Raw genomic sequence first — 72089 nt, 5'->3', positions numbered from 1 at the left:
GGAGCTGCCAGGACATCTCTAAGTCCCTTAGTACCCTCGGATGTATCCCATTTGGTCCCATTGGAAACAGATGAGGAGTCCTTATAGCAACTTGAGAAGTGGGGATTATTCCCTCAGTGAAATCTCTTGGACTTTCTACAGTACAGGAAAGGGCCCTGTGCATGGTCAGCACTTGGGATGTGCAACCTGTGTGGTCGCACTGGTGATGATATCATCGCTGTGTCACCAGGCTCAGCCACGTTCTTTTTTTCAATGACGGGAGCTTCCCTAAGGCTCCCCACCGCTTTCTGGACCTTTCCCGTGCTGGATCCACACTGCGGCAGCAGCAGCCGGAGCAATTCTTTTCTGCCACGGCTGGTGCGTAAAGCCACAGCACAGGAGAGCAGCGACAGCAGCCCGATGGCTACGCCCCTTACCCTGAGGCATGGAGAGCCTTGTCTTTCATTTGGGCCGCAATGCTGCCACTTCCTCCAAAATATCACAGGAGGCAGGGAAGACCTCTTGTGGCTGCTGGATGCCTCCTCCTCCGCTGCTCCTGCCTGGGCTAAGACATCTACTCCACCCAGCCTATGCCAAGGGGGGCATCATCAGAGGCATGGGTCCCCCTCTCCAGACAGGTAAAAAACATTTGTAATTTTTTTTCTCTATCCCCACCATATAGCCGCTGCTGTTTCCCCTCTCAATAGGGCCCATGGGGCCAATGATATAGCCTTGGGTGTGCCTGGGTGGGTGGTACCCCAACCACTTTGCTTTCAGGCCCGCCTAATCAATCTTGTCCAGTGGTGAAGAAGAGCCCCTGCAGCAGGATGGACCAAGAAGAAAAGAAGTCCATGGTGCAAGAAGACTGTCACAGACACCATGCCATGGAGGCCCAAGAAGAGGCCTAGAAGAGAGGGTGAGGCCCATGATAGAGTTTGTGTGTGAGAGTGAGAGCCTGTGGGTGAAAATCTGAGCCTCTGTGTGGGTGAATGTGTGTGTGTGTGTGTGTATGTATGTATATATGTGTGTATGAAAGTGAGTGCATGTGTGAGAGTAAGAGCCTGTCTATGGGAGCATCTGAGAACCTTTGTGAGATTTACAGCCTTTGCTTGTGTGAGGGAGTGAGTGAGAATTAGTGCCTGTGTGACAGTTAGAGACTGTGTGGGACAGAGCCTGTGAGAGTGAAAGTGATAACATGAGTATGTGTGTATGTGAAAGCATGTGTGAGAGTTAGAGTCTATGTGTGAGAGAGAGTCTGTGAGAGTGAAAGTGATAACATGAGTATATATGTGTGTGTGTGACAGCATGTGTGAGAGTTAGAGTCTATGTGTGAGAGAGAGCCTGTGAGAGTGAAAGTGATAACATAAGTGTGTGTGTGTGTGTGTGTGTGTGTGTGTGAAAGCATGTGTGAGAGTTAGAGTCTATGTGTGAGAGAGAGCCTGTGAGAGTGAAAGTGATAACATGAGTATGTGTGTGTGTGAGAAAGCATGTGTGAGAGTTAGTCTATGTGTGAGAGAGAGCCTGTGAGAAAGTGATAACATGAGTATGTATGTGTGTGTGTGTGTGTGTGTGTGTGAAAGCATGTGTGAGAGTTAGAGTCTATGTGTGAGAGAGAGCCTGTGAGAGTGAAATGATAACATGAGTGTGTGTGTGTGTGTGTGTGTGTGAAAGCATGTGTGACAGTTAGAGTCTATGAGTGGGACAGAGCCTGTGAGAAAGTGATAGCATGAGTATATGTGTGTGTGTGTCTGTGTGTGTGTGTCTGTGTGTTTCTGTCTGTGAGAGGGAGCCATAGGAAGTAATTTTCAAAAGAATTTACACGCATACAGTTGAATTTTCAAAGGAGTTACACATACAGATGTAACATACTATTGTAGCAATTTTCAAAAGCCATGTGCCCGCGTTAAGTGCATTTAATATGGGTAAAACTTACGGACAATTCAATGGCATACAGTATATTGTAGCAATTTTCAAAAGCCCACTTACCCAGGTAAAGTGCATAAAATCCAATTTTAAGCACATAAATGCTTTTGAAAATCAGGCTCCTAGTGTGTGTATGTGTGTACATTTATTTTATTTATTTATTTAACAGTTTTTTATACTGACCTTCATAGTAAAAAACCATATCGGATTGGTTTACATTTAACAAGGGTATAACTGGAGTAACAATTCAAGTAAACGAAAGATAACAATAGGTAGGAATAAGTCAAAGTTACAATCAACAGGGAAAGAGAACTTGGGAGCTTGCAACAAGCTGGAAAGAAGATAAGGCAGGAAATAAATATAAAGTGTTACCATACATGTGAGGGTGCATGTGTGAGAAAGTCTGTGTGTGTGCAAAGGAGACCCTGGAAAAAGAGTTAGGAGAAAACTGAGAAGAGGAAAGCAGGAAAAAGAGACCAGGACCAGACAACAAAGGTAGAATAAAAAGCATTTTATCTCCAGTTTAGTGACTGGAATATGTCAAGTTTTGTGAATGTGCATCTCTAATATATTAGTATTTTGCACACTGGAAAAAGAAATGCATTTGAGTTTTTCTTCAGTATTGCACTGTCTGTGGGATTTGTTTTGGTTTGAATGTTTCTATTTCTAGTTTGTGGTAACGTGTTCTGTGTATGGGATCGAGGTGAAGGATTCTGCTAGTCTGCAGGGACGTGTAATGGTCTGGCTTTTTCTATTTCCCAGTAGGAGGTGTATTGGTGTTGTAGGGTCTGGTGTAATATTTGCAGTGCTGCCTTTTCATAGAGAAGGTTAATCAGAAAGCAATAGTAGCTTGAGATCTATTTAATGTTTGGGTAATTGCCAGGAACTTCTGTCTTGGATTGGCCACTGTTGGAAACAGGATGCTGGGCTTCATGTCTGACCCAGTATGTCCTATCTTATGTTCTTACGTTGTTGTTGTTTGAGTCTTGGCAATTGTTACTGTTATGGCAGGGAATATTTGCTATATAGATTCTAAGTTACTTTTTTTTGTAGGGTTTTGTTTTACTTCACAAAGTAAATGGGGTGTGAATACCTTACTGGCTATATCTGATGTCCGGTATCTCTGAATTAGGCATCTTCCATAACTTTGGCTGTGCCTTAACCTGGTTTATATATCGGTTTTAATATGATATCTCTGTGTTAATTTTTATATATGTAATCGTACATTTTTCATTTTTTTATTTGTATAATGCAAATAAAATGTCACTTTTAGAGTTGCTGAAATTGTTACGGTTCTGGCCGCGAGCGCCGCAACCAGACCCTTACCTCCGTGCTCCTGGACCTGTTCCCGCTTCGGGTGGCCTGGTTCGCGGCCTGTTCGGCGGCATCCCCGCGGGGCCCACGCCGCCGGGAAGCCTCCCATGGATGCCCTGCCTCTGCGCGCGCGCCACTTGGACGCTTTTCTAGGCCGTTTCCCGCCAGTGGTGACTCCGCCCAGTTCCTGACATCAGACGCTGCGGCCTTGATAAGCCGACCGTGGACACTCAGTCTTTGCCTTGCAACAGGCTTATCTACTGGTCCCCTGTTGCTCCGTGCCCTGGAGTGACCTGCCTTGGAACTCGCTCTGTTCCTGCTTGCCTGCTACAGTGCCTGCCTGGTTCCAGTACCCGAGTCCTGCTACATTACCTGCTTGGTTCCTGCTTGCCTGCTACAGTACCTGCCTGGTTCCAGTACCCGAGTCTTGCTACAGTTCCTGTCTGCTGTTCTAGTCTGGTTCCAGTATCCGAGTCTTGCTACAGTTCCTGTCTGCTGTTCTAGTCTGGTTCCAGTATCCGAGTCTTGCTACAGTTCCTGTCTGCTGTTCTAGTCTGGTTCCAGTATCCGAGTCTTGCTACAGTTCCTGTCTGCTATTCTAGTCTGGTTCCAGTACCCGAGTCTTGCTACAGTTCCTGTCTGCTGTTCTAGTCTGGTTCCAGTACCCGAGTCTTGCTACAGTTCCTGTCTGCTGTTCTAGTCTGGTTCCAGTACCCGAGTCTTGCTACAGCTCCTGTCTACTGTTCTAGTCTGGTTCCAGTACCCGAGTCTTGCTACAGTTCCTGTCTGCTGTTCTAGTCTGGTTCCAGTTCCCTGTCCTGTTCATCAGCCTGCTCGTTCCAGTCTCAAGTTCATCAGCTCGCATAAGTCCCAGCGGCTGGGCTCCTACGGGCTCCTCCCGGGGGAGCACCGGCTTCCAGGGTGAAGAGCACCACTACGTCCTGCCTGAACATCTGCCTCCCGGCCTGCGGTGTACCAGAGACATTGAACCCCTTTCCCAGTCTCCTGCAGGCTGGCCCAAGGATCCACTAAACTGAGACTCCATAACAGAAATACTCCTGTACTGTATTGAAGCATCCTATCTCAAGGTTAGATATCGAACGGCAGGAAAACGCTTATCTTAAATTAAAGAGAACCACAGCCGCTTTAGATAATGTTTGTTTCCTGCCTGTTTCCAACTTCAATTGCCTGACACTGCCAGCGTTTCGACAAAAAATGTCTGCTTCGGGGGCTAGAGAGAGCTTAAAAGATTACAAACAAATTAAATACTTTTTTGTTACCAATCGAGCTATAGCTTGCAATTCAAGACTTACTGTATTGCAGGGATCTTCCTTCATACTAAAGATGTAAGATTACACAAATAAAAATGAACACAGCGACATCATATTAAAAATGGTCTATAAACCGGGTAAGAGCACAGCCAAAGTTATGGATGGTGCCTAATTCGGAGATACCGGACATCAGATGTAGCCAGTAAGGTATTCAAACCCCATATTTTGTTTTTTTTATTGTGATTTATTCATTGAAGGGGTGCCACGACAAGAGGCAGTTTAATTATTTTTGTAGTACTTACCTCACAAATTACCAGGTACTAGAGGGAGTTGCTTTGCTTTGATTAAGGTGACACTGGAATTCACCCGTTATTCACAGAGTGAGTTTAAAAGGGAAACCTGCACCCATCAGAGGCAGGGTAGGTTTGCAGAACCTGTTACGTTGGCGGTTCTCTCCCATTCTGTATAGACCCTAGACTTCACTGGAGTTGTCTGATCTTCCAGAGGTAGCAGTATGATGGCACCAACAATCCCTATGTGGCGACCGTTGCTGCCCAACGTCTCCACTCCGCCCTCCTTCCCTCTTTGGCGACTCCCTCCTGGGTCGATGGAAGTTTGGCTGCCGTGGCGTCATCTTGCCAACCTCCTCCGGCATTCCCGGACCGGCTAGACGCTGCCTTTCGCCATGTTCTCCTGAGGCCCCGACTCAAGTACCAGCAGAGGCGTGAACCTCAGGGGCGTCCCCCTGAGATGATGTCATCATCTTCAGATATTTAAAGGTCTTTCATTTTGCTAACTAATTGAGTTAGCAAAGGGTTTCCTAGCTGCCTCCAGGTATCGCTGTGGATGGGATTCGCTCTCCGCATACCTTGCTACTCTGCCTCCTCGGACTTTACCAGGGGTACCCGCTCCTCGTGGGCCTCGCTCTCTCTTTTACTTTTCAGGTCGCAGTCTGGAACTGGTACTCGCTTCTCGAGGGCCCACGTTCCCGGACCTGCTACTGAATATAACTTCTGCCAGGAAGTCACCGCTGCCTACAACACCAGTGAGTTACCATCTCTCTCTCAGAGCTTTCCCTGGAACCAGGTACTCACTCCTCAAAGGCCTAATCCATTCCAGCTCCTGGGCTGCTTCAAGAGACTACAGTGTGAGTGTTACCATCAAGGGTCTGTTCCTGAACTCTGCATACCCTGCCTACTCACTATCTCAGTTTCTCTACAGCTCAGCCTTCCTGGGATCTCTGTTCCAGTATCTGAGGGACTACAGCCCATCTGGGCTATTCCAGCTCACTACTGCCACCTCTGGTGGTTCAGTATACTGTCTAATAAAAGAACTAGTGTGTGTCTGTCTCCTACCTCTGAGCCTGACCGGTGGTCCCTCTCGGGATCTTCCCCCCGAGGGCGTGGTCATCTGCCACCGGCCAAAGGATCCACCCACAACTATCACAAATAATAACAGCCTAGAGGTGATAAAAGTCTAAATATATTGCTGGGGGAGCAAGATTGGGTAGGGATTGTGCAGAGTGAGGAAGGGGAGAAGCGATCCCTGAATAGGCTGCAGTGATGGTCCAAGTGAAGCTGTTCTGTGATTATGTGGTGACCTATATTTGCCCATTTATCTGAGGAGGTTTATTTTGCAGAATCAATTGATTGTATTAGAGTTTGTTGACTGCAGTATTTACCGATGTTTTTATTTTAAGCTTACTTGTATTTGTGTGTGTTTTTATTTTTTTATGTCATACACTCTTGAACTTGCTGAGAGCAATTTATTGGGTCAGTGAGCATTATGTTGAACTAAATAAATACATTTCCAGACTCCAGAGCTGGTCTGTGTTGTTGCTGCTAAAGCTGCTGCTTCTCCTATTTCCCCCAGGAGTATATAGAGTTCTTGCTTCGATATAAGTCTCTTGAAGAAAGAAAGAAATCAGTTCTTCTTGCTCAGTCTTTTGTGGGAAGGTTTTGATTTTCTCTGTCAGCTCTGGGAACTGTGCATCTTTGATCTCTGGACTTTGTATAGTAGAGGAGGAAAAGCATTTCTCTTTCTGTTTCACGGGTGCTGCTCTGCATGCAGCTCCTTTCTTCCTGGAGTTTCCAGTTCAGTTTTTGTCTGCATCTTTTTATTGTTGTAACCCTCTGTGAGCCAGCACTGAATCCTTCTTCTCACCCAGGACGTTATCCTAACTTTCCTAAAGCAACTAGAGAAGGAGATTCTGTTCTATTGCCATAGAACCTGAAATATTACTCCCACTGATAGATTATCCATTAAATAAAATTTTCAGGCGGCCATCTTAGGCAGATGATGTCACTTCCTCAGTTTTTATTTTATTTTTCCTGGGAATTTCAATGTTATAACAAAAAAAAAAAAAAATCAGTGGAAAAATGACTTTGTTATAACATACCAGAGAAAGATCAATGGAATGTTATTTTTCCCACTGATTCTTGAAATTTCTAGGAAAAATAAAATAAAAACTGAGGAAGTGACATCATCTGCCTAAGATGGCCGCCTGAAAACTTTCTCCGTCACTCTCCCTCCAACTATCAGCTTTTAAGTCCGGTCTTCCATTAAAAGCGACCTATATTAAGAGTGCAATATACTCCTTAGATGTCTGGCGACATGTCCCTGCAGAAAAAGGTGGTAGATCTACAAAAATATTCCAATGATGCTGGCGGATCACGTTTCGTGGCCCTGAGCGAGCAAACAGAGGCAGCAGATCTGAAGCGGGACAAGGTGGCTTTTGAGTCACTTGTGACAGGGACAGCATCGGAGGAGAAACCACTCATGAAACAAGATTTTCAGGCGTGGTTCCAGGATCTAAAACTGGATATTAGAACTAGGGATGTGAATCGTTTTTGACGATTTAAAATATCGTCCGATATTTTTTAAATCGTCATTAATCATTAAAGAGAGTGATACAATAGAAATTCCACCGATTTATCTTGAAAAAATCGTTAATCGGGTTAGTGCACACTAACGGGAGTTAGGACACAACCTAAAAACCCACCCCGACCCTTTAAAACCGCTCCCTTAGCCTCCACCACCACCCCCCCCGACCCCCCCCAAAACGTTTTAAAATTACCTGGTGGTCCAGCGGGGGTCCGGGAGTGTTCTCTCACGCTCGGGCTGTCGGCCGATAAACAAAAAACCCACCCCGACCCTTTAAAACCACTCCCTTAGCCTCCACCACCCTCCCCCCCCCCCCCCCCCCCAAAACGTTTTAAAATTACCTGGTGGTCCAGTGGGCCCCGGGAGCGATCTCCCGCTCTCGGGCCGTCGGCTGCCACTAATAAAAATGGCGCCGATGGCCCTTTGCCCTTACCATGTGACAGGGTAACCGTGCCATTGGCCGGCCCCGTCACATGGTAGGAGTACTGGACGGCCGGCGCCATTTTTAAAGATGTCCATTTGTCTCACAGCATCTTTTCAAAGAAGCTGGAGACAAATCGTTGAAAAAGAGGAGTTCTTGCCCCTCCCATTTCAGATGATCCAGTTTTTGAGCGGCTTTCATGATGGCCTCTTTGACCAGAATGCTATGCAGGCATAAAACAATGTTTCTTGGAGCTCCAAGAGACATTGTTTTATGCCTGCGGTGCGGTGGTTCCATCGATTGGGTCTACCAACCTCTGCATGGTCGTCATCAGGGATCTAATGCAAGTTTGCTGCTGTTGCAACCTTTGTGCAATACCAGGAATGGCTTTCAGACTCGAGAGATCCGCTGGGTCCATGGCCTTGCAAACTGTTATGGGTTGTGGACCCTTGGGCCGGCTGTGACTGAAGATGGTGTACTGTGGAGGATCCACAGGGAACGTCACAGCCAGGAGTTGGCGCTGAAGAGGTAGTCCGGAGGAGGCTTCACCACTGGAAGCCGAGGTCCCCCCAGGAAGGGCCTGTAGGGACCCAGGCCTCTTGGTCTTAGGTGTGATCCTCTGTGACCAAGGTCCAGAAGAGCAGCCCGAGGAGGTGTTCCAATGAAGAGGCGGAGCCCAGGAGGTCAGAAGAGACTTCACCCCTGGAAGCCTGTGGTTCCCTCGGGAGGAGCCCGTGAGGACCCGAGCCGCTGGGACTTAGGCAAACCCTCCGAGCGAGTGCAGAAGCGGCGAGGTCTGAAGACGGAGTCCGGGGACAAGCCAAGGTCGGAAGCCAGAAGTCAGATGTCAGAGTCAAACCAGGAACGGAAGCTGAAACCAGAATCAATGGACGAAGCAGGGTCAGGAGCCAGAAGTCAGAAGTCAGAAGTCAGAAGTCAAAACCAGGAACAGAAGGCAAAGCCGGAGTCGAGGGACGAAGCAGGGTCAGACGTCGGAAGCTGAAGACAAGCAGAAGTCCAAAGCAGCAACTAGTAACTCCGAAGAATGAACCTCGTTGCAAGGTGAGGTCTAGGCCAAGCTGCAGGGTTTAAATACCCTGCAGCGTCTGACGTCATCCGAAGGCATCCTCTGACTTTTCCCGCGCTGGCCCCTTTAAAGTCCGAGCCCCTTCGCGAGTGCGCCAAGGGGGCGGGACCAGACATGACGGGACGCCGGCGTCTCCCTCGAGGAGCGAGTGTCACGGACGAGGCCTGGGCAGGCCTAATCGGGGCTGCAGCGGCCCGGGTCAGCCTCAAGGTGAGTGAAGGACCCGGGGCTTGGCCCGGGGCCATAACAGTTACAGAAGGTCATGAGGGTGCATGGGGTTGTACACTGTCTCTTTATGATATTAGTGAAGCTTAGCATATTAAATATTTGAGGTTTATCTGCTAAGTAGTTCAGTATTGCGCCAAACCTTATAACTAGACAATTGTATTATTTGACTGGATTTCAACGATATGTGGTACAGTTGGGTAAGGGAGTTCACAGGGAAGAAAGGAAGTTGATTGTATATACAATGGAGGGAGTGAAAGGGGATGACTCACTCCTCAGGATAGGTGTTGCCCTTTAAATGGTGATGGTGTCTGAGGGGTTTAACAGAAAGGGAGGGGGAAAGAGGGGGATAAGGGGGGAAGGGGAAAAAAGGAAGGGGAAGATAGAAGATGGGTGTATATATCGGGATTAGGTTATCCAACACAAAGGGATGCTTGAATGATAAGACCTATGGGGCTATAGGGGGAATAATGGTAAAGAACCTGCATGGCTAGAGTTTAAATTTATTTTCCTGAATGTGAAAGGCCTTAACTCGCCCTTCAAGCGACAGATACTGTTTAAGAAACTATCCTGAGTACAATCTTTAGTAGTATTTATCCAGGAGACACATCTAAGACAGAGGGATGAAAGTTTGCTTTCCTCAAAACTATTTTCTCAGCAGTATTTTGCCTCTAATGCTCCGATGAGTAAATAGAGTGGGGTGGGTATTTTCTTTGCATCCTCTCTAGGGGTTCAGGTACATGAGATCTGGTCTGACCCATCTGGCCGTTATTTGGCTTTGCAGGTAGATATTAATAATGTGAAATTCATTTTGGTAGATGTGTACTGCCACAATACGGATCAACGATTGGTTATAGATGAGATCAGTAAATTATTGTAATCCTTTGAGGGTGGTCATTTAGTAATAGGTGGGGATTTCAACATGTCCAATTTAGATACATCTTCAGGAATCTTGGGAATTTCCAAAAAGGATAGGCTCTCCCTTAAACATTTGTTGGAAACTTGGCAATTGGTTGATATCTGGAAAATTAAATACACCACAAGTAGAAATTATACGTTTTATTCCAGGACTCATGATTCCTATTCTTGTCTCGATTATTTTCTTATAGATAAAGAACTGGTATCCAGGACTAGATGGGTGGATATAGAGTGCATAACATAGTCTGACCATGCCCTTGATTGGTGGGAGATGGAGCTGAAAGAATCCAGTCAGGGTCAAAGATATTAGAAGCTCAATGATTCTCTACTCAAAATTAAGGAATATAAACTAAGGATGCAACAACATTTAGAGGAATATTTCACTTTTAATTCAGGGGTAGAAACCTCTCCTCTTTCGATCTGGGAAGGTCATAAAGCCACTATATGAGATTTTTTGATAGGCTTGGAGACCCACCATAAAAAAGAAAAGGAGAAGAAGCGTGTGCTTCTTTTACACAAATTGCCATCTCTGGAACAGGCTCATAAACAAAGACCAGGGTCCATTCCTATTAAAAAAACTTGATGAGCTTCAGGCTGCGCTGAAAGAACTGGATGCTGATGCAATTGCATTCCAGTTAGATTTAGTCAAGCAAGAATATTACGCACATGGGTGTTATGAGAGTCTCTGTTTAGTGGACCCTTGGGACGACCTGCTGGAGACAGGGATAGATGGTCAAAGTCTCTAGTGAGTAGCAGGCCGGGAGGCAGATGTTCAGGCAGGACGTAGATGCTCTTCACCCTGGAAGCTGGTACTCCCCCGGGAGGAGCCCGTAGGAGCTCAACCGCTGGGACTTAGGTGGCTTCACCCTTGGAAGCCGAAGACCCCTGGGAGGAGCCCGTAGGGGCCCGGCCGCTGGGACTTAGGCGGATTGTGGATCAGGACAGGTAACTGGAACCAGACTAAGACAGTAGCAATACTGTAACTGGGTTCGGGTACTGGAACCAGGCAGGAACTGTGGCAAGATTCGGGTACTGGGACCAGGCAGGAACAGCAGCAGGCACCGGGTACTGGAACCAGGCAAGGGCTGTAGCAGGATTCAGGTACTGGAACCAGGCAAGAACTGTAGCAGGTGGACTGGGGCCAACCAGGTACTGTAGCAGGCTGGCAGGAACCAAACCGGTACTGAGCAGGCAGGCATGAACCAACAGGTACTGTAGCAAGCAAGCAGGAACCAGGCAGGTACTGTAGCAGGAACAGAGCGACGAAGCCAAGGCGAGTCACTCCGGGGCACAGCGCAACAGGAAACCGGGAAGCTAACCCGTTGCAAGGCAAAGACTGGATGGCCGCGGCCGGCTTATCAAGGCCACGGCGTCTGACTTCAGAAGTTGGGCAGAGTCACCACTGGCGGGAAACGGCCTAGAAAAGCGCCCAAATGGCGCGTGCATTCGTGCCTAGGAGCCAGGCGTCCATGGGAGGGCTTGCAGCGGCACAGCCCCAGTGGGGACGCTGCCAACCAGGCCACAAACCAAGCCTCTGGAAGCGGGAGCAGGTCCGGGAACTTGGTGGTAAGGGCCTGGCCGCGGTGCTCACAGCCAGAACCGCAATACATGGGGACATGGGACAAACCAAGAAAACTATTAGTCTATAAACTCAAAGGTCAGCATGCATGTGCTCATATTTATCGTATTAAAGATTCGCAAGGCCAGATGCAAATAGAGTCTCAGGCAATTTGGGAATTATTTGTGCAGTTCTGCCCTGAATTATATACTAAGGAAAATATCTCTTCCCAGGCAGACATTTGTGAATACCTAGAGGGGGTGGACGTGCCGGTTTTGCCTAATTCAGCTCAAGAAATGTTAGGACACCCTATATCTATACTTGAAATCCAAGGGGCTAAAAAGGATCTGAAACCAGGCAAGGCTCCGGGAACAGATGGCTTTACCCCTTTTTTCTACAAAACCTTTGCAGGGGTACTGGCCTCCCTTCTGATGTATATGCTATTTGGGAAGGAGGGAAGCTGCTCCCTTTTGGGAATTTGGTGCGGATAAAAGTATTTCCTAAGCCCGGCAAGGATTTATTTATTTATTTATATATTTAAGGTTTTTATATACCGGCATTCATGAAGTTATCACATCATGCTGGTTTACAAATAAACAGGGGTGCAATAAATACATCAAAACAGAAATAACGTGTCGAAGAAAGCAGTTACAATTAACAAGGACTATTGAACTGGGATCAGAGGAAATAAAGATAGTTTAGCAGAGACTAAATTATATACAAGGAGATGAAGTACGGCTGCTGTGTTGGATATGTTGATGGCGAGATGCATTAATTTAAGTCCGGGAAAGCTTGCATAAACAGCCAAGTCTTGAGTCTTTTTCTAAAGGTTAGGAGGCAAGGCTCCTGTCTGAGATCGGGAGGGATGGAGTTCCATAACGGTGGGCCAGATGTGGAGAGGGCTCGATCTCTTAATAATGTGACTACTGGTTTTAGTAGGGGGTACATGGAGGGATCCTCTGTATGCGTCTCTGGTAGGTCTTGTGGAGTTGTGTAAGCGGAGAGGAAATTGTAGGTCAATTGTGGTGTGTTGATGGATGATTTTGTATATCAAGGAGATGGATTTGTAGATGATTCTGAAGTGAATTGGTAGCCAATGAAGGTCTTTTAGAATTAGGGAAATATGGTCTCTTTTCCTGGTGTTTGTTAGTAAACGGGCTGCTGTGTTTTGTACCATTTGGAGCGGTTTGGTGTAGGAGGAAGGGAGACCAAGTAGGATAGCGTTACAGTAATCTAACTTTGAGAAAATAATTGCTTGGAGGATCGTTCTGAAATCTTGGGCGTGGAAGAGAGGTCTTATCCTTTTTAAAACTTGGAGTTTGTGGAAGCAGTCTTTAGTCATTCTGTTGATGGAGGCTTTGAAGTTCAGCCTGTTGTCAATTATCACTCCTAAATCTTTCACTTGAGTGGTTGGTGGGTTGGTTGGATGAGAAGCGGTGAGATTGCTGTTCTCTGGAGATATGAGTAGTATTTCGGTCTTGGAGGAGTTTAGTACTAGATTTAGGCTATTGAGGAGACGTTTGATTTCTTGGTGGCAGGATTCCCAGTAGTCGAGGGTTTTCGAGTATGAGCCTTTGATGGGGATCAGGATCTGGATATCGTCTGCGTAGAGAAAGTGTTTTAGGTTGAGGTTGGTGAGGAGTTGGCAAAGTGGTAGAAGGTAGATGTTAAAGAGTGTCGGGGATATAGAGGAGCCTTGTGGGACTCCTACGGATGAGTCATGGCGTGAAGATTCTTTGTTCTGGATTTTGACCTTGTAACCTCTGTTGCTGAGAAATGATTTGAACCAAGATAGAGCAGAGTCGGAAACTCCTATGGCAGCTAACTGGTTGATGAGGATGGAGTGGTTGACGGTATCAAAGGCTGCCGAAAGGTCCAGAAGGACCAGCAGAAAAGATTGACCTTTGTCGAGACCCAGGATGAGGAAGTCTGTTAGGGAAGTAAGGAGGGATTCCGTGCCTAGATTTTTATGGAATCCATATTGCGAGGCGGATAGAAGTTTATTATCTTCAATGTAGTCCGATAGTTGGGAGTTCACAAGCCTTTCCATAATCTTAGCAATGAAGGGGAGATTGGCTATTGGGCGGAAGTTGTTAGGATCTTTTGGGTCCAAATTTGTTTTTTTTAGGAGTGGTTTGAGTGACGCCAGTTTGAGGTCGTCTGGGAAGGAACCGTGGGATAGAGAACAGTTAATAATGTCTGCCAGTGTTTTGGAGATAGAGTCTGGGATTGTGAGAAGACGTTTGGTGGGGATATGGTCTGCCGGGTGAGAGGAGGGTTTCATTCTTCTTAGAACAACTTGAATCTCAGAGGAGGAAATGGGTTCGAAAGCTTCGAGGTGAATATTTTTGTTGGGAGGCTGCAGAGCCGATGGTATGGGGGCGATCTTGGAGGGTAGTTGGGTAAGAAGACTGATGATTTTGTTTTGGAAAAACGATGCGAGTTCTTCAACTTTGGATTGTGCTTGGTTACTGGGAAATTCTGGAGGGGCGACCTGAGTAAGGCTAGATACATAGGCAAATAGGGCTTTAGCGTCAAAGACCAGGTTATGAATTTTGGACGCATAAAAAACCCCTTTTTGATTTGGAGGTGGAGGTCTTGTACAGGTGAAGCATAAATTTGTAGGCGGAGAGCGTGCTAGTGCATGGTGTTTTACGCCACTTGGCTTCTTTGTGTCTTAAACTTTGTTTAAGCCTTCTCAGGTCGTTAGTGAACCAGGGTTGTCTTTTAGAGGCATTTGAGTGGGTTTTTTTTATTGCTAGTGGACAAAGCTTGTTAGCTATGGATTCTGTGATGACATTCCAAGAATGGAGAGCAGTGTTAGGGTCGGTGAGGTCTATGGAGGGAAGGTGTGGAATCAAGTGATTGTTGAGGTCTTCAGAGGAGCATGATCTCCTGTAAGGAAAGGAAGGTGAGGGTATGTGAGGGGCGATGGTTTGTTCCAGCGAGAAAGAAGTTGAGATCAGGGAGTGAACTGACCAGGGTACCTTCTTACTTTTCAGTAGGGATGTTGACTTTATGCCTTTGTTGACAAAGATCAGGTCCAGAGTATGACCAGCTTTATGTGTAGGTTTGTTGACTATTTGTGTGAATCCCATTGCTGAGAGAGCTAAGAGAAGGGTTTGACAGCTGGTAGAGAGTGAGGGGTTGTCCATGTGCAGATTGAAGTCTCCTAAGATTATTGCTGGGGCGTCCAGGTTGAGGAGCGATGTAGTTATTTCAACAATAGGGGAGGCATCAGTTTCTAGGAGGCCCGGGGGGTGGGGGGCATAGACGAGTAGAATTTGTAGTTGGTGTGATGTGAAAAAGCCGATTTCAAGTTTGGTATCCGAGTGGACAGGATGTTGAGAGAATCTAAGGTCTTTTTTGGTTGCTAGGAGAATTCCACCTCCCCTCTTTTTCTGACTGGGAAGGGAGAAAATGTCATAGGTTAGCGTAGGTAGCTGGTTTATTATTGCGGTATCTGAGGGTTTCAGCCAAGTTTCGGTTATTGCGCAAATATCCGGCTTAGCATCTGTGAGATAGTCATTGAAGATTAGAGATTTCTTGGTTAGGGATTGCGCGTTGAATAGAGATAGGGTGAATAGGGTGAGGCCTAGGAGCTGAGTAATCGGTGCAATCAGGATAGGTGTAAGGGGTTTTAAGTTGCGGTGTTGTGCTTGTCTGGTTGGAATTCTTCTCTGTGATAGGCAGTGCTGTAGAATTGGGATTGGGAAGGCTGGATGCATTCTAAATGTTTGAGCTGGAGAGGGGGGAAGGTGAAACTGTAGTCAAGCTGAGGTGAAGATGTTATTGGTAGGATTGTGAGGAGTGAAGTGGTGGCGGTCTGGGGAAGACCCTAGAAGGTAGATTGAGTTTAGTGGGTAAATGGGCCAATTGAGCCAGTTAGGGTTAGTGGCTGCGTTCGGTGGAGTTGAGGTGAGGAAGTAGCAAACGGAAGCACTGAATGGTGAGCCTATGGCAGAATCTGACGTGAAGAGCTGGGTTGAGGTTGGAGTAGGTGTGTGTTGAATCCAGGAGGAGACTTGATCGTAGGGAAGCAAAGGATAAGGAGGTGAAGTCGGTCGTGTTAGTGATGGGGCCTGTCCTCAGGGGCCACACGAAGGGGCGCACAAAGGGGTGGGTCCCTTTGTCACGCGACACCTGAGAAGAGCAGAATTTAAATCCCCACCGGCTTCACCCCGATTGGCTGCACAGAAGCCGCCCTCTGATAGGGCTGATCGGGTGACTCTGTGACTCTCTGTCCTACCGCCCCATTTCACTGATTAATATTGATCTCAAACTACTGGCAAAAATACTAGCGAATCGTCTACGTTTGGTGGTCTGCTCTTTCATTAAGGATGACCAAGCGGGCTTTATGCCAGCAGGGCCACCTCTGATAATATCAGAAAGATATTAGATTTAATCTCAGTGGTAAAGCATAGGCTAAGAGAGAATTTGAAAAGAAGTTGGCTGTAGAGGCAAAAACTCACAGTAAAAACTTTTTAAAATATATCCGAAGCAGAAAGTCTGTGAGGGAGTCAGTTGGACCATTAGATGATCGAGGGGTTAAAGGGGCACTTAGAGAAGATAAGGCCATTGCAGAAAGATTAAATGATTTTTTTGCTTTGGTGTTTACTGAAGAGGATGTTGGGGAGGTACCCGTAATGGAGAAGGTTTTCATGGGTAATGATTCAGATGGACTGAATCAAATCACGGGAACCTAGAAGATGTGGTAGATCACCTGGACCGGATGGTATACACCCCAGAGTTCTGAAGGAACTAAAAAATGAAATTTCAGACCTATTAGTAAAAATTTGTAACCTATCATTAAAATCATCCATTGTACCTGAAGACTGGAGGATGGCAAATGTAACTCCAATATTTAAAAAGGGCTCCAGGGGCGATCTGGGAAACTACAGACCAGTTAGCCTGACTTCAGTGCCAGGAAAAATAGTGGAAAGTGTTCTAAACATCAAAATCACAGAACATATAGAAAGGCATGGTTTAATGGAACAAAGTCAGCATGGCTTTACCCAGGGCAAGTCTTGCCTCACAAATTTGCTTCACTTTTTTGAAGGAGTTAATAAACATGTGGATAAAGGTGAACAGGTAGATGTAGTATACTTGGACTTTCAGAAGGCGTTTGACAAAGTTCCTCATGAGAGGCTTCTAGGAAAAGTAAAAAGTCATGGGATAGGTGGCAATGTCCTTTCGTGGATTGCAAACTGGCTAAAAGACAGGAAACAGAGAGTAGGATTAAATGGACAATTTTCTCAGTGGAAGGGAGTGGCCAGTGGAGTGCCTCAGGGATTTGTATTGGGACCCTTACTTTTTAATATATTTATAAATGATCTGGAAAGAAATACGACGAGTGAGATAATCAAATTTGCAGATGACACAAAATTGTTCAGAGTAGTTAAATCACAAGCAGATTGTGATAAATTGCAGGAAGACCTTATGAGACTGGAAAATTGGGCATCGAAATGGCAGATGAAATTTAATGTGGATAAGTGCAAAGTGATGCATATAGGGAAAAATAACCCATGCTATAATTACACAATGTTGGGTTCCATATTAGGTGCTATAACCCAAGAAAGAGATCTAGGCGTCATAGTGGATAACACATTGAAATCATCGGTTCAGTGTGCTGTGGCAGTCAAAAAAGCAAACAGAAATTTGGGAATTATTAGAAAGGGAATGGTGAATAAAACGGAAAATATCATAATGCTTCTGTATCGCTCCATGGTGAGACCGCAACTTGAATACTGTATACAATTCTGGTCGCCGCATCTAAAAAAGATATAATTGTGATGGAGAAGGTACAGAGAAGGGGAATGGAACAGCTCCCCTATGAGGAAAGACTAAAGAGGTTAGGACCTTTCAGCTTGGAGAAGAGATGGCTGAGGGGGAATATGATAGAGATGTTTAAAATCATGCGAGGTCTAGAACGGCTAGATGTGAATCGGTTATTTACTCTTTCGGATAATAGAAAGACTAGGGGGCACTCCATGAAGTTAGCATGGGGCACATTTAAAACTAATCGGAGAAAGTTCTTTTTTACTCAACGCACAATTAAATTCTGGAATTTGTTGCCAGAGAATGTGGTTAGTGCAGTTAGTATAGCTGTGTTTAAAAAAGGATTGGATAAGTTCTTGGAGGAGATGTCCATTACCTGCTATTAAGTTCACTTAGAGAATAGCCACTGCCATTAGCAATGGTAACATGGAATAGACTTAGTTTTTGGGTACTTGCCAGGTTCTTATGGCCTGGATTGGCCACTGTTGAAAACAGGATGCTGGGCTTGATGGACCCTTGGTCTGACCCAGTATGGCATTTTCTTAGGTTCTTATGTACCCCATCTCTGCTTTTGACAATAGACACACAGAAGGCCTTTAACAGAGTGCATTTGCAGTAATGGAAAAAATGGGGATGGGTGGTCATTTCTTGGGGTGCGTGCAAGAATTGTACCGTGAACCGTTAGCTTGCTTGAAGATCAATGGCAGTTGTACCCGCACCTTCCCTATATGCAGGGGAACGAGACAAGGACGCCCATTGTCTCCATTATTATTCTCTCAAAGGGGCCGATGCAATATGGTGCGCTGAGATGAGTGCACTGTTAACTTGCAGTCGGACATGGGTAGAATAGGCTCTAATCAATCCCCTAATGCAGTAAGGGGATTAGTGCATATTCAATGTGCGTCCAACACGGAGTGAATGTAATAGCGCTTATCACATGCAAATGCATGTGAATGAGGCTATTAGGCATTCACTTCTGATGCAAAAAAAAAATGTGCTTCTCAGATGCACATTTAACTGTCAGTTATTAACGCCTGCCTGGAGCAGGCGTTAATAGGTATGCGCATCAAAAAAAGATGAAAAATAAAAGAAATAAAACAAAAAAACAAATTGACAGTCGGGCCTATCACGAAAACTGATGCCGAGTTTATCGGTGTCGGTTTACCTTACTGGTGGACAGCCACGAAAACTGACACTGATAAACCCAGCGTTGGTTTTTGTGACAACTGTTCATCGCTGAAAACCGACGCCGATAAACTCGGCATCGGTTTTCATGATGGGTCCGACTGTCAATTTGTTTTTTTGTTTTATTTCTTTTTATATTTCGGTTTTCGTGTCTGTCCGCCGGTAAGGAAAACCGATGCCGATAAACCTGGTGTTGGTTTTTGTGACTAATGTTCATCGCGAAAAACCAACACTGCTGAGTTTATCGGCGTCGGTTTCCCTTACTGCCGTAGGGGATTAATATAGTACCGGATCATAAAGAACTGTTTAAAGCTAATTACGACCCACTATTGTGCTCTCTCAAATCTGATTTATGTAAATGGGAGCGATTCCAGTTCTTCTGACTTAGTTATCTGTTTCAGGCATTATCCTGTGTTATCTCCGATGCTTACCTTAAAGCTTTACTACGACAGGTTTTCTCATTTATATGGAAAAGGCGCCCTCCTAGGGTTGCTAGATAGGTTCTTCATCGGACTAAAGGGGGGAGGCCTTAGCATTCCTCATATTACGAAGTATTATATTGCCTCTCAATTGCAGACAGTGGTGGAGTGTCATATCTCCTCAAATACAAAGCAATGGATGGACATTGTACAAAGCTTATTAGGTTCTCGTCTCCTTTTAAGTTTGTTTTGGGGTCAAAAGATATCTAATGTCCGTGATATCTCCATTCTCCCTTCACTATGGTGCACTCTACAATTGTGGTTGAAATGGCATGGGCAGGTGGTAGGAAAAGAGGGGTATTTTTTCCCTTTCACTGATTCGGCATCTCAGAGGTTTGTCGATGGGAAGGGAATATGTAGTTTTCAAGAAATGAGAATCTAGAGGTCTTATGAGAATAGGCCAGGTGTGGTCCGCGGGACATGTGATACTATTTTCAGAACTCCAAACAACATATGGCCTTCTGTCTACAGACTTTCTGGCCTATGCCTAGTTACGACACTTCTTAAATACAAAAGAGATCAAACAAGGTTTATCGAAAGGAGTTTCCTTTTTTGAAGGACTGCTTGTCATGCCTCGTAAGCCATCTAAGTTGATTTCTAAAATTTACAGAATACTATGTGATGAAGCTTCATATTCAGATCCCCACCTTAGGGCATGGGAGGGGGATTTGGGGATTCACTGGGATAAAGAACATTGGGATGAATGCTTCCAGGGATTAGGGAAAAATTCAGTGTCTATATGCATGATTGAGAATGGGTACAAAATGTTATTCAGGTGGTATCTGTGTCCCAACAAGCTAACTAGGTGGTTCTCTTCCACCTCTGATAAATGTTGGCGGCGTACATTTTATCACTTATGGTGGACTTGCCCCGTAATGCATACGTTTTGGTACAATGTATGGCATTTCACGAAAGAGATACTGGGTTGGCTTCTGGGGCTGCCTGCAGACAGTAGGAAGTCCACCAAAAGCCGATTTGTAGGCTTTGTTGCTACAGCTGCACGTTTGATAGTGGCAGCTTGGTGGAAAAGGAGCATGGTGCCTTAATCTAGACAATTGGTGGTAACTAAGTTAGTGGGGATTAAGAGAATGGAAAAGATTTCAATGTTTAGACACAATCATTTAACTAAATATGATTCAATTTGGTCTCTGTTTGAAAAGTGGTTAAAGTCACATCCCAAATTTGGGTGGTAGCTGACCAGATATTATCTTGTGGTTGGCTCTGTGTTACGGAACACATGACTGTATCAATTGAAGATGTGGATATCTATCCTGATCAGTTCTTTCCTTTTCTAGGACACCTAGTATTGAACATGGGAAGGTTGAATGGTACAGGGTATGGGGGGCGGGTGCCAGGTAATGGGGGGGGGGGGGGTATTTCTAATAAACAAGGAAGGGTGCTGTTGTACTGTGATGAAGACTGAAAGTTATTGGTTTGTTATGTTTTTCTGCACTTTCCTAATAAAAAATGTTATTAAAAACAAATTAAATAAAAACTGAAAATTAAACCCGCTACAGATAATTAATTTTGTGAATACAAAGAAATATTTTTATTATGTATGCTGTATTTTTGAACTGCTACAATCTTTTAAAGAAGCAGTATATAAGTCCGTCCTTTTTAAATAAATAAATAAAATAAAAGATAGATCACAACATCAAGGAGACTCAACGGCTTTCCAAACCTGTCCTGGGGACATCGTGGTCAGTTGGGTTTTCAGGATATCGACAATAGAAAGGCATGAGATAAATGTGCACATCATGGAGACTCAATGGCTTTCCAAACCTGTCCTAGGGTCATCACAGTCAGTTGGGTTTTCAGGATATCGACAATAGAAAGGCATGAGATAAATGTGTGTTGGGAATCCCGGCCGCGGACCGCTGCAGCCGGGCTCCCTTATCTCAGCCAGCAGGTGTCGGCATTCGCTGCTCTTCCCGGTGGCGTGGGGCAGGCTGCTCCCAGGCCTGACTACTGTGCACCTCCCACGTGGTCTCAGATGCTGCCGACTTCCTCCTCGTGTCTGCCTCCCTAGGTGCACGCATGCTACTGCTGCCGCTTCTTAAAAGGGCCATGACGGGAAACCTTGGCCCGCCCCTGAAGATGAGGTCATCATTCAGGGCTATTTATGCCCAGCTCCCTGCTCTGTTCCTTGCCTTGGCAAAGGTCAGCTCGTCCTGAGTAGCTAGTTGCTTGTTCCTGCGTTCCAGTCTCCATTCCTGTGTTCCTGCTTGTTCCAGTACCTGTTCCTGAGTTCCTGCTCCCGTAGTTCCTCTCCTTCTCCTGTTCCTGTCTTCGATTTCCTCCTCGGTTCTGACTTCAGCCTGGTACCTTGATTCTGCTGTCTTCTGCCCATCCTGACCCTTGGCGTGTTCTCTTGTTCCTGCTTGTCTTCTGCCTGCCCTGACTTCTGGCCTGGTTAATCGTGTTGCACCGCTGCTGCCCGCCTCGACTCCTGGACCGTCTTCGTTCTTCTGGACTTCCTCCAGCCTCGACTCGGACTGTCTACTGGACTTCCCTCCACCATGAGACCTCTGCCTAAGTCCTGCCAGCCCCAGCACCCAAGGGCTCAACCTGTGGGGAAATGAGGGCTGGTATAGGTGAAGCTCCTGACAGGTCTCCTGGTCCTGCACCACCTCCTGGCTACGAGAACCACTAGAGGGCTTCCCCTCAGTGGATCCACCAGCTCTCAAGCTGGCTCAAGGGTCCACAGTTTCAACAAAGTGCACATCATGGAGACTCAACAGCTTTCCAAACCTGTCCTGGGGACATCGCAATCAGTTGGGTTTTCAGGATATCGACAATAGAAAGGCATGAGATAAATGTGTACATCATGAATACTCAATGGCTTTCCAAACCTGTCCTGGGGACATCATAGTCAGTCGGGTTTTCAGGAGATCAACAATAAAAAAACATGAGATAAATGTGTACATCATGGGGACTTGGTATAATGCAATGTATCTCATGCACATTTATTGTCGATATTCTGAAAACCCAACTGGCTGTGGGGTCCCCAGGACAGGTTTGGAGTGCCCTGGGTTACAGGATCTGAGACAACATGGTTTTACCAGAGGAAGGTCCTGTCAAATGAATCTGATTGATTTTTTTGATTGGGTGACTAGAGAATTGGATCAAGGAAAAGCACATCATATGGTTTACTTGAATTTCTGCAAGGCTTTTGATATGGTCCTGAAAAGGAGGCTCATGAATAAAATGAAAAGCCTGGAAGTAGGTCCCAAAGTGGTTAAATGGATTTCAAATTTGCTGACTGACAGATGTCAGCAAGTAGTAATAAATGGAACCTACTTTGAGGAGGGAAAAGTGATAAGTGGAATTTTTCAGGGATCAATTTTGGGTCTGAGTCTATTCAATATCTTTAATTTATTCATTTATTTATTTAAACATTTTTATATACCGACAGTCGTTGGGAACATCTCATTGGTTTACAAATAACATAAAGTAGCAACAGGCTTTACAATAAACACTGATCTGGGAAATAGTGATTAAGAGGAACTATCAAGAGCTATCAAGGAAAAAAATGGGAACCATGGAGGGGAGGGCAGAAAATATTTAAACAATACATGATAACCTGAGAGATTATTTACAATCATAGAAGTCAATATGACCTGAGTAGGATGCTTATGTTCGGAGTAATGACAGAAGTGAGTGGCACCTTATAGACTAACCAATGTATTGAGGCATGAAATTTCAAGGACCAGAGTCCACTTCATCAGATGCATCTGAGAAAGTGGACTCTGGACCTCAAAAGTTCATGCTTCATAAATTGGTTAGTCTATAAGGCGCCACTCACCTCCATCAAAGCCAACTTTTCAGAATGATTGGGGGTGCTGAACTCAACACTAATTAACCTGTCTTAGACATACTGAAGAGGTTTGGTCAATATTGGGAGTGCTCAAGCACCCACAGCACCTATGCCAACTTGTCATTTTTGCTACACCAAACTAACATGGCTACCCCTATGAATATATTCATTATGTTTGTGAGAGATTTTGCTGAGGAATTAGGTGAAGTTTGTCCTTTTTCAAATGGCACTAAGATCTGCAACAGAGTGGATGCACCTGTAGGAGTAGAGAAAATGAGAAGTTATATAAGAAACTTTGGGGGTGACAGTAGGACATTAGATGAACATGCAATGAAAAAGGGCAAAGTAGATAACAAAAGTCAGCTAAATAAGTCACAAAGGGAGTCCAAGAAAAGCAGTAATCTGTACCAGAATAGCTGGAAAGCTATGAGCACAAAATGCTCATAGTTTGGGCAATAAAATCCCAGATCTGCAAGCCCTAATGGTGGAGGCGGACTTGGACATTGTTGCTGTCACAGAGACGTGGTTCACGGATTCACATGATTGGGATACGGCAATACTGGGCTATAACTTGTTAAGGAAGGACAGAGAGGACAGAAAAGGGGGAGGTGTGGCTCTTTATGTCAGAAACAATATCCAAGCATCTGAGCTGCAAGAAGGATGGGGCAAAGAAGAAGCTTTATGGGCCGTCCGAAAAAAGGATGATGGGGCATCTGTTTTTATTGGAGTGGTTTACAGACTTCCAAATCAAATAGAAGTACTAGACGGAGATCTGGTTGAAGACATCCAAAAGATGGGGAAGAAGGGAGAAGTGGTGATTGTTGGAGATTTTAATCTGCCGGATGTAGACTGGAGAATAGGGATGTGAATCGTTTTTTGACGATTTAAAATATCGTCCGATATATTTTAAATCGTCAAAAATCGTTAGAGGCGATATATAATAGGAATTCCCCCGATTTATCGTCAAAAATCGTAAATCGGGGGAAGGGGGAGGGCGGGAAAACCGGCACACTAAAACAACCCTAAAACCCACCCCGACCCTTTAAAATAAATCCCCCACCCTCCCGAACCCCCCCAAAATGTCTTAAATTACCTGGGGTCCAGTGGGGGGGTCCCGGTGTGATGTTCCACTCTCGGGCCACGGGTCCATTTGATAGAAATGGCGCCGGGGCGCTACCTTTGCCCTGTCATATGACAGGACAAAGGTAGCGCCGGCGCCATTTTGGTTCCTGTCCCCCAACGTCGCGAGCGTAGGAGATCGCTCCCGGACCCCCGCTTTTAAAAGGCCCACGCAGAAGTGCTGGGCTCTGCAAAGGAGGCAGGCCGGGGGCGTGGTCTGGGAGGGGCGGGGCAGGCCAGGACAGCACCATTAGCCGCTGTCCGGGGAAGCGCGCGTCGGCAGCCAGCCGGAGCGCGGAGGTTACGTCTGCTCTGGAGGAGTAAGTAGCGGAACAAACGAAACGTGAGTAGCTAGGAAGTGGTTAGGGGTCGGGGAGGAGAGGGGAAAGGGCAGGAAGGGGCATGGGGAACTGGGGAAGCTCCACTCGCGTCGCCACACGGTGCCTTTAGAAATTTCCCCCTCCTTCGCACGGAGGAGGCCACCCGCCTGTACATACATGCGCGCACATTAAAATCTGGTGCACACGTGGGAAACGCTTTTTATAACATGTGCGTGCCGACGTGCGCATGCAGTAAAATTGGTGCGTCCATGTGCGCGCGCCGGGAACCGCGCGCACATGGACGCGCGTATGCGGCTTTGGAAATCTGGCCTTTAGCGATTCACATAAGTCATACATGATGTTCATTATACACAATGGGGCGGATTTTAAAACGAGCGCGAATAGCCTACTTTTGTTTGCGCTCCAGGCGCAAACAAAAGTACGCTGGATTTTAGTAGATACGCGCGGAGCCGCGCGTATCTGCTAAAATCCTGGATCGGCGCGCGCAAAGCTATCGATTTCGTATAGCCGGCGCGCGCCGAGCCGCGCAGCCTACCCCCGTTCCCTCCAAGGCCGCTCCGAAATCGGAGCGGCCTCGGAGGGAACTTTCCTTTGCCCTCCCCTCACCTTCCCCTCCCTTCCCCTACCTAACCCACCCGCCCGGCCCTGTCTAAACCCCCCCCTTACCTTTGTCGGGGGATTTACGCCTCCCGGAGGGAGACGTAAATCCCCGCGCGTCAGCGGGCCTCCTGCGCGCCGGGACATGACCTGGGGGCGGGTCCGGAGGGCGCGGCCACGCCCCCGGGCCGCCCCGGGCCGTAGCCACGCCCCCGGAACGCTCCCGACGCGCCCCGAAAACGCCGCGCGGTTCGGGCCCGCCCCCGACACGCCCCCGACACTCCCCCCTCCGAAAACCCCGGGACTTACGCGAGTCCCGGGGTTCTGCGCGCGCCGGTGAGCCTATGTAAAATAGGCTCACCGGCGCGCAGGGCCCTGCTCGCGTAAATCCGCCCGGTTTTGGGCGGATTTACGCGATTTTACATAGGCTCACCGGCGCGCACAGAACCCCAGGACTCGCGTAAGTCCCGGGGTTTTCGGAGTGGGCGTGTCGGGAGGCGTGTCGGGGGCGGGGCCGGAGCGCGCGGCGTTGCGGGGGCGTGTCGGCAGCGTTTTGGGGGCGGGTACGGGGGCGTGGCTACGGCCCGGGGGCGTGGCCGCGCCCTCCGTACCCGCCCCCAGGTCGCGGCCCGGCGCGCAGGAGTCCCGCTCGCGCGCGGGGATTTACGCCTCCCAGAGGGAGGCGTAAATCCCCCGACAAAGGTAGGATGGGGGTTTAGACAGGGCCGGGCGGGTGGGTTAGGTAGGGGAAGGGAGGGGAAGGTGAGGGGAGGGCAAAGGAAAGTTCCCTTCTAGGCCGCTCCGATTTCGGAGCGGCCTAGGAGGGAACGGGGGTAGGCTGCGCGGCTCGGCGCGCGCAGGCTATACGAAATCGATAGCCTTGCGCGCACCGATCCAGGATTTTAGCCGATACGCGCGACTACGCACGTATCTACTAAAATCCAGCGTACTTTTGTTTGCGCCTGGAGCGCAAACAAAAGTAGGCTATTCGCGCTCGTCTGAAAATCTACCCCGCTGTGTGTTGTGAATCTGCCCGCATCCGCAGACAGATTCCCTACCTTCCTCGCTTCCTTGACGCGGCAGGACACCGCTGACTTCGTTCTCCATCTCGGGGTTGACGCCCACGCCGGGACCCCTGCGGCAGGGCCGCCACTGCCATTTTGTTGTGGCTCTGATCCGCCTCCGAGACCCGCGGCCTGGAGGCCGTGCTTGTCTGCTTCCCCTGCAGGGAAGTGCGGCAGGGAGCTGCGACGTCATCCCCGGGGTCCTGGTCAGACAGCTGGAGGCCGCCCCGAAGCCTGCCTGCACCCTCAGCTGCGTGCAAGAGCTTGCCGCTGTCCGCGTTCCTGTGTTACGTCTTCTGCCTGTCTTTAGGTGCTGGCACGCGCCTCTTCATAATATTTAAAGGGCCAGCCACAGGAAGTGCTGCTGGTCCCACCTGATGACGTCTTCCTGCTTTAGCCCTATAAAAGTGATTCCTCTTCAGTCACTCCTTGCCTTCGGATCGAGTCTCACAGTTGCCTGTGCTCCTTCGTCAATCCAGGTCCTCCGTGGTCTCCTTGATATGACGGCTTCGTGTTCGTCTTGTTCCTGATCCTGATGTCCATGTCTTCAGATGTCTTGGTTCCTGATGTTCTTCGTCCGGGTCTTCAGAGGTCTCCATGTCTTGTCTTGATGTCCGTTGCCTGTTCCTGATGTCTGTGATCCAGTCCTGATGTTCCTCACCTGTTCCTGATGTCTGTGATCCAGTCCTGATGTTCCTTGCCTGTTCCTGATGTCCTATACCCCAAGTTCCTTGTTGCCTCCTTTCTGGCATGCCATGTTGTGGTCTGTGACCAGCCCATGGGTAGTAGCTGTGTAGGGTGCTCATGGTACAAGGCCATCTTCTCCTGCGCAAGTACAAGCCTCCGGAAGACTTCCGCTTCAGTCCTGAGTTGTCTTAGAATCCTTGCTTGCTTCCGTCCCGGTCTTTGGAGTTCCTTGGACTGTGTCCGTCCATGCCAAAGACTCTGAATGAACCTGAGCCAATCCAGCTCCGTGACCAGCCTAGGAGGGGCTGTGTAGGGCACGCCTTGATTCAGACGTCTACAGAATCTTCGCCATGTTCCAGCTTCAGTTATTCCATACCTCGTCTAGACCCTGCTTCACATGCAAGCGTGGTCCGCGACCAGCCCATGGGTAGTGGCTGTGTAGGACGCGCTGCGTCGCAGTCTCAACCCAGTCCTTGATCCTGCTTCTGAATACCTTGCCTGTAGTACCCTCGTTCCTGAGCCTTCGTCTACAGTGTCCTCACTTTAGTCCTCGTCTAAGTCTTCTGTGCCTAAGGACTCCGTTTGCCCTCATCCTCTCTCCGGCCTGCCGCCTCTTGCCATACCCAGCGGCAGGTCCGAAAAGGCTTGGAACGGTCGGAGGACTGTTCATCGATCAACATTGCGTTGTTGGTCATCCTGGGGCGCGCAGGTCCAGAGGAGGGTCAGATCTAGGACCCTTGTCCTTGCTTCAGCCTTGTCCTGCTCTTGCTACCCGTGCTCGCGCCAGCTCACCTCCCGCGTTGTGTCTTGGGGCTCCTCCCTGGGTCATGCCGTGGCCCAAGGGCTCACATCACCTGCTTTAGAGACGACCACACCTCCGTGCCCGTAACAGGATCCGAAGGCCCCCGTGCCTCGGAGTGTAACGGATCTGAAGGCCCCTTGCCCTCAGGTCGTAACAGCTGCCGGAGGACGCGCTTTTGTAACACTGTGCACTTGCACAGGGCAGCATCCTGGAGAGGGCGGCGACCTGATACCAAATGAGCTGCTGGTGCCACTGTCCAGCACTTCTCAACATGTCGCGTGGCAAAGAAGTGGAGGAGGACAAGGCTGTGCAGCATTTCCCAATCGGCCAGGCAGCGAAGAAGAGGAAGAGCACAGTGGAAGAGGAGGAACCACAAGGCCACGCAGCAAACAAGAGGAAGTTGCAGGGCCATGTTTGTGAGCAAGTGTATATGTGACTGAGCATGTATATGTGAGAAAGATGGATCATGTGTGTGTGTGTGTGTGTGCATGTAAGAGGCATCTTGTGTGTACATGTGTATGTTGGAGGGATCATGTGTGAGCATGTGTGTGAGTGAGAATGTGATTGAGAGAGCGGGAGCATGTGTATGTAAAAGGGAGTGAGCATGTGCATGTATGAGGGTTAGAGCAAATGTATGCATGTGTATGAGAGGAGAAAACTTATGCATCCCTCTCTCACTGATTCACAACAATCTGAGCCCGCAATAAGAAAAAGGGGCGTGGTTATGATAATTTTAGAATTATCGCACCATGCGCTATCTTACTACTTCACATAGGTAGTTTACCGAAGCATGCGCTAAAGTTCTCGCACCCCACGATACTTCACTACTCACAAAGTGCCCCGACAGGCATTTACTAGAGAGAGACAGACAGACAGACAGAGAGGGGGGCCTTCATAGTAGTGAACTATTTATATCACTACAGGAGGGCCAGCTAGTAACTAGAGGTGAGGTTTTGGTGGTGGTCTAGGGGTTTGGGGCCAGCTTTACATGCAGAGTGAGACGTACGAACAGCACAGTGAAGATTTGACATCATTTGGAGTGAGGAAAGTCACACAAAGATGAGGTTTCTTCAATGTTCTCATGCAATAGCTTGATAGACTGAGGTCTACTGTGCTGTTCGTAGGTCTCACTCCGCATGTAAAACTGGCCCCCAAACCCCACACCACCACCAACACCTCCTACAGCAGTATAAAGAGGTGACTACTATGGGTGCCATCCCAGAGGCTCTCTCTCTCTCTCCCTCTCCCTCTCCTCCACTCCTCCCCCTCTCCCTCAGCCCAAAAATGCCCAAAATGCAATTTGCAATCTTTATCGCAAACTGCGTTACAGACGTTTCAGGCATTTTGCACAGCTTAACGCCAGGAAAAAAGGTGCAGTTATTTCCAGCATTAAATGCGTGCAGTAGCATGTGTTATGCTGTCGCACAGTGCGATAATTCCTCTCATTTTCATTAATCCTACCTCAACCTCTCCCCAATCCCGCCCCTTTGAAAAATTTGCATTCGCACCACGCGCTAAAATAACTATCGGGTGTGTTATGGCGTTATCGTGGGCATTAACGCCATAACGCCTTTTAAGGAATGACCCTGTGCATGTCTGGAAATCAAAAGTTGCCAGGTATAGTGAGCATGAATTATTTTATCCATATTAGTTTTAATTTTTGGATGCTATTTGTGTCTGCTGTTTTGAAATATTTTATTGGTATTTGAGAAATTTTACACAAATTGTTTATGAGTTTTTAATTAATGGATCTTCTGTTCACCAGTATGTTTATACTGTTATGATTAATGTATTTATTATATTTCTTGATTTTAATGTTAATATCTGAGGATTGGTGATGTTTCTGTTTTTCCATTGTTGCACTGAATACAGAGTCTGACTTGTTGCGGTTTTCCTATTCAGTTTTTGCCTGCATGTTTCTATTTATAATTTATGGTTTCTTTTTCCTGTATTTGGCGACGGTCTGCCTGTGTTTTGCTTGTGTGATTGAGATGAGAGTTTCTGCTAGCATGTAGGAATTTATAACAGCTTGGTTTGTTTTGTTTCCTAATAGGAGGTGTATTGGTGTTTTAGGGCCCAGTGTAATATTTGCAGTGCTGCCTTCTCATTGATAGGGTTCTTACTTTTAAGTGCTGGCAGTCAGAGCTGTTTGGGTGTGGGAGGTTTATTATATTTTAATTGTAATTTACTCATGGCTTTCTGAGGGTCAAGCCCACACCTAACACGCATTACAGTAGCCCTAATGCCATAAGGGTTCCAAGTGCCTTTTCTTATAGGGTTTTCTGCTTGGCATCAAATAAGTGCATGGAAATACTTGTTGTAATATTTTTTTACCTCAGAAGACTGAACTTTGAATATTCTTTTTCATGTAAAATCTGTTGTTGTAAATGCATAGTTTTTAATTGTGTACGTGGCGAGAGCAGGAGGTGGGGGTGTAAGGCTATAAGATTTGCTTAGGGCACCTCATACTCTTGCACCAGCAATGTGTTCCGGGGGAGGGGGTGAAGACCCAGAGGAGAGACGGGTGACAGTGTTTAAAGTTTAGGTTGCTGGGAGGAACTGGGCTTTTTCTGGCAGGCCCGAGACAGAGAGTGAATGAAGTGTGTGGATGTAGGAGGAGAGGGAAGGGCCACAATAATTGTTTGCACAGGGCAGCAAAAAAGCTAGTGCCGGTCCTGGGTCTAATTTATCAGTTTGAATATCACTACATATCCGGCTGGGTTAGTGGATAAGAAGCTCCTTCCAGGGACGACCAGATCACGCCCATCACTTATCTGGCCACGGAGCGGGACCGGGTATTCAGCCGCTGTCACTTAGCCAGAAAGGTCCCTATTATTCCGACTAAGAAGCACTGAATATTGGCCTCATAATTACCAGGAATTGCATTATGGTCTGAAACTCGGGTGGATTCAAAGAAGGTTTCAACGGAGTTAGTAATAAGAATTTCAGAACAAAGATTTAATCTGAACACAAAAAGAAAGATCGGACTCAGACATGATTCCCAGATTCCTTACTGGGTTGACAACAAGGATCTGATCATTTTTAAATTGGAAACCAATGAGCACTGATGAAGCTAGGATTCGGCATAATTTGGCTGCTCGACTGGTTAAAGACAGCCTCGAGGGAGCATATTAGTCCCCAACCACAAAAGCTGCATTGGTTTCCCGTTTCGCAGCATGTGAAATTTAAGATAATACTTTTGGTATTTAAGGCCTTGAGATTTGATTCTCCCAATTATTTGAAAGAGATGTTTAAGGCTAATGTTCCATCTAGGAACTTACATTCTTTGGACCGAAGCTTACTGGACATTCCTTCCATAGGAATTATGAGACTGCAGGAGACAAGGAGTCCTGCAATATCTTGTATAGGAATGATTTGACACAAGAATTGAGATTGGTGCAAGACATTACTTGTTTAAAGAAGCTTTTGAGAAGCTTATGTTCTTAGTGCAATGCTATTTAGAATGACATTTTTCAGCAGTGATGGTTTTAGTGTAAGTATTTTACTGTATTGTTGTATTTTGATGTTTTAAAGGGTTGTATGTTTTATCTTTGTTTTATATCAATATTGAACTTGACCTAGTATGATTTGATTATTATAGATGGATTATAAATATTTTTAAATAAAATACAAATCGAGATAGTATCACGATTTCGGTTTTTGAGGCATTTAGAGCCAACTTATTGCAAGTTAACCATTGTTTAATAGCAGAAAGGTAGATTGTGGCTGACCCCAAAGCACTCTAAATAGTAAATGTAATTCGAAAAAAAACTGTATATCATTGGCTTACAGCCTATAATGAAGACCTAACCCAGATAATAATTTTCAGATTGGATTAATGTAAATATTTAAATAAGGTCGCAGAAAGAGCTGAACCTTGAGGTATCTCTGTTGACAAAGAAAAGCACGAGGAAGTCTGGGCACCACATCTCATTTGTTGAATTCAGTCAGATAAAATTGAATGGAATCAGTTCAGCAAGGTCCTTGAGATGCCAATTGAAGCACCTCTGGCAAGCAAAATTTGGTGAGTAAATGTGTCAAAAGCAGCTGATATCCCAAGCAGAATCAACAAAAGCTTGCTGCCAGAATCAAACCCTCAGTGAATGACGTCAAGACTGGATGACATTAGTATTTCTGTACCAAATTTTGGCCAAGAGCCAAAGTGATAATTATCAAGAATTTCATTGTCATCCTGAAATTCTTGAAGCTGTGTCTGGAGAATAGACCCAACCACCTTCGCCACAACTGGAACTGAAGATATTGTGGGGAAATTAACCATCCTTCTGTTATTTGTAAACCGATGTGATGTCCCCCGAACGTTGGTATAAAAAAACCTTCAACTAACTAACTAAATAAATAAATAAGATTGCTTCTGTCAAGCGTTTCCTTCTTTAATAATGGTTTCTGTGGAAGTGGCCCATGACCTTCAGGCAAGGAAGCACTCACAGGGACTGTAACGTTTAAACAGGCGAGTGTGTGCACGTTCGTCAGCCCGCACCCAGGAACGCGGCCATTTTATAACATCCGCGCGTATATCCATGCATGTTATCAAATAGCCTGAGCGTGCGTGCATGGGTATGACCCATTCGTGCAAATGCCACTTCTACCGCGTAGGTGGGGGGATTTTAAAAGACGCGCACGTTGACACCATTACCAGTTTTCCCAGTTCGTTCCTAGTTCACCCAGGTAAGGGATAGGACTTCCAAACCTCCCTAGTTTAATAGCCTCCCTTCTCCCCTGTTTTAAGGGTCTCCCGACCCTTAAAACTCTGCCGATCTGTCTATTTGTCTTTGTTTTATAACTTGTGCGTCACCCAGAGCAGAAGGAAAGTTATGGGGCAGGGGGACCCTGGCGCACGCCTCTGTGTGTAAATATTTATGCACAGATTTCAATGTGAAATCCAGGAACACCCATGCCCCACCCTGACCACAGTAACTCCACCCCTGGTTTTGGAGCTTTTCGTTTGTGCACGTAGCGGCAAGTTTGCCGGCCTGACTTTATGCGTACCTCCTGGTTTTGGCACGCACTGGCTTTTTAAAATTAATTCACTTCTATTTGGCCAAGGTAGCGCAAATATCATCCTTCACTGTATCACCAGGATTCAACGGACAGTGGGATGCATTCATAAAAATGAATATTCGCAAGACATCTTCCTCAGAGGCTGGACTGAACTGCTCCCCTGCAAGCGCTATTTGAGGAGTAGGAAAATTATCACATAAAGTGCTGATCTTATTTTGAAAACAATGAGCAAAATTATCAGGGTGTTCAATATCATTGGCCAAAGCCAGGTGAGGAAAGCGTGATAAATGGATGACAATAGTACACAAGTCACGCAAATTGTTACCTGGGTTCTTGAGGTTTCCACTTTGAGGTCCACATTCAGCCATTTCTTATAATTTAGCTGGATAAAAAAAGAGTGGAGTTATCTGGCTATCTTAGCCGAATATGGTAGCCCTAAACTTATCCAGCCTTGTGTGGCCAGATAACTTGCTACTTACCTGGATAGCTTCAAAAGATATCCGGGTATCTAGCGCTTTTGCCTCCAAAAACATCCCAAGAATTAAAGGGCTCTATGGCTCTCTTTTTTGCTTCCCTCATCTATTATAAAAGTTGCCATCTATGGCCATGCATCCCCCACTCCAAATCTCTAAATATAATGGAGCCGTCGGGCCCTCCTGGTCAAACCCCGTCTTCCCAGAGTAACCAGTGAGGCCTCGCCCTTCCCCTCCCTCCCTTAACAATCCAACTACCACCCCCCGGCTCTTCCTCCTACGTGCCGAGGTCAGGCAGGGGCATAGTCAGGGTGCGAGGAAAGGTCAGGTCCAGGTGGCAAGCAAGGGAGAGGTTAAAGTCCATAGCTGAGGTCAGATCCAGGTGAGCAGTCAGAAGGGCTGGAAAGGTGTGGAGCAAGGACGAGGCAAGGCTGAAACTGACGTGGCACGCACTGCGCTAGGCAAGGGGACCCACTGCCGAGACAGTAGCTGGAAGCGCGTCTAGGGTTTAAATACCCATTCGCACCAATGTCATCAAGGTGAGCCGCTGCCGCTGTTCCTGCCTCGGGGCCTGTATCCAATGTAGGAAGCACCAGGCTGGGCGCGAAGTCATCGTCAGAGGGGCAGCACTGACAGCATCCAGGTGAGCGAGGCCGGTCCCAGCCTTCCTGGGCAACAGAGAAGGGGAGATCTACAGCTAAGAGTTTATAAAATCACGAATGGGGTGGGATGGATCAATAAAAGACGGTTATTTACCCTTTCAAACAATACTAAAACAAGGGGACACTCCATGAAACTAACAGCCAGCAGATTCAAACAGATTGCAGGAAATACTTTTTCACTCAGTGCACTATCAAGCTGTGGGATCTGCTGCCAGAGGAAATGGTCAAGATGACTAATGTAGCGGGGTTTAAAAGAGATCTGGACAAGCTCCTGGAGGAAAAGTCCATAACACATTTTTAGCCAAGCAGAGTAAAGAAAGCTCTTGCTATCCCTGGGAGTGAGTAACAGGAATGAAATCTATTTTATGAGATCTGCCAGGAACTTGCCACCTGGATTGGCCACTGAAGGAGCCAAGATGCTGGACTTGATGGATCTTATGTCCCAACATAGCGAGAATAACTTTAAAATAATTGCATGCGAACCTGTATGCACACGGAAATGAGCTCACGCACTCATGCGCATGTATTTTATATCATACATGAAAATAAATACGTGTGTGTGATCTATAACATGTGCTACTTTAAAGTTAATATTGCACATGGTTTGTAGTTTATGTGCAGATTTGCACCTATCATCTATGTGCATGCTTCCAGGATATGCAACTTCCCGTTCTTCAGGGGCGTGTTTTTCCAGCAATGCCAGCACCCACGCAACAACCAAACCTCACCGCTAGGGACATCACCTGCTTGGAGTCCCTGGTGGTGAGGCATGAGCAAGACCTCTTCTCCATCCCTGGGGTGAGAAAGCAGACCTGGTGCATGATGCGCACATTATGTAACCGCGGAGCTTCGTACTAGAGTGGGGTAAGCAGGATATGAGTAGTAGGGGTGGGGTCAGGTAAGGGTATATATCAGGGGTCACTAGAGGGGGCTCAATGTGGCCTGCAAATAGGGCAAGAGTCAATAGATATGTGCAGGGACGGATTGAGGGAAAATAGTGGCCCGGGGGATTTTTCTCCATACTGGCCCATGGGGATCCAATTACATATACAATATAATTTACATATATATGTACACACCCCTATATTTCGGCATGGTCCTCCCATATCAACACAATACTATTTGTCAAAACTCAAAGAATAACAACCCCCACCTATGAAAAAGAATACCACAAATATTACAACAGAATCTAAAATATCAATACACCTCCTATCAGGAAAACAGAACAGGCCAAGCTACTACAGACCCCTACAGAGAAACCACATGCTAAAAGAATGCTTCCTCTCAGTCTTTGCATGCAGAACACAAACTCTCACCAAAAACAGAATAAAGCCACATAAAAGTATAAATAGAAATGTGCAGACAAAAACTAAACTGTAAAACGCATCATGACAGACTCTATACAGTGTAACAATGGAAAAACAAAAATTTCACCATTCCTCATGAAACAATCAATAAAATAAAAATAAAAATAAAAACATCAGACTCAAAATTGGAAATAGGCCTATTCAAAACCAACGAACTCCAAATCCTCTTAGTCTATGCCCCTCCTGGACTCCTAGACGCAGATGCCTCCATCATAATAGAAGTAATTGCAAAACACATAAACCTGGACTCCCCCGCCTTGATCCTAGGAGATTTCAACCTTCATGTCAATAACACCACACTCACAACCAACTGTGAAACCCTCCTCTCCACACTCTCAGCCGTGGGCTTCCAACAGATTATCAATAAGCCCACCCACAAGGCAGGCCACACTTTGGACCTCATTTTCACAAACTCCGGCATCAAGCACTCATCCCATCCCATTTGCACTCCAGTCCCATGGTCAGATCACTCATTAATCTCCGCCACCTTCTTAATGACAGAAACCCACAAACCTCAATCCCCTCAATCTCCATTCCCTTACAGAAGATCTTGCTCTTCCGATGACCTTAACTTCCACCTGGCTAAAGAACTTCCAAACTTAAACCTTGCAGACCCCAACGCAGCCATATCATCCTGGAGCAATATCACAGAGGAAATAGCAAATAAATTATGTCCTCTTTCAACAAAAATACTCAACCTGAATTCACATAAGAGACAACCATGGTTCACCAAGGACCTACGGAAACTCAAACAAACCCTCAGAAAAAAGGAAAGCCTATGGCGCAAAACCCCTTGTGCCAGTACCCTGTCTACTTACAAATCTGCCCTCAACCATTACAGGAACAACACTCTAAAGGCAAAAAGAGATTTCCACGCTCTCAAGATCCACGACATTATCTTTGACGCAAGAGCCCTCTTCTCCTACGTATCCGAACTAACTCAACCTAACTCTCATTCCTTCCCTAGTGAACAAGCACAAGCTAAAGCAAATGAACTAGCCCTATTTTTCCAAAATAAAATCTCCAATCTCTTAACCCTCCTCCCACCTAACCCCACCCCTCTGACTAACCCCCTACACATCCCCAACAAGACAATCTCACTGGACACGTTTGAACCTACCACCGCCTTAGAGATCCAATCCCTGCTAAAGAAAATGAAACCTTCATCGCATCCCTTCGATCTAATACCGTCAAACTTCTTCTGTTAATACCCGAAACCATCTCTAAACCACTTGCGGACATTATAAACTGCTCCTTAACACAGGGAATCTTCCCAGAGGCACTAAAAACAGCTTCTCTTAAACCTCTACTAAAGAAACCAGATCTGGACCCCATGAACCCAAACAACTTCCGCCCAATCTCAAATCTACCCTTTGTAGCAAAGATCCTGGAAAAACTGGTCAATTCGCAACTCTCTACCTACCTCGAAGATCATGAAATACTTCACCCCACACAATACGGGTTCCGCAAGACCTTAAGCACTGAAACTCTTCTCTTATCACTAACTGACCATCTCACCATGGGCTTGGACAAAGGACAATCGTTCCTACTAATTCTACTGGACTTGTCGGCAGCCTTCGATACGGTCAATCATGCCACCCTCCTCAACCGCCTTTCAGACATTGGAATTACAGGCTCTGCTTACACTTGGTTCAAGTCTTTCCTCTGTAACAGAGGCTACAAAGTTAAAATCAATAATAAAGAATCTCCCCGCTACAATTCCTCACAAGGAGTTCCTCAAGGCTCCTCACTATCCCCAACCCTTTTCAACATATACCTTCTTCCTCTATGCCAACTGTTAACCAACCTACAACTAAAACATTTCTTATACGCCGACGACGTACAAATCTTGATACCCATCAAAGAAACCATCTCTAAAACCCTCAAATACTGGGAAAACTGCCTACAAGAGATCAACCAACTCCTCTCTAACCTAAACCTGATTCTAAACTCGGCCAAAACAGAACTCCTCCTCATCTCCCCTGAAAATAGCAACTCCCCACACTCTGCAACAGTTAACACCATTGCTACACATGCAAGAGACCTAGGGGTAGTAATAGACAAACACCTGAACCTAAAAGCATTTATAAACAATACAACCAGGAACTGCTTCTACAAGCTGCAGGTAATCAAGAGAATGAAACCACTACTACACTTTCATGACTTCAGAACAGTCTTGCAATCAGTAATTTTCTCCAAGATGGACTACTGCAATTCAATATTGCTAGGTCTCCCAGCCTCATACATAAAACCACTTCAGATGCTACAGAACGCGGCAGCCAGAATTCTGACAAATTCCAGAAGAAGAGACCACATCTCGCCAATTCTATCTAATCTTCACTGGCTGCCAATACACTACAGAATCCTACACAAGTCCATCACCATCATCCACAAATCCATCCACTCACAGGCCCCTCTCAACCTCCAAATCCCCCTCAGAATGCACTCATCATCCAGACCTATCAGAGACGCCTACAAAGGCTCCCTGACCGTTCCTCCAACTAAATCTACACTCCATAAGGCACTCAGAGACCGGGCCTTTTCTACAGCGGGCCCCTCTCTTTGGAATACCTTACCACCGGACCTTAGACTTGAACCCTGCTTACCAACATTCAAAAAAAAACTTAAGACTTGGCTATTCAGGCAAGCCTTTCCGGAGTCAAATATCCATTGAGAGACCTCACTGCACAATGTTAATATCCATAAAGAGACATCACTGCACAATGTAAATAAGTTACCTCTGTAAATTTTTACGCTACTATCCTTATTTCCTTCCTCTCCCAGTTCTACAACCTTGTTTTATTGTAACTTTTGCTTCCGTTGCACTTGTTAAAAGAACAGTTTTTGCACCCCCTGTTATATGTAAACCGGCATGATATGATCTTATCATGAATGCCGGTATAGAAAAACCTTAAATAAATAAATAAATAAATAAATAAATAAAATCAAGATATATAAATCATGAATCATAATTATAAAATCATACTAATAAAATAATTTCAGAACAGCTGATGAATAGAATATCCAATAATTAAAGACTCAAGGAAATTTTGAAACCTTTACCAAACACCAATAAAATATTTCAAAGAGCAGACACATCACATACTACCCAATAATTAAAATGGTAATCAATCAAGAAAAATGAACTTAAAAAGCCACCTTTACTTACCCTCTCCAGCAGTTCTCCTACTCCTTTCCCTTGCAGGCCACATCAGAAGCAGCAATAGCTGCTGAAGCTGTCCTCATGGTCCTCTTCCTTAGGGATCACAACCAGTCTCTTCTCTCTCTCTTTCTCTCTCACACACACACACACCAGTCACACCCTCAAGACTAGTTTCTGTCTCTCACACACCAATCATCTCCCCAACCAGTATCTCTCTCTCACATACACAAGCACACACATACCACCAGTCATCTCCCTGATCAGTCCACACATACACATGTCGCCTCTCTGGCCATTCTCTCTCAATCACACAATGCTCTCGCTCCCCTTACTTACACACAGGATTTCAATCACACACATGCTCTCTCTATTTCACTTACACACAAGCTGTCACACACATATTCTATCTCACTTACATACAGGCTCAATCACACACATGTCCTCTCTCTGACAGCCACAAGCCAGCCAAAAACATGCTCCATCTCTCTCTCGCACACACACAAACACACACACAAGCACCATTCCTTTCTCACACACACACACCATTCCTTTCTCTCTCTCTCTCACACACACACACACACACACACAAGCACCATTCCTTTCTCACACACACACACACACACCATTCCTTTCTCACACACACACAAACACACACACAAGCACCATTCCTTTCTCTCTCACACACACACAAGCACCATTCCTTTCTCACACACACACACCATTCCTTTCTCTCTCTCACACACACACACACACACAAGCACCATTCCTTTCTCACACACACACAAGCACCATTCCTTTCTCTCACACACACACACACAAGCACCATTCCTTTCTCACACACACACAAGCACCATTCCTTTCTCACACACACAAGCACCATTCCTTTCTCACACACACAAGCACTCTGCTGATCTAAGGCCCCCAGCTGAACAGCTGGTGTCCGGCGGCAGCTAGCAGCACCGGTGTTCACTTCTTTGGCCCCCACCGGCGCCCATCTTCATTTTTTTGCCCTCACCGGCCACGATTTTTATTTCTTTGGCCCCCGCCGTTTGGTCTCCAGCGGGGGCTGCCTGGGCGGCACCCATTTTCATTTTTTCGGCCCTCGCAGGCTTGGTCTCTCGCGGGGGCTGTCTGGGAGGCACCGGGCTGGCCCATCTTCTTTTCTTCGGCCTCCGCCGGCCACGATTTTTATTTCTTCGGCCCCCGCTGCTTGGTCTCCAGCAGGGGCTGGCTGGGTGGTGCTTTCGCTGAAGTCTTGGAAAGTGTGGAAAGTGAATCTGGTTTTGTCACTACAAAATGGAAGAAATGATGCTTCTCTGGAGAAGTCTAAAGTCAAGAACAGCGACAAGTTTCATAGGCTCTCAGTCACACACATATACACATGGGATGAAGATTTGGGAGAGGGGTAAAAATAATGAGATAAATGATGGGGGAGGGGAGTGTATGAGTGAATATGAGTGTATGGGTATGAATGGAGCATAACTAGAAACATGCAGACAAAAACTGAACTGGAAACCGCAACAAGCCAGAGAGACTGTATGCAGTGCAACAAAGGAAAAAGAGAAACATCACCAGTTCTCGTAAAACAAATCAAGAAATATAAAATCAACAGCAGTAAAACCATGCTAACAAAAAGAACGGATTGCAAAACAGCTGATGAATGAAATATCCAATAATTAAAAACAAAAAAATTCCAGACCAATAAAATATTACAAAACAGCAGACACACACATCCAGTAATTCAAAATAAGGATACAAAAATGCTCTGCTCTGCATACTTGGGAACGTTTGATATCCAGGTGCCCTGAGATTGTTTTGAATTAACAGGAGAGGGATGGTTTGCTTGCAAGTTTCTCCTCCCTCTCACTCACGCACAAGCTCTCTCTCTCACATTGGCTCTCGATCACACACATATACGCATGCTCTCTCTCTCGCTTACATAGGCTCTCAATCACATCCATATACACATGCTTTTTCTCTCTCACTTATATACACTGTTTATCACACATTTATACACATGCTGTCTTTTCACACACACACACACACACACACACAAGCTTTCAGTCACACACAACCTACTCATTGCCAGCTCAAAAACCATCTCCAAACCTATCGCACAGATCATCAATTGCTCCCTATCACAGGGCCGAGTCCCGGACCCCCTCAAACTCGCTATTCTTAAACCTCTTCTGAAAAAACCAAATCTTTCTCCAGACAACCCGGCCAACTTCCGCCCTATAGCAAACCTTCCATTCATCTCCAAAATCTTAGAAAAAATAGTAAATAAACAACTTTCGGAATTCTTGGTCAACAACAAAATCCTCTCCTCGTCTCAATTCGGCTTCCACAAATCCCGAAACACAGAATCCCTCTTAATCTCTTTAACTGACACCATTCTCCTGAACCTCGATAAAAAACAACCTTGTCTGCTCATCCTCCTCGACCTAACAGCAGCATTTGACACGATGAATCACGCTATTCTCATAGATCGACTAGCTGATATTGGCATTAATGGCATCGCCCTCAGCTGGTTCAAATCTTTCCTCCACAACAAGTATTACAAGGTCAAAATCAACAGTAAAGAGTCACACCCCATTTGCTCTACTCTGGGAGTCCCACAAGGATCTTCATTATGTCCAACCTTATTCAACATATACTTACTCCCTCTTTGCCAGCTCCTCACCAAACTAAACCTTATTCATTATTTATACGCAGACGACGTTCAAATTCTCATACCGATTACTAAGTCAATTCACAAAACCATGGATCTCTGGAATTCCTGCCTGCAATCCATAAACAACCTCCTAACAAGCCTCAACTTGATACTGAATTCCAAGAAGACAGAGTTCCTCCTCATCAACCAAGATGGTAATTACCCGCTATCCAACACATACCCTGCTTCTCAACCAGTTCTATCCCCCCAAGTCAGAAACCTTGGAGCCATCATGGATAATCATCTGAACTGCAAAAGTTTCATCAATAACACCGTAAAGGACTGCTTTTTTAAACTCCAAGTCTTAAAACGGTTGAGACCCCTCCTCCACTTCCAAGATTTCCGAACAGTTTTACAAGCAATCATTTTCTCTAAAATTGATTATTGCAACTCACTTTTACTCGGCCTCCCTGCTAATACTATCAAACCTTTACAGATGTTACAAATCTCCGCAGCAAGGATTCTTACCAAGACCAACAAAAGAGACCATATAACACCCATCCTTCAGAACCTGCACTGGCTCCCAATCAAATTCAGAATCTTGTACAAAGTCTTATTGATCATTCACAAAGCCATTCACAACATCACCCCATTGGTTCTCATGATCCCATTTCAGCCTCGCTCCACCTCCAGACCGGTGAGAATAACATACAGAGACACCCTACAGGCCCCCCCTATCAAAACTTCATTAAGAAAAAGAGCTCTCTCCATTGCGGGCCCAAAGCAATGGAACTCACTCCCTCCAGACCTCAGGTTCGAACAATGCCCGAGCACCTTCAAAAAAAGACTCAAGACCTGGTTGTTCAACCAAGCCTTTTCTTAACTCAGCTCTCTTATCAAATCTACCACTAATAGACTCCGCCCTTAGCAAATCGCTATTTATGCCTTCGTTCTAGCAAATCTGCCGTCTTAACACCTAATCACCATGCCACTATTTGTACCTACGTTCTAGCTAATCCACCGTCGTAGCACCAAATCCCGGTGCCCTATTCTTAATCTCCTTACAGTACACCCAGCTAGCATTAGGCTAACCAGTCAAGTCTCTTCCTCCTATACAATATGTTAAACCCAGTTCTTTGTACCCAAGTTTGTTTATCCTGGTTCAATGTAAGGCATTCTCATGTCATGGTTATTGTTGGAATGTAAACCGAAATGATTGGTAACTTTGTTACTTGAATATCGGTATATAAAAGTGCTAAGTAAATAAATAAATGCTGTCTCTTTTTCATTCATACATGCTCTCTCTCTTTCTCTCACTTACACACAGGCCCTCAATTACATACTCACATAATCTCTCACCTACACTGGTTCTCAATCACACACAGACACACATGGTCTCTCTCTCTTACTTATACACACAGGAACTTAATCATACATACACATGATCTCTCTCACACATACAGGTTCTCATAAACTTACATTCATGCTATCTCAATCACACACACATACTTTCACACAAACAGGTTTTCAGTCACACACTTACATACATGCTGTCTCTTTCTCATTCACACACACATGCTCTCTCTCTCTTACTTATACACACAGGATCTTAATCATACATACACATGATCTCTCTCATACATACAGGTTCTCATAAACTTACATTCATGTTATCTCAATCACACACAGGCTCTCAATCACACACACATATTCTCTTTCACACAAACAGGTTTTCAGTCACACACTTATATGCATGCTGTCTCTCACACCCACACACACAGGATATCAAACACATATGCTTTCTCACTCACTCATTCTCTCCCCCCCCCCCCTCCGAACTAGTGGCAGCAGCAGCTTCCTCCACTCCCAGCCCTCGTGGCCTCAAGAAAGGACTCCCATCTGCCACGGGGGCTGACGCTGCTCCTCTTCTGCTCATTCTTCAGGCTGTGCCTCTCTTCTTTTCTTTGGGCCGCCGCTGCCCTGCTAATGTGCGCGGCCGCTGCGCACCACTTCTTCGTGTGCGCGGCCGCTGCACACCACTTCTTCGTGTGCGCGGCCGCTGCACACCACTTCTTCGTGTGCGCGGCCGCTGCACACCACTTCTTCGTGTGCGCGGCCGCTGCACACCACTTCCTCTTCCAGGCCATGGGGGGATGGGAAGAAGAGACCATGCTGGTGCCACGGACTCCAGCTCTCCTGCCGTGTTCCCCCTGGGCTATCGGCATTTTAAGCCCGGGCGGAAGATGCGTTTCTATTTCGCTGGGGCAGGGGGAGCAGTGGGCCAGCGGGGGACAGGGAAGTGTGGCGGCACACCGGTTGAGAACCGCTGACTCGGGGGCCTGTGCCACAGGGTCTCTGACTTGGGAGTTTTGAGGCAGACGGTGTCTGACCCGGGGATCCCGTGACAGAGGGTCTCTCACTTGGAGGTCTCAGAGCAGAGTCCCTCTGACTTGTGGGCCCTGTACAACAAGGTTTCTGACTTGGGGGTCCCGGGGCAGAGGTGTCTGACTCGGTGGGGTCCTAGAGCAGAGTCCCTCTGTCCCAGAGGTCCCGGGCTGAACTAGAAAACCTCCAATTTTTTAAAAAGGTAGTAAAATTAGTGCACTTTTTCATGTTATTACTGTTTTTAGAGCAGCTGGCTCATGTAAAACGGCGCGCCAAGCTTCGGGCTGCTTTTTTTCTCCACTTTCAGCTCACATTTTGTCTTAGCAAGCTTTTACAGTTTGCCGGTGAGTTTGCACACCATTGGCTTACTGCAGCCGGAGATCATTCATTTTTCAGCGTGCAAATAAAGGAAATGGGTGTTAAACTCTAGTGCACGTTTACAATCCTGTCTCTTACTTATCCAGCCACAGCTGGCCAGGAACTCTCCTGGCTCTAACTAAGCTCATCGGGCCGGGCTTAACCAATGCGTGGTCCAAACTCCCCAGGAAAGCTTGGAGGAGATCCTGAAATACTACTGGAAGTGAAACGCTCACGTCACCTGCGCAGCTCACGCCCTCGCCAAGCCCAAGGTCATCCGGCAGCAGACAAAGGCTGATTGTTCTTGCTGGGGCTTTGATGCTGCCAAATTCCTGCGCCTCACACATGACTGAGTATCTGCAGGGACTGAGCCGTGCTGTGCTCCAGGCCCAGAGGCTTTTCTCAATAAGGGGATCTTCTGGCTCCCAGCCACAGCAGTCCCTCCGGTTTCTCCCTCCTCCACCCCAGCGAGAAAGCCTGGAGCCTGGAATCACATCCTTTCCGTCACCAGCTTGCCTTTAACGTCAGTGTTAAAGAGCAAAACAGGCGATGGACAAATAAATCCCCTGAAGCAGTCGTGTTCTCAAAACAGGGTGCGGAGTCCGCAGATCACAAGAAAGGAGTAAAATTGATTCAGATTGTTTTTAATGCATATGTAAGATAAAGTATTTATAAAATGTCTTTAGAGGGCCAAAGATTCTAATTATGCAATATGGAGGTAATTTTCCCAAGGAGTTACGCATATAAATATAACCTACTATTGTAGCAATTTTCAAAAGCCATTTCCGCTCTTAACGTGCGCTTTCGCATATATAATTTATGGACAATTCTATGGCATATGTTGTAGCAATTTTCAAAAGCCCACTTACATAGGTAAAGTGTATTTACAAATGTAAAACCCAATTTTAAGCCTGTAAATGATTTTTTAAATCAGGCCCTTTGGATTTAAGAAGTACTTTTGGGTCTCAAATCACCCTTTATGCAGCCATTTATGAAGATCCCTTGTTGATAATTTTCCCTTGCGCATGGTGTGGAAAAAAAATGTTTGGATATTGGTATTTTTGCTATATTTATTTATTTATTTTACATTTTTTTATACCGATATTTTTGTAAACATGTTACAAATCACTTCGGTTTACATTGAAACAAAAAAAAAAAACAAAAAACCAGAGCATAAGGTATCATTATGCATTACATTAAACAAGGAAGAGCAAACTTGGAAAATAACAAAAGTAACAACCAGGGAGAAAATTCGAGAGCCATAACTGGAGAGCTGGAGAAAGGAACAGGATATAGCAAGTGCCTAAATGAGTGGCAAGATAAAATGAATTCGAAGGTACAGGATTTAGCAGGAGTCTGAAAGAGGGGTAAAATAACATAAAATCGATTGCAAAAAGGTGGGAGATGTGGACTAGCACATTAGAGTTCTTCTAAAGCATCATCTAAGTAGAAAATAGGTCAAGAGGATTGCGAGAAGGCCTGATTAAACAACCAGGTTTTGAGTCTCTTTTTGAAGGTGATTGGGCATTTTCACGTCTGAGATCTGGAGGTAGAGAGTTCCAGTGCAATGGGCCAGCAGAGGAGAGGGCTCTCTTTCTTAATGAAGTTTTGATGGAAGGGGCCTGGAGGGTGTCTTTGTACACAGATCTTATCGGTCTGGAAGGTAAGCGAGGACGAAGAGGGATCTTAAGTTCCAGAAGGGTGGTGTTGTAAAAGGCTTTGTGGATGATTGTTAGAACTTTGTACAAGATTCTGAATTTGATTGGGAGCCAATGCAGGCTGATCAGGATGGGTGTGATGTGGTCCCTTTTTTTGGACTTGGTCAGAATCCTAGCTGAGGCATTTTGCAGCATCTGCAAGGGTTTAATGGTATTGGCGGGGAGGCCGAGCAGAAGTGAGTTGCAGTAATCTATCTTTGAGAAGATGATTGCCTGTAACACTGTACGGAAGTCCTGGAAGTGGAGGAGAGGTCTCAATCGTTTTAAGACTTGAAGTTTGTAAAAGCAGTCCTTTGTAGTGTTATTGATGAAGCATTTGCAATTTAATTGATTATCCATGATGACACCTAAATTTCTGACTTGTGGGGAGAAAACTGGAAGGCTAATAGTAGAAGAATTGGGCAGCGGGTAGTTTCCGTCTTGAGTGATCAGGAGGAGTTCCGTCTTGCTTGTGTTCAGGATACGGTTGAGGCTTGTTAGCAGGCTGTTTATAGATTGCAGGCAGGAGTTCCAGTAGTCCAAGGTTTTTTCTAATGATTCAGTGATTGGTAATAGAATTTGTACATCATCAGCGTATAAATAAAAGATTAGATTTAATTTGGCGAGAAGGTGGCAGAGAGGGAGCAAATAGATATTGAAGAGGGTAGGGGACAAAGAGGATCCTTGAGGGACTCCCACGGTAGAACAGACTGGATGTGACTCTTTATTGTTGATTTTGACTTTATAAAACCTGTTTTGGAGGAAGGATTTGAACCAGCTGAGAACTGAGCCTTTGATGCCTATGTTCGATAATCGATCTATGAGACAGTCGTGGTTCACCGTGTCGAAAGCCGCTGAAAGGTCCAGGAGAATGAGCAGACATGGTTGTTTTCTGTCTAGATTCAAAAGGATCGTATCTGTTAAAGTGATTAGTATGGATTCAGTGTTTCTGGATTTCCGGAAGCCGAACTGTGACGAGGAGAGGATATTGTTGTTGTCTAAGAATTCCGTGAGTTGCCCAGTTACAATTCTTTTGAAGATTTTGGAGATGAACGGCAGGTTTGCTATTGGGCGGAAGTTGGATGGGTCGTCGGGCGAAAGAAGTGGTTTTATGATAGCGAGCTTAAGGGGGTCAGGGACAATGCCCTGAGATAAGGAGCAGTTTACAATCTCTGCGATCGGCTTGGCGATGGTTTTCGGTATGGCCTTGAGTAGATTAGATGGGATTGCGTCAATAGGGTGAGAAGCCGGTTTGAGCTTCCTGAGGATGTTCTCGATTTCTAATGAGGAGGTTGGCTCGAACCTTTCCCAATTTGTGGTTTAATGTGTCGGAGCGGAGGCGGGGGGTGGAGGCATTCGGGCCTTGTTATCCTTGAGTGGAGCAATGATATTACTATTGCATGTAAACTTCCTTTCTTACCCGGCTTTTGGATGTCTTCGACCAGATCTCTGCCCAGTTCTTCTGTTTGAGTGGCAGGCCTGTAGAGCATTCCCGTGTAAATGGAAGCCCCATCTTCTTTTATTAAGACAGTCCATAGTTCGTCTTCCATTCCTCATGCCCCTTGCATTTCAGTTGCTTGGATATTGTTTTGACATAAATTGCTATTCTTACCCCTTAACAGATCACAATCCAGTACATCTGTATCCCAATCATGAGAGTCTCTATAACAGCAGCAATGTTCTTGTTTAGGATCCTGTTTCCCGCCACAGACAAATGCAGACCATCCTCAGATTATAACCTTTTACTGCTCCATGCACGGCCCCATCCTCCAATGTATGCAAAACCATTTTCTTCAGCCCAGGTTTTGAGCCAGGTATTGAAATTATCCCTACAGCTTAGCCCATAGCAGCCAACGTTTGAAAATGATTGAGGGGTGCTGAACTCAGCACAAACCCAAACCCAGAACACAGCGGGTTGTGAGTGTGACTGAATGTCCAGAGAGGAGCAGGTAATGCAGCCATGGAAAGACTCGTGTGGCTGAAACAAAACCTGGCAAACACTCAATGGGCCAGAATCCATTCTTCTCCCCATCCGCACCAGTCTCCTCCCTCCTGCCCCATTCCCCCCATCCACATCACAGTCTCCTCCCCAATACACTGTCTCATTCTCCTACTCTGCTCTTCCCCCTCCCCTCCTGACTCGCCCCACCCTCCTGCACGGTCATACTCTGAATTTTATATTTGCAGGTGGCTTGATTCCCCTTTTCCAGCTCCACTCCCTACCTTCTCTTGAGAACATAAGAACATAAGAACATGCCATACTGGGTCAGACCAAGGGTCCATCAAGCCCAGCATCCTGTTTCCAACAGAGGCCAATCCAGGCCATAAGAACCTGGCAAGCACCCAAAAACTAAGTCTATTGTTATGACTATCGGCCGCGGCAAGCTGCGACCGGGGCCAGTCACTTACCCCAGCAACAGGACTGACCGCCGATGCTGAGGCCAGCGTCGGTGGTTCCTTCAGCAGCAGCAGCCGCTAATGCTTCAAGATGGCCGCGGCGTCCTTCCCCACGCGGCTAAGCTTCGCCCCCTGATGTCTTCTAGGGCCGCGCGGGTGGCTATGGCCTCGGTTTAAAGGAACATCTACAGGAAGTAGGTTGGTTCCTTCCTGCTACCTCCCACCTTCAGGGGACTATTTAAGGCAAGGTCTGAGCCCTCAGACCTTGCCTTGGCTTCTTGGCTCCAGTGTTAGTTCCTGATCTTGGTTCCTGGTGTCTTCCTCCGTGTTTGATCCCTGGACTGGCTGCTGAACTCTCTGATTCTCGACCCCTGGACTGGCTGCGGATTCTTCTGGCGCTCGACCTCTGGACTGGCTGCGGGGTATTCTGGCTCTTGATCCTTGGACTGGCTGCGGAGTGTGCTGGCTCTTGATCTCTGGACTGACTTCTGTTACCTCTTCAGTTTCCACAACCCGCTGGAGGTGCCTACCCCTGTTCTCTCGACCTGCTGGAGGCGCCAGCTATCTAGATTAAACGACCTGCAGGAGGCGCCTGCATCCATATCTTCTTCAATTACCTCCAGCGACCTTCGTGATTGGCCTCACCTACCGACGAGAGGACTTCATCCCTCGCAGGACCAAGGGTCCACCTCCCAAGTCAGAACATCTATTCCATTTACCATTGCTAGTAATAGCAGTGGCTATTTTCTAAGTCAACTTAATTAATAGCAGGTAATGGACTTCTCCTCCAAGAACTTATCCAATCCTTTTTTAAACACAGCTACACTAACTGCACTAACCACATCCTCTGGCAACAAATTCCAGAGTTTAATTGTGCGTTGAGTGAAAAAGAACTTTCTCCGATTAGTCTTAAATGTGCCCCATGCTAACTTCATGGAGTGCCCCCTAGTCTTTCTACTATCCGAAAGAGTAAATAACCGATTCACATCTACCCGTTCTAGACCTCTCATGATTTTAAACACCTCTGTTATATCCCCCCTCAGCCGTCTCTTCTCCAAGCTGAAACGTCCTAACCTCTTTAGTCTTTCCTCATAGGGGAGCTGTTCCATTCCCCTTATTTTGATTGCCCTTCTCTGTACCTTCTCCATCGCAATTATATCTTTTTTGAGATGCGGCGACCAGAATTGTACACAGTATTCAAGGTGCGGTCCCATCATGGAGCGATACAGAGGCATTATGACATTTGCCATTTTATTAACCATTCCCTTCCTAATAATGCCTAACATTGTTTTTTTGACTGCTGCAGCACACTGAGCCGACGATTTCAATGTGTTATCCACTATGACACCTAGATCTTTTTCCTGGGTGATAGCTCCTAATATGGAACCTAACATCTTGTAACTACAGCAAGGGTTATTTTTCCCTATATGCATCACCTTGCACTTGTCCACATTAAATTTCATCTGCCATTTGGATGCCCAATCTTCCAGTCTTGCAAGGTCCTCCTGTAATGTATCACAGTCTGCTTGTGATTTAACTACTCTGAATAGTTTTCTATCATCTGCAAATTTGATAACCTCACTCGTCATATTCCTTTCCAGATCATTTATAAATATATTGAAAAGCACCGGTCCAAGTACAGATCCCTGAGGCACTCCACTGCTTAGAATGCTCTGCTCTCCATGTCCCATTCAGCTCTTCTCCTCTTCCAATCCCTGCACTCCCCAGCAGGTTCCTCTTTCCCCCCTCCTTAGCCAGCTGCTCCCCTCTGCAGGCCTGGTTCACCGATTCCTATCCCTCCTCAGTACATTCTGCTTTCCTTCATTGACAGGCTCCACACAGGTCACCTTTCCATCTGAATCCCCTCCTGCACAGGACTGAAAACGTCCATGCTCTGCACTCCCTGAGCCCAGGAACTTATTTTTCTGGAATTATTTCTGCCTTCCCAGCCCCTGCAGTCCTTCTCCTGGCACTCACAGATCCCAGGCCAGAGCCAGTCCCGTGGCTGCTGAGACCACATAAGATACACTGCCATCTCCATGCCCTGAGCCCTGGCACCTCAGCAGTCAGTATCTCCCCAGCTCCTGCAGTCCTTCTCCTGGCACTCACAGATCCCAGGCCAGAGCCAGTCCCGTGGCTGCTGAGACCACATAAGATACACTGCCATCTCCATGCCCTGGGCCCTGGCACCTCAGCAGTCAGTATCTCCCCGGCTCCTGCAGTCCTTCTCCTGACACTCACAGATCCCAGGCCAGAGCCAGTCCCGTGGCTGCTGAGACCACATAAGATTCACTGCCATCTCCACGCCCTGAGCCCTGGCACCTCAGCAGTCAGTATCTCCCCGGCCCCTGCAGTCCTTCTCCTGACACTCACAGATCCCAGGCCAGAGCCAGTCCCGTGGCTGCTGAGACCACATAAGATACACTGCCATCTCCATGCCCTGAGCCCTGGCACCTCAGCAGTCAGTATCTCCCCAGCTCCTGCAGTCCTTCTCCTGACACTCACAGATCCCAGGCCAGAGCCAGTCCCGTGGCTGCTGAGACCACATAAGATTCACTGCCATCTCCACGCCCTGAGCCCTGGCACCTCAGCAGTCAGTATCTCCCCGGCTCCTGCAGTCCTTCTCCTCATACTCACAGATTCCAGGCCAGAGCCAGTCCCGTGGCTGCTGAGACCACATAAGATACACTGCCATCTCCATGCCCTGAGCCCTGGCACCTCAGCAGTCAGTATCTCCCCAGCTCCTGCAGTCCTTCTCCTGGCACTCACAGATCCCAGGCCAGAGCCAGTCCCGTGGCTGCTGAGACCACATAAGATACACTGCCATCTCCATGCCCTGAGCCCTGGCACCTCAGCAGTCAGTATCTCCCCGGCTCCTGCAGTCCTTCTCCTGGCACTCACAGATCCCAGGCCAGAGCCAGTCCCGTGGCTGCTGAGACCACATAAGATACACTGCCATCTCCATGCCCTGAGCCCTGGCACCTCAGCAGTCAGTATCTCCCCAGCTCCTGCAGTCCTTCTCCTCATTCTCACAGATTTCAGGCCAGAGCCAGTCCCGTGGCTGCTGAGACCACATAAGATACACTGCCATCTCCATGCCCTGAGCCCTGGCACCTCAGCAGTCAGTATCTCCCCAGCTCCTGCAGTCCTTCTCCTCATTCTCACAGATTTCAGGCCAGAGCCAGTCCCGTGGCTGCTGAGACCACATAAGATACACTGCCATCTCCATGCCCTGGGCGCTGGCACCTCAGCAGTCAGTTTCTCCCCAGCTCCTGCAGTCCTTCTCCTGACACTCAGAGATCCCAGGCCAGAGCCAGTCGCTGCTGAGACCACATAAGATACACTGCCATCTCCATGCCCTGGGCGCTGGCACCTCAGCAGTCACTATCTCCCCAGCTCCTGCAGTCCTTCTCCTGGCACTCACAGATCCCAGGCCAGAGCCAGTCCCGTGGCTGCTGAGACCACATAAGATACACTGCCATCTCCATGCCCTGAGCCCTGGCACCTCAGCAGTCAGTATCTCCCCAGCTCCTGCAGTCCTTCTCCTGACACTCAGAGATCCCAGGCCAGAGCCAGTCGCTGCTGAGACCACATAAGATACACTGCCATCTCCATGCCCTGAGCCCTGGCACCTCAGCAGTCAGTATCTCCCCAGCTCCTGCAGTCCTTCTCCTCATACTCACAGATCCCAGGCCAGAGCCAGTCCCGTGCCTGCTGAGACCATATAAGATACACTGCCATCTCCATGCCCTGAGCCCTGGCACCTCAGCAGTCAGTATCTCCCCGGCTCCTGCAGTCCTTCTCCTGACACTCACAGATCCCAGGCCAGAGCCAGTCCCGTGGCTGCTGAGACCACATAAGATACACTGCCATCTCCATGCCCTGAGCCCTGGCACCTCAGCAGTCAGTATCTCCCCAGCTCCTGCAGTCCTTCTCCTGACACTCACAGATCCCAGGCCAGAGCCAGTCCCGTGGCTGCTGAGACCACATAAGATACACTGCCATCTCTATGCCCTGAGCCCTGGCACCTCAGCAGTCAGTATCTCCCCGGCTCCTGCAGTCCTTCTCCTGACACTCACAGATCCCAGGCCAGAGCCAGTCCCGTGGCTGCTGAGACCACATAAGATTCACTGCCATCTCCATGCCCTGAGCCCTGGCACCTCAGCAGTCAGTACCTCCCCGGCCCCTGCAGTCCTTCTCCTGACACTCAGAGATCCCAGGCCAGAGCCAATCCCGTGGCTGCTGAGACCACATAAGATACAATGCCATCTCCATGCCCTGAGCCCTGGCACCTCAGCAGTCAGTATCTCCCCAGCCCCTGCAGTCCTTCTCCTCATTCTCACAGATCCCAGGCCAGAGCCAGTCCCGTGGCTGCTGAGACCACATAAGATACACTGCCATCTCCATGCCCTGAGCCCTGGCACCTCAGCAGTCAGTATCTCCCCAGCTCCTGCAGTCCTTCTCCTCATCTCACAGATCCCAGGCCAGAGCCAGTCCCGTGGCTGCTGAGACCACATAAGATACACTGCCATCTCCATGCCCTGAGCCCTGGCACCTCAGCAGTCAGTATCTCCCCGGCTCCTGCAGTCCTTCTCCTGACACTCACAGATCCCAGACCAGAGCCAGTCCCGTGGCTGCTGAGACCACATAAGATACACTGCCATCTCCATGCCCTGAGCCCTGGCACCTCAGCAGTCAGTATCTCCCCAGGCTCCTGCAGTCCTTCTCCTCTTACTCACAGATCCCAGGCCAGAGCCAGTCCCGTGGCTGCTGAGACCACATAAGATACACTGCCATCTCCATGCCCTGAGCCCTGGCACCTCAGCAGTCAGTATCTCCCCGGCTCCTGCAGTCCTTCTCCTCATTCTCACAGATTTCAGGCCAGAGCCAGTCCCGTGGCTGCTGAGACCACATAAGATACACTGCCATCTCCATGCCCTGAGCCCTGGCACCTCAGCAGTCAGTATCTCCCCAGCTCCTGCAGTCCTTCTCCTCTTTCTCACAGATTCCAGGCCAGAGCCAGTCCCGTGGCTGCTGAGACCACATAAGATACACTGCCATCTCCATGCCCTGAGCCCTGGCACCTCAGCAGTCAGTATCTCCCCGGCTCCTGCAGTCCTTCTCCTGACACTCACAGATCCCAGGCCAGAGCCAGTCCCGTGGCTGCTGAGACCACATAAGATACACTGCCATCTCCATGCCCTGAGCCCTGGCACCTCAGCAGTCAGTATCTCCCCGGCTCCTGCAGTCCTTCTCCTGGCACTCACAGATCCCAGGCCAGAGCCCGTCCCGTGGCTGCTGACACCACATAAGATACACTGCCATCTCCATGCCCTGAGCCCTGGCACCTCAGCAGTCAGTATCTCCCCGGCTCCTGCAGTCCTTCTCCTGGCACTCACAGATTCCAGGCCAGAGCCAGTCCCGTGGCTGCTGAGACCACATAAGATACACTGCCATCTCCATGCCCTGAGCCCTGGCACCTCAGCAGTCAGTATCTCCCCGGCTCCTGCAGTCCTTCTCCTGGCACTCACAGATCCCAGGCCAGAGCCAGTCCCGTGGCTGCTGAGACCACATAAGATACACTGCCATCTCCATGCCCTGAGCCCTGGCACCTCAGCAGTCAGTATCTCCCCAGGCTCCTGCAGTCCTTCTCCTGACACTCACAGATCCCAGGCCAGAGCCAGTCCCGTGGCTGCTGAGACCACATAAGATACACTGCCATCTCCATGCCCTGAGCCCTGGCACCTCAGCAGTCAGTATCTCCCCGGCTCCCTGCAGTCCTTCTCCTGACACTCAGAGATCCCAGGCCAGAGCCAGTCCCGTGGCTGCTGAGACCACATAAGATACACTGCCATCTCTATGCCCTGAGCCCTGGCACCTCAGCAGTCAGTATCTCCCCGGCCCCTGCAGTCCTTCTCCTGACACTCAGAGATCCCAGGCCAGAGCCAGTCCCGTGGCTGCTGAGACCACATAAGATACACTGCCATCTCCATGCCCTGAGCCCTGGCACCTCAGCAGTCAGTATCTCCCCGGCCCCTGCAGTCCTTCTCCTGACAATCACAGATCCCAGGCCAGAGCCAGTCCCGTGGCTGCTGAGACCACATAAGATACACTGCCATCTCCATGCCCTGAGCCCTGGCACCTCAGCAGTCAGTATCTCCCCAGCTCCTGCAGTCCTTCTCCTCATACTCACAGATCCCAGGCCAGAGCCAGTCCCGTGCCTGCTGAGACCACATAAGATACACTGCCATCTCCATGCCCTGAGCCCTGGCACCTCAGCAGTCAGTATCTCCCCAGCTCCTGCAGTCCTTCTCCTCATACTCACAGATTCCAGGCCAGAGCCAGTCCCGTGGCTGCTGAGACCACATAAGATACACTGCCATCTCCATGCCCTGAGCCCTGGCACCTCAGCAGTCAGTATCTCCCCAGCCCCTGCAGTCCTTCTCCTGACACTCACAGATCCCAGGCCAGAGCCAGTCCCGTGGCTGCTGAGACCACATAAGATACACTGCCATCTCCATGCCCTGAGCCCTGGCACCTCAGCAGTCAGTATCTCCCCAGCCCCTGCAGTCCTTCTCCTGGCACTCACAGATCCCAGGCCAGAGCCAGTCCCGTGGCTGCTGAGACCACATAAGATACACTGCCATCTCCATGCCCTGGCCCTGGCACCTCAGCAGTCAGTATCTCCCCAGCTCCTGCAGTCCTTCTCCTGACACTCACAGATCCCAGGCCAGAGCCAGTCCCGTGGCTGCTGAGACCACATAAGATACACTGTCATCTCCATGCCCTGAGCCCTGGCACCTCAGCAGTCAGTATCTCCCAGCCCCTGCAGTCCTTCTCCTGACACTCACAGATCCCAGGCCAGAGCCAGTCCCGTGGCTGCTGAGACCACATAAGATACACTGCCATCTCCATGCCCTGAGCCCTGGCACCTCAGCAGTCAGTATCTCCCCAGCTCCTGCAGTCCTTCTCCTGGCACTCACAGATCCCAGGCCAGAGCCAGTCCCGTGGCTGCTGAGACCACATAAGATACACTGCCATCTCCATGCCCTGGGCCCTGGCACCTCAGCAGTCAGTATCTCCCCGGCTCCTGCAGTCCTTCTCCTGGCACTCACAGATCCCAGGCCAGAGCCAGTCCCGTGGCTGCTGAGACCACATAAGATACACTGCCATCTCCATGCCCTGAGCCCTGGCACCTCAGCAGTCAGTATCTCCCCAGCTCCTGCAGTCCTTCTCCTCATACTCACAGATCCCAGGCGAGAGCCAGTCCCGTGGCTGCTGAGACCACATAAGATACACTGCCATCTCCATGCCCTGAGCCCTGGCACCTCAGCAGTCAGTATCTCCCCAGCTCCTGCAGTCCTTCTCCTGGCACTCACAGATCCCAGGCCAGAGCCAGTCCCGTGGCTGCTGAGACCACATAAGATACACTGCCATCTCCATGCCCTGAGCCCTGGCACCTCAGCAGTCAGTATCTCCCCAGCCCCTGCAGTCCTTCTCCTGCATACTCACAGATCCCAGGCCAGAGCCAGTCCCGTGGCTGCTGAGACCACATAAGATACACTGCCATCTCCATGCCCTGAGCCCTGGCACCTCAGCAGTCAGTATCTCCCCGGCTCCTGCAGTCCTTCTCCTGGCACTCACAGATCCCAGGCCAGAGCCAGTCCCGTGGCTGCTGAGACCACATAAGATACACTGCCATCTCCATGCCCTGAGCCCTGGCACCTCAGCAGTCAGTATCTCCCCGGCTCCTGCAGTCCTTCTCCTGACACTCACAGATCCCAGGCCAGAGCCAGTCCCGTGGCTGCTGAGACCACATAAGATACACTGCCATCTCCATGCCCTGAGCCCTGGCACCTCAGCAGTCAGTATCTCCCCGCTCCTGCAGTCCTTCTCCTGGCACTCACAGATCCCAGGCCAGAGCCAGTCCCGTGGCTGCTGAGACCACATAAGATACACTGCCATCTCCATGCCCTGAGCCCTGGCACCTCAGCAGTCAGTATCTCCCCGGCCCCTGCAGTCCTTCTCCTCATACTCACAGATCCCAGGCCAGAGCCAGTCCCGTGGCTGCTGAGACCACATAAGATACACTGCCATCTCCATGCCCTGAGCCCTGGCACCTCAGCAGTCAGTACCTCCCAAGCTCCTGCAGTCCTTCTCCTGACACAGATCCCAGACCAGAGCCAGTCCCGTGGCTGCTGAGACCACATAAGATACACTGCCATCTCCATGCCCTGGGCCCTGGCACCTCAGCAGTCAGTATCTCCCCAGCTCCTGCAGTCCTTCTCCTGGCACTCACAGATCCCAGGCCAGAGCCAGTCCCGTGGCTGCTGAGACCACATAAGATACACTGCCATCTCCATGCCCTGAGCCCTGGCACCTCAGCAGTCAGTATCTCCCCAGCCCCTGCAGTCCTTATCCTCATACTCACAGATCCCAGGCCAGAGCCAGTCCCGTGGCTGCTGAGACCACATAAGATACACTGCCATCTCCATGCCCTGAGCCCTGGCACCTCAGCAGTCAGTATCTCCCCAGCTCCTGCAGTCCTTCTCCTCATTCTCACAGATCCCAGGCCAGAGCCAGTCCCGTGGCTGCTGAGACCACATAAGATACACTGCCATCTCCATGCCCTGAGCCCTGGCACCTCAGCAGTCAGTATCTCCCCGGCTCCTGCAGTCCTTCTCCTGGCACTCACAGATCCCAGGCCAGAGCCAAATCCCGTGGCTGCTGAGACCACATAAGATACACTGCCATCTCCATGCCCTGAGCCCTGGCACCTCAGCAGTCAGTATCTCCCCAGCCCCTGCAGTCCTTCTCCTCATACTCACAGATCCCAGGCCAGAGCCAGTCCCGTGGCTGCTGAGTCCACATAAGATACACTGCCATCTCCATGCCCTGAGCCCTGGCACCTCAGCAGTCAGTATCTCCCCGGCTCCTGCAGTCCTTCTCCTGACACTCACAGATCCCAGGCCAGAGCCAGTCCCGTGGCTGCTGAGACCACATAAGATACACTGCCATCTCCATGCCCTGAGCCCTGGCACCTCAGCAGTCAGTATCTCCCCGGCTCCTGCAGTCCTTCTCCTGGCACTCACAGATCCCAGGCCAGAGCCAGTCCCGTGGCTGCTGAGACCACATAAGATACACTGCCATCTCCATGCCCTGAGCCCTGGCACCTCAGCAGTCAGTATCTCCCCAGCTCCTGTAGTCCTTCTCCTGACACTCACGAGATCCCAGGCCAGAGCCAGTCCCGTGGCTGCTGAGACCACATAAGATACACTGCCATCTCCATGCCCTGAGCCCTGGCACCTCAGCAGTCAGTATCTCCCCGGCTCCTGCAGTCCTTCTCCTGACACTCACAGATCCAGGCCAGAGCCAGTCCCGTGGCTGCTGAGACCACATAAGATACACTGCCATCTCCATGCCCTGAGCCCTGGCACCTCAGCAGTCAGTACCTCCCCGGCTCCTGCAGTCCTTCTCCTGGCACTCACAGATCCCAGGCCAGAGCCAGTCCCGTGGCTGCTGAGACCACATAAGATACACTGCCATCTCCATGCCCTGAGCCCTGGCACCTCAGCAGTCAGTATCTCCCCGGCTCCTGCAGTCCTTCTCCTGACACTCACAGATCCCAGGCCAGAGCCAGTCCCGTGGCTGCTGAGACCACATAAGATACACTGCCATCTCCATGCCCTGAGCCCTGGCACCTCAGCAGTCAGTATCTCCCCGGCTCCTGCAGTCCTTCTCCTGGCACTCACAGATCCCAGGCCAGAGCCAGTCCCGTGGCTGCTGAGACCACATAAGATACACTGCCATCTCCATGCCCTGGGCCCTGGCACCTCAGCAGTCAGTATCTCCCCAGCCCCTGCAGTCCTTCTCCTCATACTCACAGATCCCAGGCCAGAGCCAGTCCCGTGGCTGCTGAGACCACATAAGATACACTGCCATCTCCATGCCCTGAGCCCTGGCACCTCAGCAGTCAGTATCTCCCCAGCTCCTGCAGTCCTTCTCCTGGCACTCACAGATCCCAGGCCAGAGCCAGTCCCGTGGCTGCTGAGACCACATAAGATACACTGCCATCTCCACGCCCTGAGCCCTGGCACCTCAGCAGTCAGTATCTCCCCGGCTCCTGCAGTCCTTCTCCTGACACTCACAGATCCCAGGCCAGAGCCAGTCCCGTGGCTGCTGAGACCACATAAGATTCACTGCCATCTCCACGCCCTGAGCCCTGGCACCTCAGCAGTCAGTATCTCCCCGGCCCCTGCAGTCCTTCTCCTGACACTCACAGATTCCAGGCCAGAGCCAGTCCCGTGGCTGCTGAGACCACATAAGATACACTGCCATCTCCACGCCCTGAGCCCTGGCACCTCAGCAGTCAGTATCTCCCCGGCTCCTGCAGTCCTTCTCCTGGCACTCACAGATCCCAGGCCAGAGCCAGTCCCGTGGCTGCTGAGACCACATAAGATACACTGCCATCTCCACGCCCTGAGCCCTGGCACCTCAGCAGTCAGTATCTCCCCGGCTCCTGCAGTCCTTCTCCTGACACTCACAGATCCCAGGCCAGAGCCAGTCCCGTGGCTGCTGAGACCACATAAGATTCACTGCCATCTCCACGCCCTGAGCCCTGGCACCTCAGCAGTCAGTATCTCCCCAGCTCCTGCAGTCCTTCTCCTGACACTCACAGATCCCAGGCCAGAGCCAGTCCCGTGCCTGCTGAGACCACATAAGATACACTGCCATCTCCACGCCCTGAGCCCTGGCACCTCAGCAGTCAGTATCTCCCCGGCTCCTGCAGTCCTTCTCCTGGCACTCACAGATCCCAGGCCAGAGCCAGTCCCGTGGCTGCTGAGACCACATAAGATACACTGCCATCTCCATGCCCTGGGCCCTGGCACCTCAGCAGTCAGTATCTCCCCAGCCCCTGCAGTCCTTCTCCTCATACTCACAGATCCCAGGCCAGAGCCAGTCCCGTGGCTGCTGAGACCACATAAGATACACTGCCATCTCCATGCCCTGAGCCCTGGCACCTCAGCAGTCAGTATCTCCCCGGCTCCTGCAGTCCTTCTCCTGGCACTCACAGATCCCAGGCCAGAGCCAGTCCCGTGGCTGCTGAGACCACATAAGATACACTGCCATCTCCACGCCCTGAGCCCTGGCACCTCAGCAGTCAGTATCTCCCCAGCTCCTGCAGTCCTTCTCCTGACACTCACAGATCCCAGGCCAGAGCCAGTCCCGTGGCTGCTGAGACCACATAAGATTCACTGCCATCTCCACGCCCTGAGCCCTGGCACCTCAGCAGTCAGTATCTCCCCAGCTCCTGCAGTCCTTCTCCTGACACTCACAGATCCCAGGCCAGAGCCAGTCCCGTGGCTGCTGAGACCACATAAGATTCACTGCCATCTCCACTGCCCTGAGCCCTGGCACCTCAGCAGTCAGTATCTCCCCGGCCCCTGCAGTCCTTCTCCTGGACACTCACAGATTCCAGGCCAGAGCCAGTCCCGTGGCTGCTGAGACCACATAAGATACACTGCCATCTCCATGCCCTGAGCCCTGGCACCTCAGCAGTCAGTACCTCCCCGGCCCCTGCAGTCCTTCTCCTGACACTCACAGATCCCAGGCCAGAGCCAGTCCCGTGGCTGCTGAGACCACATAAGATACACTGCCATCTCCATGCCCTGAGCCCTGGCACCTCAGCAGTCAGTATCTCCCCGGCTCCTGCAGTCCTTCTCCTGGCACTCACAGATCCCAGGCCAGAGCCAGTCCCGTGGCTGCTGAGACCACATAAGATACACTGCCATCTCCACGCCCTGAGCCCTGGCACCTCAGCAGTCAGTATCTCCCCGGCTCCTGCAGTCCTTCTCCTCATACTCACAGATCCCAGCTCCAGAGCCAGTCCCGTGGCTGCTGACACCACATAAGATACACTGCCATCTCCACTGCCCTGAGCCCTGGCACCTCAGCAGTCAGTATCTCCCCGGCTCCTGCAGTCCTTCTCCTGACACTCACAGATCCCAGGCCAGAGCCAGTCCCGTGGCTGCTGAGACCACATAAGATACACTGCCATCTCCATGCCCTGAGCCCTGGCACCTCAGCAGTCAGTATCTCCCCAGCTCCTGCAGTCCTTCTCCTGACACTCAGAGATCCCAGGCCAGAGCCAGTCCCGTGGCTGCTGAGACCACATAAGATACACTGCCATCTCCATGCCCTGAGCCCTGGCACCTCAGCAGTCAGTATCTCCCCGGCTCCTGCAGTCCTTCTCCTGCACTCACAGATCCCAGGCCAGAGCCAGTCCCGTGGCTGCTGAGACCACATAAGATACACTGCCATCTCCATGCCCTGAGCCCTGGCACCTCAGCAGTCAGTATCTCCCCGGCCCCTGCAGTCCTTCTCCTGACACTCACAGATCCCAGGCCAGAGCCAGTCCCGTGGCTGCTGAGACCACATAAGATACACTGCCATCTCCATGCCCTGAGCCCTGGCACCTCAGCAGTCAGTATCTCCCCAGCCCCTGCAGTCCTTCTCCTGGCACTCACAGATCCCAGGCCAGAGCCAGTCCCGTGGCTGCTGAGACCACATAAGATACACTGCCATCTCCATGCCCTGAGCCCTGGCACCTCAGCAGTCAGTATCTCCCCAGCTCCAGGGCCACAGCTGCATTTGGTTCTTCCTGCCCTTCCCAGAGATGACCCTTTCTCCTGTGGGATAGAACATGGGAATGTTTTATTTGGTTTGGTAGGAATGGGAACAATGTTCATCTCATTCCAAGCCCCCTCAGTACTGGAGCTGTCAATTATTAAGAGAGAGATTTTGAGCCTTTAATATTGCCTGCCAACCTCCTCCCCTCTCCCGATCCTTCCCGTGAATTGCCTTATTTACCCTGGTGAGTGCAAGCAAAGGGCAGATACCATGTACCGCCACCCCATCCGCGACCCTGCCTCTCTAGCACAGAAATCTTCTCCAAATAAACAATTCCCCAGGCTTTTTATCTGTAGTTTGAATCTCGCCTCGGTCTCTCTGGGCTCTTGGCTTTTTCTCCGCTTCCTCTCTGCCTCAGATCTTGCTTTTTCTTTTAAGGCTTATTTTCCGGTCTTCCTTTCCTTTCTTTATCCTTTGTTCTTTTTTCTTCACGTATATAACTCTTTCTTTCCACCAGCAGTCTCTCCACAGCTTCTTATCTTGTCTCAGCTCCTCGTAGTCTATCCCCATCCTGCCAGTTTCCTCTCTCTCCTCACCTCTTCCATCATCATCCTCTCTCTTCTCTCAACCCTTCTCTTGGTTTACCTCCCCTCTCCGTCCCCTACCACCACAGCTCTTTTCTCAGTCCTTTGTCCCTTTCCATAACCACGCACCCCTGCTCCTCTTCTTATCACAGCCCATGTCCTCTCTCCCAGCTTGTTCCCCCTTTCCCCTTCTCTTAGTTACTTTCCCCTCTCCCCCCTCTCTCACCTTCACAGTCTGTGACTAATCCTCTCTCTCAACTCCTCTCTAAGCCCCTCTTTCCCTGATAGTTCTTCATCCAGGCCCGGCGCCACCAGGTGCGCAAACCGTGCAATTGCACAGGGCAGCACACCGGTGGGGCGGCGTTGGGAGCAGGGAGAGGCCTGTGCTACCGCTGGTGGTCCCGATCCCACTGGCTGCAGAAGTAGGAGGCCACAGTAGAAGAGGAAGCCCATCTGGCAGCTCCTCCTCAGGTGCTGGCCCCACGTTATTCAACACTCACAGTGCTATAACTTCCTGTATCCGTGCGAGATGAGAATATAGGAAATGCTAGCAATACGAGTGCTGAATTACCTCAGGGCCAGCACATGAAGAAGAGCTGCAGAATGGCATTTCTCCACAAAGGAACAGGCTGGCAGCAGCAGCGGAGGAGGAATGACCATGGATCCTGACTGCCTGGTCTGCATGTGTATGTGAGTAAATGGGAGACTGCCCGGGATGAGTGTGTGTGTGTGTGTGTGTGAATGGGAGGCTGCCTGAGATGTGTGTGTGTGTGTGAATGGGAGGCTGCCTGGGATGGGTGTGTGTGTGTGTGTGTGTGAAATGGAGGCTGCCTGGTATGGGTGTGTGTGTGTGTGTGTGTGTGTGTGTGTGAATGGGAGGCTGCCTGGGATGTGTATGTGTGTGTGTGTGTGTGTGTGGGAGGCTGCCTGGCATGTGTGTGTCTGTGAATGGGAGCCTGCCTGGGGTGTGTGTGTGTCTGTGAATGGGAGCCTGCCTGGGGGGTGTGTGTGTGTGTGTGTGTGTGTGTGTGTGTGTATCTGTGAATGGGAGCCTGCCTGGGGGGTGTGTGTGTGTGTGTGTATATCTGTGAATGGGAGCCTGCCTGGTGTGTGTGTGTGTGTGTGTGTGTCTGTGAATGGGAGCCTGCCTGGGGTGTGTGTGTGTGTGTGTGTGTGTGTGTGTATCTGTGAATGGGAGCCTGCCTGGGGTGTGTGGGTGTGTGTGTGTGTGTATCTGTGAATGGGAGCCTGCCTGGGGTGTGTGTGTGTGTGTGTGTGTATACATGCGTGCATGGGAGCTTTCCTGGGATGAGCAGGGGGTATGTGTGTGAGAATGGGAGCCTGCCTGGGATTTGGGTGGATGTGAATGGGAGCCTGCCTGGGGTGTGTGGGTGTAAATGGGAGTTTGTCTGAAGTGTGTGTGTGTATGTGTGTGAGAGAGAGAATGGGCGCTGCCTGGGTTGTGTGTGTGTGTGTGAGAATGGGGGCTGCAGGTAGATTCCAACCTGCCAGCAGCTGAAATGAAGATGAGGGCCTGACACTGCTGGTAGATCCAACCAAAGAAGAGCTGGAGACGCCTACGGGCTTGTCTGAGAGGGAGCGTGTGAATATAAGAAAGAGAGGAGAATGTTTGTGCATCCCACTCCCACTACTCCACAACAATCTCAGGGCGACTGGAAATCAAACGTTCCAGGTATGGAGAGCAAGAATTTTTAAAATCCTTTTTAGCTTTACCTTTCAGGTGTTATTTGCTGTGTCTGCTGTTTTGAAATATTTCATTGGTGTTTGGGACATTTAAAAAAACTTGTATATGAGTTTTTAATTATTTGATCTTTTATTCATCAGCTTTTTTTGAAATACTATTGTTATGAACACTGCCCGCCGTGCCAATGTCTACCTGCCCAGCTTCTCATTTCATCTGGACATCGTCAAGTTCCTCGTCTTGCCTCTGATGCCGTTGCATCAGCCTTGGTGTCATGTCTTCAATATCCTTGGTGTCATGTCTTTGCTTCAACCCTCGTCTGTGATGCCGTCGCATCAAACTTGGTGTCATGTCTTCGTGTCAAGGCCTCCATCTGCCCTCATCCTCAGGCCAGCCTGCTGCTCCATGCCGATCCAAGCGGCAGGTCTGAAAGGGCTCGGAACAGTCGGAGGACCGTTCACCTACCAACATCATCATGTTGTTGGTGCTGGGAGCTTGCAGGCCTGGCAGAGGGTAAGACCGTGTCTCTGCCATCCTGGGATATGTCGCCAACCCTCGGTTCGGTCCTGGATCCATCTGGGGTCGGGCTGAGGCCCATGGGCACACTAAAACACCCCTACTCAACAGAATGCAAGGCCTTTCGAGGCCGGCATCTCAACAGAATGCAAGGCCATGTGTCCGGTAACGTGTTCTGACGATGGATCTGCCTTGTTCCTGAAGTTCGTCTTCAGTCTTGTCTGTGTTCCTGGACTGGTTATGGGACTGAAACATTTTTTCAGGATTCCTTGCTTACAAACTGCTGGAGGCGCCAGCTGTCTGGATTTTTTTTTTACGACGCGCAGGAGGCGCCTGCATCCAGACTTTTTGTCATGTTTGCCAGTTTGGGGTTTTTACGACCTGCAGGAGGCACCTGCACCCCACCTGGTTTTGCTGGTTTTGTTTGCCTGCCCTGGGGTTCCCTCCCCCAGGTCTTCTTGGTGTTTCTTGTGGTTTTGTCTTGTTTGTGATCTTGGCTCTCTCTTTGCTTGTTTGTGTTGTTGCTCGTTTGTACTATCTTCCCTTTGTTGCTTCCCAGTCATGTGTTTTCCCATTCTCCTCGTTCCCCGTGTTTCCGCTCCCTCGCTTTCCGCTCCCTTGCTCTCCGCTCCCTTGCTCTCCGTTCCCTTGCTCCCTCTTTTGTGTTTTTTGTTTGTCGGTCGCACGGTCACGGTTCGTGCGGTCACCTTTCGCTCGGTCTCGTGCTCCCGCGGTCTCGTGCTCTCTGGTCTCTCATCGTTGTCTTCTTGTGTTTCTGTAGTTTCTTGCCTGGTTCTTTCAGTCCCCGGATTTACCAGCTTCCGTTTTTTGGACCCTTGAATACCTCCATTCGGTATGGACTGATACCTGTTTCCCCTCAAGCTGTTGACAGGCTGTTTGAGGAGGGGGTCTTTGAGGAGGGGATACTGTTATGAACACTGCCCGCGGGTTCCTCCGCGAGCAATCTCCTCACCTTTTGCTGCTGCCGACGCGGCACGGAGCCGCCAAAGTCTGACCTTCCCGCGCGGCCAGAGCCGCGGACTGTTTTACCTCCATCGTGGCACGGAGCCGCCGAAGTCGGGCCTTCTCCGCGCCTGGAGCAGCGGACTTTCCCACACTGTCTGCCTCTTCTTCATGGCTGGAGCCGCCACCGACGTCCCTGCCATCTTCGCGGCTGGAGCCGCCTCCAGGGTCTCCTGCAGCGGCTGGAGCCTCTGCCGTCATCGGGGCCTGCTTCCCAGGCCAGCCCTGCGTCTGCGATGTCGACGTCAGTGCAGGACCACTGTCTACGGTCCTGCACAGCTTCCTGCTTCCCTCTAGGCATGCGGCCGCGCCTCTCTGCTATATTTAAAGGGCCCACGGCTGGATATGCCCTGGGCCCCACCTTTGTGATCATTTCCTGTGTTAGCCCTATAAAAGGGCTGGTCTTGCCATTGTTCTTGGCCTTGCATTGGAGTGACTTCAGTCCTGGAGGCTCCTGCCTGCCAGAGCTCCGTCAGGTCTTCTGTCTTCTTTGTGGAGATCCTCGTCTCGTCTAGTTGTTTCGTCATGCCATGTCTTCATTGCCTGAGGTCCCCGTCCAGGTGTCCTGGTGTCTCATCGCCTGATGTCTCGCTTCCTGGTGTTCTAGCTCTCCTTGGTGTTCGTTCTTGCTCCGGAGCCTTCTGTTTTGCTGGCCGTGGATCTCCAGGTGACGCAGCTTCGTCATGGGAGATGCCGGCAGTGGACTGGTGTCCTGTGCTCCTGAGCCGTCTTGTCCTGCCAGCCTTTGTGGTGCTTCGGATGACATCTGGCTCCGTGGACTAGAGAAAAGGTGACTTTTTATGTACTTTAAACAACTTTTATCCCTTTTGGTTTGGGATGACAGAAGTTTGATCACATTTTGGTTGTATTTTCAAATGAACTTTATTTTTCCCATATGTCTGAGTTCCCCAGGATCCAGGAACTAGGGCCTTAGCACCTCAGTCAGAGAGATCCATTCATTCCTGGGAGGAGGAGGAGAGGAATCTAGAGAATGGAGGAAACCAGTGGCATCCACCCATAATATCTGTTACACTTCCCGGCCATGCCAGCACTGCGGCCAGTCCCGCTCACCTCACGCTTCCATCCACCAGAACTGGAGAACGCCCTTCAGGTCAAAGAGGTCGTCGATGTTCGACGTCGTCGGGGCCATTGAGAGTACCACCTGTCATGGGAGGGTTTCGGCCCAGAAGAAAACTCCTGGGAGCCCTCACACAATATCTTCGATATAGATCTGATTCGGGGATTCCACCAGAACCATCCTCAGAAGCCCAGGCCGGTAAGGGGGAGGCCTAGAAGGGGGGTACTATTACGCTTCCCGGCCGCACCGGCACTGCGGCCGAGCCCGCTCACCTCACGCTTCCATCCACCAGCTCCGGCTCCCCCTCGTTGGCGTCCGTGGCCAGCTCCCATCGCCCGCGACGCTCCCAGGCTCCTCACGCCAGGGCTCAGCGTCCTCCATGGCATCAGTCCCGCCCTAGGCGCTCGCTCGTGGGCCACACTTCCCTTTAAAGAGCCCAGTGCGGGAACTTGGTCTGCGGCGCCCGGAGATGACATCACATAGCCCTGGTATATAAGGCGAGGCTCTTCCCCCAGAGCCTCGCCTTGGAAATCGGGTCAACACCGTTGGTGTCATAGTTTGTCTCCGTGTTTCCAGTGTCTCCTGTTCCAGCGTCTCCATGTTCCTGTATCCTTCCCAGGTATCCGGACTGACCTTTGGTACTGACCTCTGTTTGCCTGACCATTCTCTTGCTTGCCACCTGGGATTGACAACTGCCTGCCTGACCAGTCTCTTGCCTGCCACCTGGAACTCACCACTGCCTGCCTGACCACTCTATTGTCTGCCGCCTGGAACCGACCCTCGCATGCCTCGACTTTGCATGGACTGATTCTGGTATTGACCCCCTTCTTTGGCTGACCTCTCTTGGACTGATACTCTGGCTATGACCCTTGCGCTTCACTCAAACACTCTCTTCTGGTCTCCTGTGACCATTGGGCCAACCTGCTTGGTAACCAACCATGGCTTCCACTTGGCTAGACCTACAGGTGCTGCCTGTCTCACCCGGAGGACCTTCTCGAACTGTTGCCTCCCTGAGGTCTCCAGAGCTTTCGATTCAGCCGTGCTTCCTTGCTCGTGGTAGGCACACCTCTCCGATACCTCTCTAGCAGACCATCTGAGGCCCACCTAAGTCCAGGCGGTCGGGGTACCCAAGGGCTCAACCTGCAGAAACCCCGGGCTGTTATTGGTGAAGCTCCAGCTAGCCTCTTTCTCCTAGTGTGCTCCGCCTCCTGGTGGCTTGCGCTCTCTGGATCCGACCAGAGGGCCGTACCAATCCTGCACCAGGCCAAAGGTCCACCTCCAGCGCAACAATATCACTAGGATATTGAGATGAGGCGTGAGGAAATACCCTCCAGGTACTAGCAAGGATAGTTAGGGGCCAGGGCAGCCAGGGTTGCAGAGAGCAGGAACCGGGCCCGTGCCAGCTAAGAAAAGTAGGCCCCTATGTAAGGTTCTGATGTAATACTTAATAAGAGAAATTGTTTTCTAAATTTCCCAAATAATTTGTATTTATTTAAGAAGGCTTTACGAGCTTTTTTGTTAGCAAATCCTTCAATTTCAATTGAAAAGTCAAGTAACTTTGCTATATCACTATTCATATTCAATATAGTCAATCCGTTTAGTCGTTCTTGTCCCACTGTCGATCGGAAATAGGATTTAATTAATTTTAGGATACTAAAGCTTCTTTCATTTGATGCCATTGTTGCTGGAAGTGTCAAGAAAATTCTCAGTGCAATAAGGACATTCAGAAAAATATTAGATAACTTCAAATTCAATATATGACCGTACATTTTTTTCGGTGGCATATCATCAATTTTAAAATTTACGTCAAACACTCTCTTAAACAAAGCTATGTCATCAAGGAGTTCAACTGAAACTTGATTCGCATATTGGCTCAGAAATCTGGTAACTTTTTGAAATAAGTTGTCTTCACTCAAGTTCTTAAAGTCCCATAAGAAATCAAAATTGTTGCATATTTCTTTAACTGCAGAAAATCGACGCTTAAGCCCATTAAGTACAAAGTCTATTATGTGATGGAAGACATTCACCATGAAATAATTTTCTGCATGTTGTTGAGTTGAGTGTGTGGAACCACGATGCAAATTAAAGTTAGTCAATATACCTATTTTACCTGACACTGTTCGGGCTTCTTGAAGTATTTCATCCCACTTGTCTCTAAGCTTCAGAAGATCTTCTTGTAATTGATTGATATTGTCTCTTTCTGCGTCCAATGTTGCATCACGACATTCCAATAGTAGATTTACCTCATATATCATTGTTAGCACTTTAATCCGAATTGAAGCCATTAAAACACATTCAAAACTGTCCAGATACATTCCAATACCACCAAGGTCAGCCTTACATTCTGCTGTTAAGTTTGTAAGCTTGCTCACCTCTTTTACAGCGTTTCTAATACTTCCCAAATGTTGAGCAATAGGTCGAACACAATCTATCCTGGCTGACCACCTTGTTTTGGACTTTGATGGAGGGATACAGGAACATGTTTTTTCAGTATTTCCCATCTTTGTGAAGTAGAGCTGAAGATATTATACATTTTTTTGAATCGTTCCAAAAAATGTAATCGCTTCTTTACATGCCTCGGCACTATCCGCTCCGAATAAATTTAACATATGGTTTGCACAGCTTGAAAACAAGCAATTCTTATTTCTTTCTTTCAATTTAGCTTGAGACTATTGTACATGCCGGCCATATTGGCACCATTGTCATACGATTGACCTACACAGTCATCAAAGTTAAGGTTAGAAATATATATATTTAGCTTTTTTTAAAATGTTGCCCAACAAAAGTAGGCCCTTTGAAATGACCATGCTGGTACCCCCTCTCTCCTGGAGTGAGGGCAGCAACTAAGAAGTCATTTTGGAAACAGCTGGACCAAGGTATGAGAAAAATCTAAATTGGGAGTCATCCCTCTGTCAGATTTAGGGAGAAAGTTTTAAAGCTACTCCAACAGGATGACAGGATTGGGAGTAACAGAAGAACTTGAATTCAATATGAGACAACAATTAAATTGAACTATAAAGTCACAGATTTATTGGAAATTCTAAAAGTGTGCATGCACAATGACATTGCAAATGAAAACTCTCATTACTTTTCCATCATTAAGCATTAAAGTTAAGTTGAAAACCTTGTTAAATATCTGGCATGATTAGTACCTCTGTACAAGAGACTTTAATGATTGAATATGAATTGAATAACGCTCAGGGCCTTGGAGTTGGTCCCCCCACCCCGACAGGGAATTCTGGACTCAGAGAGGCCTAACAACAACATCAGGCCAAAGAGCTGTCCTAAAGTTAGCAGCTATAGTTAGCTGGTTAAATTTAAGATACTGCGGCTGCCATAATTAATGCATCTAAAGAGGTACTTATCCGGCTAAATTTGCCATCCGGACTGTGTCTGAAAATAAACCACTATGTGTTCTTTTACACACAATCCCCTAACTGATTTCCAAAGCAACACTTAACACTTATAAAACAGGCTTTGAAAATTAAGCCTTTAAAGGGCTTTTGAGTTTACCCATAGAAATCCCTTTAAAAATTGCCCTAAAAGTGGCTTGTCCCAAGGTCACATGGAGAGTCAGTGGAAGAGTCGCCTTGAGAGATTTTTAAAAAAATAAATAAAGAGTCCAGATTAGAGGTAAGGGACAGAGAGATAAAGTGACTCGCACAAGGTAACACGGAGAGTCAGTGGAGGAGTTGGATTAGAGCTAAGGGACAGAGAGATAAAGTGACTCGCACAAGGTAACATGGAGAGTCAGTGGAAGAGTCGGGATTAGAGCTAAGGGACAGAGAGATAAAGTGACTCGCACAAGGTAACACGGAGAGTCAGTGGAAGAGTCGGATTAGAGCTAAGGGACAGAGAGATAAAGTGACTCGCACAAGCTCACATGGAGAGTCAGTGGAAAAGTCGGAATTAGAGGTAAGGGACAGAGAGATAAAGTGACTCGCACATGGTAACAAGGAGAGTCAGTGGAAGATTCGGGATTAGAGCTAAGGGAAAGAGAGATAAAGTGACTCACACAGGGTCACAAGCAGAGTCAGTGGAAGATTCGGGATTAGAGCTAAGGGACAGAGAGATAAAGTGACTCGCACAAGGTAACACGGAGAGTCAGTGGAAGAGTTGGGTTTAGAGGTAAAGGACAGAGAGATAAAGTGACTTGCACAAGTTAACATGGAGAGTCAGTGGAAGAGTCGGGATTAGAGCTAAGGGACAGAGAGATAAAGTGACTCGCACAAGGTAACACGGAGAGTCAGTGGAAGAGTCGGGATTAGAGCTAAGGGACAGAGAGATAAAGTGACTCGCACAAGGTAACACGGAGAATCAGTGGAAGAGTCGGGATTAGAGCTAAGGGACAGAGAGATAAAGTGACTCGCACAAGCTCACATGGAGAGTCAGTGGAAGAGCTGGGTTTAGAGCTAAGGGACAGAGAGATAAAGTGAATTACACAAGCTCACGTGGAGAGTCAGTGGAAGATTTGGGATTAGAGGTAAGGGACAGAGAGATAAAGTGACTCGCACAAGCTCACATGGAGAGTCAGTGGAAGAGCTGGGTTTAGAGCTAAGGGACAGAGAGATAAAGTGAATTACACAAGCTCACGTGGAGAGTCAGTGGAAGATTCGGGATTAGAGGTAAGGGACAGAGAGATAAAGTGACTCACACAAGGTAACATGGAGAGTCAGTGGAAGAGTTGGGTTTAGAGGTAAGGGACAGAGAGATAAAGTGACTCGCACATGGTAACAAGGAGAGTCAGTGGAAGAGTTGGGTTTAGAGGTAAGGGACAGAGAGATAAAGTGACTCGCACATGGTAACAAGGAGAGTCAGTGGAAGAGTCGGGATTAGAGGTAAGGGACAGAGAGATAAAGTGACTCGCACATGGTAACAAGGAGAGTCAGTGGAAGATTCGGGATTAGAGGTAAGGGACAGAGAGATAAAGTGACTTGCACAGGGTCACAAGGAGAGTCAGTGGAAGATTCGGGATTAGAGCTAAGGGACAGAGAGATAAAGTGACTCGCACAAGGTCACAAGGAGAGTCAGTGGAAGATTCGGGATTAGAGCTAAGGGACAGAGAGATAAAGTGACTCGCACAAGGTCACAAGGAGAGTCAGTGGAAGAGTTGGGTTTAGAGGTAAGGGACAGAGAGATAAAGTGACTCACACATGGTAACAAGGAGAGTCAGTGGAAGAGTCGGGTTTAGAGCTAAGGGAAAGAGAGATAAAGTGACTCGCACAAGGTCACAAGGAGAGTCAGTGGAAGAGTTGGGTTTAGAGGTAAGGGACAGAGGGATAAAGTGACTCACACAGGGTCACAAGGAGAGTCAGTGGAAGAGTTGGATTAGAGCTAAGGGACAGAGAGATAAAGTGACTCGCACAAGGTAACAAGGAGAGTCAGTGGAAGAGTCGGGATTAGAGCTAAGGGACAGAGAGATAAAGTGACTCGCACAAGGTAAAATGGAGAGTCAGTGGAAGAGTCGGGTTTAGAGCTAAGGGACAGAGAGATAAAGTGACTCGCACAAGGTAACAAGGAGAGTCAGTGGAAGAGTCGGGATTAGAGGTAAGGGACAGAGAGATAAAGTGACTCGCACAAGGTAACAAGGAGAGTCAGTGGAAGAGTTGGTATTAGAGGTAAGGGACAGAGAGGTAAAGTGACTCACACAAGGTCACAAGGAGCGTCAGAGGAAGATTTGGGATTAGAGGTAAGGGACAGAGAGATAAAGTGACTCACACAAGGTAACAAGGAGAGTCAGTGGAAGAGTCGGGATTAGAGGTAAGGGACAGAGAGATAAAGTGACTCACACAAGGTAACAAGGAGAGTCAGTGGAAGAGTCGGGATTAGAGGTAAGGGACAGAGAGATAAAGTGACTCACACAAGGTAACAAGGAGAGTCAGTGGAAGATTTGGGATTAGAGGTAAGGGACAGAGAGATAAAGTGACTCACACAAGGTCACAAGGAGCGTCAGAGGAAGATTTGGGATTAGAGGTAAGGGACAGAGAGATAAAGTGACTCGCACAAGGTAACATGGAGAGTCAGTGGAAGAGTCGGGATTAGAGGTAAGGGACAGGGAGATAAAGTGATTTTGCACAAAGTCACACAGAGCTATGTCCTCAGCTTTTATCCTTTCCCGTCAGCCACGCTGCAGAAAGGCTTCTGTTGTTAAATTGCCATTTCTCTGATGTTCTCTTTCTAATCTGTAAGTAAATAGCCATGTTTCGCCTGTTGGCTGATCTGCCCCCCTGCTCTTGTCCAGAGCCGTATTAATGGATCCGTTCTTATGATGCTGCTGGAAGCCGTTTCCATTCCTGAAAAGTGAGGAATGTTTCCGCGCAGCCAGCCTTCAGGATAAGGTGAAGTGTGCATGCACTCAGCAGCCAAGTCTGGTGACAAATAAGCCGGTGCCTGAACAACTTAACTGCAAGCAGATCAGGCTGAGCACGGATGTGCTCGCTGCTTCTGTACATTACCCAGATATCGATATCACACTCTGTCAGTATAGTCTTATCCAATCAATATATATATGTCCCACCCTTCTAAATGACCCCGAGTGCCTGAATCATTTAATATGCTCAGATGTGACAGAGAGGAGGAATGTATTGGTGCATAATGTAATCTGCACTGCCGTTACTGCAGTTTCTCTGGGAAATAGGCCGTAACAACACCTTCCAGCAGCCTCAGAGTGCGTGCGAGCTGCAGGCTCTGCGTCCACGTTCTCTCTGGTGGAGCTGCTTTCGTGGGCAGCAGACACTCACCCCAGGAGCTTCTGTGTGTGGCACAACTTGTTCAAACAGCAACTCCAAGCCTGGAGTTGGCCACGTCAAGAGAAGGCCCCCCTCCCCCTGGCTGTAATGTGGCAACTGCTTACAAATTAAAGGCTGGCAATGCGACTTCTAACTCTAAATAGTAAGAAGTTTGTGTGTTAGCTCGTCTGGGAGAGAGGCTGGGAA

The sequence above is a fragment of the Rhinatrema bivittatum genome, chromosome 4 (assembly GCF_901001135.1).
Source record: "Rhinatrema bivittatum chromosome 4, aRhiBiv1.1, whole genome shotgun sequence".
Taxonomy (NCBI): domain Eukaryota; kingdom Metazoa; phylum Chordata; class Amphibia; order Gymnophiona; family Rhinatrematidae; genus Rhinatrema; species Rhinatrema bivittatum.
This window is presented reverse-complemented; position numbering follows the sequence as displayed.